The sequence below is a fragment of the Nicotiana sylvestris genome, chromosome 2 (genome assembly GCF_000393655.2).
Source record: "Nicotiana sylvestris chromosome 2, ASM39365v2, whole genome shotgun sequence".
NCBI lineage: Eukaryota > Viridiplantae > Streptophyta > Magnoliopsida > Solanales > Solanaceae > Nicotiana > Nicotiana sylvestris.
The window spans coordinates 23,992,360-24,064,448 of record NC_091058.1 but is presented as its reverse complement, the minus strand read 5'-3'; the positions used below and the strand labels follow the sequence as shown (position 1 = coordinate 24,064,448).

General features: G+C 39.5%; 3 protein-coding genes across 3 annotated transcripts; 2 read left to right on the top strand and 1 right to left on the bottom strand.

Moving 5' to 3' along the window:
- The first annotated feature begins 35,871 nt into the window (after positions 1-35,871).
- LOC104229064 ((-)-alpha-terpineol synthase-like) lies at positions 35,872-40,367 on the top strand. Its single transcript, XM_009781640.2, has 7 exons — positions 35,872-36,005; positions 36,300-36,576; positions 38,225-38,600; positions 38,863-39,081; positions 39,384-39,522; positions 39,630-39,878; positions 39,973-40,367. Exons 1-7 carry the CDS (start codon positions 35,925-35,927, stop codon positions 40,267-40,269), a joined length of 1,638 nt encoding a protein of 545 aa, XP_009779942.1. The 5' UTR covers positions 35,872-35,924; the 3' UTR covers positions 40,270-40,367.
- A 38-nt stretch (positions 40,368-40,405) lies between these two features.
- LOC104229065 (WEB family protein At5g16730, chloroplastic) lies at positions 40,406-47,488 on the bottom strand. The gene is made up of 3 exons (XM_009781641.2): positions 47,254-47,488; positions 43,859-44,027; positions 40,406-43,735 (listed from the first exon to the last, which is right to left on the bottom strand). The coding sequence occupies exons 1-3, from the start codon at positions 47,365-47,367 to the stop codon at positions 40,797-40,799; spliced, it is 3,222 nt and encodes a 1,073-aa protein (XP_009779943.1). The 5' UTR covers positions 47,368-47,488; the 3' UTR covers positions 40,406-40,796.
- A 3,077-nt stretch (positions 47,489-50,565) lies between these two features.
- Positions 50,566-51,069, top strand: LOC138883636 (uncharacterized). The gene has a single exon (XM_070164335.1). The coding sequence runs from the start codon at positions 50,566-50,568 to the stop codon at positions 51,067-51,069; it is 504 nt and encodes a 167-aa protein (XP_070020436.1).
- The last annotated feature ends 21,020 nt before the right edge of the window (positions 51,070-72,089 follow it).

Here is a 72,089-nt window from a genome sequence, read left to right as displayed (position 1 = left end):
TCGCAGATGGCGAGAACACGTTATCACACCTCCTTTTTACCTGCGCCCGTAGGGGCGTAGGGGGAGATTTTCCAATTAAAGGACAATCGAAACGGGATTTATTTATTTATTTCAGAGTCGCCACTTGGGAGATTTATGGTGTCCCAAGTAACCGGTTGAATCCCGAATCGAGGAAAGGATTGACTCTGTATTACAGTCCGCGAACCAGAAATCCGGGTAAGGAATTATGTTAACTCGGGAGAAGGTGTTAGACATTCCCAAGTTCCGTGGTTCTAGCACGGTCGCTCAACTGTCATATTCGGCTTATTTATCTGATTTTAATACATGTTGAACCTATGTGCAAATTTTAACTATTTACCGCTTTTATTATTATTATTTTTAACGAGAATGGCGACGTCGTGAAAATACATCTCGAACCACGTCACATCAATGCACCCGTGGTTATTGACACATTTCAACTCTGTCGAGATTTGGATTTGGGTCACATAAATGTGCACCCGAGTTTAAGAAAGTAAATTATTAAAGGCGCGCCTAAAGCGACTAGCGTATTGTTATTTTGGGTAAAGCCGTGAAATTTTGCTAAACGGCCCATCCCGAAATCTAAGTAATTTTACCAACACGTATAGAGGGCCCCGCATCTTGTGTACTTTTGCTTGTCGAGGCTCGTCTCATTCATTATTTTTAAAAGGAATTTGCAACGTCGTGAAAATGCATCTCGAACCACGTCACAATCAATGTACCCGTGATTAGCGACACATTTCGACTTTCGTTGAGATTTAGATTTGGGTCACATAAATGTGCACCCGGGTTTAAGAAGGTAATGTTATTTAAAGTACGCGCCTAAAGAGACTAACACAGGGTTATTTTGGGAAATGGCCGTGAAATTCGCTAAACGACCCGTCCCGAAATTTAAGTATTTTAATATATACAATTATCGAGGGCCCCACAATCTGTGCATTTTATTTGGCGAGGCTCATCTCGTTTATTTTAAAAGGACGATCCTAAAATGACTACATCTTTCCTATTAAGTTCGTCTCTAAACACAAAATGAAGGTCCCAACCAATTGTTACTTAATTCTATTGTATGATTTTCAAGGAGGGTCTTGTGATCGAGCCCGTTTCCTACGACCAGATTTCATGCGTTATTCGAGCCACGTTCAGCATTCTACTCACAGAAACGGATTCGAGTCTGATCTAACGTACAGGGGCTATTGCCAATCGCTTTACATGATGAAACCAAACCCAATATTTCAACTTTTGAGCAAGTGGACTGCCAACGATCATTATCCACCTACTGTTGACAATATTAAAACCTTCATAGCTAATGAACTAACCAGTTTAAACAGGCGGGTTCAATAGAACAAACTCATGCTATCTTCATCTTATTCCACTTATTTAACTAAACAGTTTTGACAATAACGGGCATGCTTAACTATTCGGGAAAAGCACAATTAACTTGGCAGTTTGATTTTTCAATTCTATGCTACTAAAGTTGGTATTAAAATACTAAATTTACAACTACGAAAGGCAAATTAATGGTCCAATACAGTCCTTATCAGATACAAACTCCACAGTCCACATTCTTCATTGAGTTATAAAGATAGACTATACAACTTATTATTTATCTACTAAATTATAGATGCACTAAGTACTCCACTACTCTAGCATTTTCTTTTCACTCTTACATCTCACAGCTACATCACAGTGTGATTCGAAAGTGTACCTGGTAATAGACAATAGAAGAAGAAGAGGAGGATCAGCAGAGCAGCAACAAACAGCAACACAGTGACAGAACAACCCAGTAATAGATTTAAAAAGGAACCAGCAGAATTCCAGCAACACCCAATGAAACAGTAGCAAATAACCAATAGCAAACTCAGGAAGAACCAATTGAAACCCCAGAACTACCAACCAGCAACACCAATGAAACAACAACAGTACTAGTTCTGATATTCAGTAGTAAAAGAAAAGACCTCACTTTCAGTTTCTTAGTTCTCAAACATTGAACCTTTTAGGATTAAAAACCAGCTTGTTTTTTTTACTCTCAAATTACTGAACTTTTTAAATGTTAAAAATCCAGCCTAGACTCTCTGAAAAAAACTGAAAGAGAACTGATTTTTCTCCTCAAAAAAACCAGCCCCTTAATCTGTCTTAAATGACTCTATTTATAACCCAAAAACATGCCAGTTATTTCTGCCTTGAAACTATCCGATTCTAACTGCCCATCCCTCTTTGAATCCCATTACTTAATGTCTTCTTGTTTGAAGTTATTTTGTTCCCCACACTTGCATGCCTTGTTCCCCACTATGTATTAAACAATGTCTTATTTTAATATTATTAGTGCTTAGTGGACAGAGCACTCAAATTAATCATTTTTTAAAACATTAAATCCCAAAATACCCCCTGAAACTACTGAAATTACCATTCTACCCCATCAGTTATATCCAATCTTAAGTGAGAAATCCTAACAATTGACTAATCAAATCATATGAGACTAACTCCCAATTGACAACACTTAGGAATCAGTTCATCATGGTCAGATTCATATCAACATTCAAGATCAGATTCATATCAGAACAACATTAAGATTCATCAAACTCAAATCACAATTTAAGCTTGAAACTCAATTCAAACCAAATATCATCAAAATAAATATTCAGTGATTAAACTAACACACTTCTAGATTAAACCTAAACAAGAACAAATGAACACTGTCAACATACTGAATGAAAACAAACAGACTTCATATGCAAGAAAGGATGAACAACGACAAGAAAAGAAACAACATAACATAACAAAGAAAAGATAGAAACTAGAACGAGGCAAGATAATTAAAACAAGAAAGAAGAACTACAGATTCATAAACTTGTACTGCTGCTCACTACGTTCGATCATGGTAATACGCAGCTCATTGATATCAGTTTAACCAAAGACAAGATGAAAATAAAAAGGAAATGGACCTTTATTGTTGCCAAAATGGATTTCCCAAGTGATTGAATACAGAAAACTCTTTGAGCAGAGCTGTACATCAAAGGCAAATACCGAACAAAAGCTTCAAGCTAATGTTCTAAGAAATTCGAGAAAATCTGGAACCAAGACCCCGTCGGAAACTCGAACTCGCAGACTGAAAATGAGTCATTTTTAATGGAGGGTTTTGAAGGTTTTGAGCTAGAGTTTCATGGTTGCTCGAGCATGATGACTGACGAAGTGTTTGGTCGTTTCTGTGAAGGCTGCTGGTCGACGACTGTGGAGCTGGAGTGGCGGACTGTTGGTGACTGGTTGACGAGTGATGACGTTGGGTCTATTGGTGGCGTTGGACGTCGATGGAGAAGGCTGGCCAGTGGTCAGCAGTGCAGCGACGGGCAGACTGGCTGGAGTTCGCTACTGGAGGGTCGTTGGGCTGTAGGTTGTCGACGGGTTGATGGAGTCGACGGTGGTCGTTGGTAGTAAGGCTGGCGTGAAGGGAGGTGGTTGTTTGGACGAAGCTGGTGGTGGCTGCTGGACGTGGTTCTGGTGGACGTGAGGCCGGCTGTCGACGAGTTGATGGAGTCGCCGATGGTCGTTGGTTCGAAGAAGAAAAAGGAGGGCAGCCTGGGTCGGGGATGTGGTATGGGCTGGGTATCTGGGCTGTCTTGGACGGGTTTCAATTTCAAGGGGAAGAAAATTGTTTGGGAGGATGGACTTTAAATTGATTTGGCCCAAATATGACTTAACACTCTTTTATTTTGCTTTTCTTTTTCTAAAACTAATAAAACTAAAAATTCCAAAAATCCTAAATTAACTTATAGGCCTAGATTAATTTATAAAAGTACTAATTAACTTTTAATAACAATTAACACACACAATTAAATAAAATCAACAACTTGTACATTAAATGCTAAAAATGAAAAATACATTATTTTTTGTGATGTTTTTCATTTTTGTAAAACAAACTTAGTTATTCCTAATTGTAGAATTAAATCCTAAATGCAAATGCGACATATTTTTTGTATTTTCTTCTTAATTAAAAAAAATAAACATGCACAGACAAATACAAATAACTATCCAAAAATGCCACGAAAATTCTCAAAATTGCACACAAAGGAAAATTATTTTATTTTGAATTTTTTGGGAGTAATTCTCATATAGGGCAAAAATCATGTGCTCACAGCTGCCCCTCTTTGTCCGAAAACATGAAGAGTTTTCGTGCAAAGATAAAGTGAGAGAATACGAGCGATTTTTGCCCGCTGGACTACTCCGTGTGAAGCATTTTTTGAAAGATTTAACCGAACCTTTGCTTAGAAGGTTTCCTACATATCCCTGGCTAAAAGGGAATCATGTTAATGTAGTTCGGGAAGTTTTGGTAGCTGGGACTACCATGGGACTGCAATTTTGCTGTTACTACTGCTGCATGCTGTTACTACTGCTTTCTGACCTCCTTATTACATTGTGCTAAAAGAAAACAAGAAGCTAGACTAAACTAGGGATTAAAACATCTTATCTATCTTCAAACTTGCTCTTGTAGTCTTCCTTCTGATTTCTGCAGCGGAATTTATGCTGAGGATATTTTGTTGCAACCCTCCGCTTTACTGACTTCTGACTTGAATTTGAGTGTAGTCCTCTGTTCTACAGGCGGGCTCCTGACTTTACCAACTTAAAAAGTAACAACCTCCGTTCTACAGGCGGGCTCCTGACTTCTTCAACTCAAAACATAACAACCTCTGTTCTACAGGCGGGCTCCTGACTCCTTTAACTTAAAATATAACACCTCCATTCTCCAGGCGGGCTCCTGACTCCAACTTGACTTTAAAAGATAATACGGTCTCCATTCTCCAGGCGGGCTCCTGACTCCTTCAACGACTTAAAAATATACCAACCTTCGTTCTACAGGCGGGCTCCTGACTTCAATAAACAATTTAAAGATAATACCTCCATTCTACAGGCGGGCTCCTGACTCCTTCAACGACTTAAAAATATAACAACCTCCGTTCTACAGGCAGGCTCCTCACTTCAACAAACAATTTAAAGATAATGCCTCCATTCTACAGGCGGGCTCCTGACTCCTTCAACGACTTAAAAATATAACACCTCCATTCTCCAGGCGGGCTCCTGACTTCTTCAACTCAAAACATAACAACCTTCGTTCTACAGGCGGGCTCCTGACTCCTTTACCTTAAAATATAACACCTTCATTCTCCAGGCGGGCTCCTGACTCCAACTTGACTTTAAAAGATAATGCGGCCTCCATTCTCCAGGCGGGCTCCTAACTCCTTCAACGACTTAAAAATATGCCAACCTCTGTTCTACAGGCGGGCTCCTGACTTCAATAAACAATTTAAAGATAATACCTCCATTCTACAGGCGAGCTCCTGACTCCTTCAACGACTTAAAAATATAACACCTCTATTCTCTAGGCGGGCTCCTGACTTCAACAACTTCTTAAAATGTAACACCTCTGTTCTCCAGCCGGGCTCCTGACTCCTTCAACGACTTAAAAATATGCCAACCTTCGTTCTACAAGCAGGCTCCTGACTTCAATAAACAATTTAAAGATAATACCTCCATTCTACAAGCGGGCTCCTGACTTCATCAACTTAAAATTTAACAACCTCCATTCTACAGGCGGGCTCCTGACTTCTTCGACTTAAAATTATAACAACCTCCGTTCTACAGGCGGGCTCCTGACTTCATCAACTTAAAATTTAACAACCTCCATTCTACAGGCGGGCTCCTGACTTCTTCGACTTACTCCTCTGTTCTACAGGCGGACTCCTGACTCCAACTTGACTTTAAAAGATAATACGGCCTCCATTCTCCAGGCGGGCTCCTGACTTCAACAACAACTTTTAAAATAAACACCTCCATTCTACAGGCGGGCTCTTGACTCCTTCAACTTAAAACATGACAACCTCTGTTCTATAGGCAGGCTCCTGACTTCATTAACTTAAAATATAACAACCTTCGTTCTACAGGCGGACTCCTGACTTCATCAACTTCAAATATAACAACCTCTGTTCTACAGGCGGGCTCCTGACTTCAAACACGACTTAAAAAATATAACACCTCCATTCTCCAGGCGGGCTCCTGACTTCAACAACTTCTTTAAAATATATAACACCTCCATTCTCCAGGCGGGCTCCTGACTTCAACAACTTCTTAAAAATATAACACCTCCATTTTTCAGGCGGGCTCCTGACTTCGACTACAACTCAAAAATATAACACCTCCATTCTCCAGGCGGGTTCCTGACTTCAACTTCAACTTGAAATGACAACAACCTCCATTCTCCAGGAGGGCTCCTGACTTCAACAACTTCTTAAAATATAACACCTCCGTTCTCCAGGCGGGCTCCTAACTACAACTACTTCTTAAAAATATAATACCTCCATTCTCTAGGCGGGCTCTTGACTTCAACAATTTCTTAAAAATGCGTTCTATCGTCGTGGTTCCTTCCTGTCTCTTGAACCATTTTCCTTCTAACTTGAATCATATTCTTTCAGAACTGCTTCCCTCAAAATTGGTGTTTCATTCCTCTGAAAACTACTGGGGATAACACCGATGTTTTATTCAAAAATATGTTATTTTCCTCCTTCAAAGACTACTTCCCTTAAGTTGGTGCTTTCCTTCCACTGGAACTACTTCCCTTAAGACTTGTGTCATCTTCCTTCTGAAATTTCTTCCATTAAAACTTGTTTGGCCTTCTTCCGAAAACTGCTGGGGATACCATTTTTCCCCAAACATGTGTTATCTTGCTTCTTCCCCAAGTGGGTACCGGACTTCCAGAAAATTTTTCAAAATGAAAGAAAATTTTCTGCCCTAGTTTGACAATCTTTCTTGTATCATGATGTCTCTTCATCATCTATAACATTTCCTGCCCCTGCTTTAAATCAAAGAAAATTTTGTTAGTTTAAAAACGTGGTGAATGGTCGTGCCACTCCTGCCGGGGATGGTTTTCTCTTCCTCCTTTTCCAGCTTTATGTTCCATTACATCACCAAAGCTTGCTGGGGATGAGTTATTTATTGGGGATGATATTCCTGCTGGCGATCATATTCCTGCTGAGGATGGTTTTCCCTCTCTTCTTTCCCTGCTCCGTATTGTCCGACCCTCTTGAAACTTGGTCGATAATCTACTAGGGATGCTCTTGTTTCTTTATTCACCAATTGTTGATTCCCACTTTTCTTCATACTCTCCCCGAAATCCTATACCAATCAATCATTTGGTCTTGCAACGAACGTCTTTCTCGTTCTATTGCATTATCTTTGACATGTCTGTCCACATTGTGTTTTTGCACCATCTTGGCAAGTGGTAATAAGCTTTGAAAATCCTTTTAAAAAACAAACTGCTGGGGAGATGAAGTCTTTAAAAATAAAAAAATGATGAATTCAAGAAAATAAGAGAAGAATAGTTTTCTGAAAAATGTTGGAGAGAAGAAAAAAGAAAAGAGCTTATCTGAATGATACAACCGATCCCAATGATCACGTCGTGCATTTTGGATTAACCAACCTAGTCTATTTATATCAATCAATCTTTCTGATGGCCTTACTTTGTTGGGGATATGTAAGCACCCAATTCTTTTGTCGACTCAACATCTCTGCACTGCTTGATGCCTCGACGGATCCTTTCCGTCAATCTTATCTTGTTTACCTCTTTTGACCCCTTGTCGCCTCATAGTGCCCTTCGAGGGGTTTTCACTAATAAGACTCTCTCATTTCCCTCAACGCACGTCGCCTTATGGTGCCTGTGAAGGTTTTCACTAATAAGACTCTCTCGTTTTATTTCTCTCAACTTCCGTCGCCTTATGGCGCCCGTGGAGGTTTTCACCGATAAGACTCTCTTATTTTATTTCTCTCAACTTTCGTCGCCTTATGGTGCCCATGTAGGTTTTTACCGATAAGACTCTCTCATTTTATTTTATTTTTTCAGCTAGGGGTTGGAGTGTTACCTATATGACTCTCTCTGCTGGGGATTCTTTCGGCTATCAATTCATTTCCTGCTTATGATCCTCTTCTCTACTGAGGATTAGAGTGTTATTCCCGACTTCCATTTGCATGACTTGACACTTCTCGGATACTGATCGGGATGTCTTTTTTGGACATCAATATGGGGTTTTGTGTATAGCTAAAAGAAAAGGGGTATCAAAAGGTTCAAAATAATTTGATGGGTAAAACATTACAACTCTTGGAATCAAACTTCCTTCCCAAAATTACAAACACAAACTTCTGCCCCAGTATTTCTTGCTTGGGGATTTTTGATTCTTATTACACTATGACCGAGCCGTGAGGCGCCTACGTATCCTTCTTTGAGGAATCAGGTCAAACATAGTTCCCAATTCCTTTGTTTTTCTTGTGACTTTTCTTTTGTCTTTATTATCATTATTTTTTCTCTTCTCTTTTTCTTTCATTTTCATTACTGATTCCAAATGAGGGGTATGAAAGAATAAATAAGGCTCAAAAGGGGAAGCAAAGGTTGAAGTGTTTTTATGGAAGAACAAATTGCCTCCATCATTTCATTCTCCGATACCATGCCAAATGCAAACAAACAATAATTACAATTAAAAGAAATCATACATAATATATCTTAACTGCATCAGAATTGATAGCCATGTCGACGCATTTCCCTTCAATATCTGTTAAACATAAAGCTCCATTGGACAACACTCTGGTTACAATGAATGGCCTTTGCCAATTCGGGGTGAACTTGCCCTTTGCCTCAGCCTGATATGGGAGGATGCGTTTCAGCACTTGCTGGCCCACTTCAAACTTCCGGAGATGCACCACTTTGTTGTATGCTCTTGCCATTCTCCTTTGATATAACTGGTCATGACACACAGCTGCCAATCATTTTTCATCAATCAAGTTCAACTGCTCCAAACGGGTTTTTGACCCACTCGTCATCATCAATCTCAGCCTCAGCGATAATCCGAAGGGATGGAATTTTAACTTCTACCGATATCACTACTTCGGTTCCGTATACCAACGAATAAGGAGTTGCACCTACTGAAGTACGAACAGTAGTGTGATATCCCAACAATGCAAATGGTAGCTTTTCATGCCATTGTCTGGACCCTTCAACCATTTTCCTCAATATCTTCTTTATGTTCTTGTTGGCTGCCTCAACCACTCCATTCGCCTTGGGCCGATACGGGGTGGAATTATGGTGTATAATCTTGAACTGTTCACATACTTCTTTCATCAAACTACTGTTAAGATTAGCACCATTATCCGTGATGATCACTTTTGGGATCCCAAATCTACAGATTATATGGGAATGAACAAAATCCACAACTGCCTTCTTGGTTACCGACTTGAAAGTTTTAGCTTCAACCCATTTAGTGAAATAGTCGATGGTTACCAGAACGAACCTATGACCGTTGGAAGCTGCTGGCTCAATAGGTCCAATGACATCCATGCCCCATGCAACAAATGGCCATGGTGCTGACATTGTATGCAATTCTATCAGCGGAGAATGAATCAGATCTCCGTGTATCTGACACTGATGGCATTTTTGCACGAATCTGATACAATCACGCTCCATAGTGAGCCAATAATACCCTGCTCGAAGAATCTTCTTCGCCAATACATATCCGTTCATATGTGGCCCACAAACTCCAGCATGTACCTCTGTTATCACTGTCGTGGCCTGACCGGCATCTATATATCTCAGTAAACCCAAATCTGGTGTTCTTTTGTACAACACTCCTCCACTGAGGAAAAATCCATTTGCCAATCGCCGAATGACTCTCTTTTGATCTTCGATGGCCTACTCCGGGTATATCCCCATCCTGAGGTATTCCTAGACATCATAACACCATGGCTCGCCATCCATTTCTTCCTCTATTATGTTGCAATAAGCATGCTGATCACGAACCTCGATATGCAATGGATCAACATGGATTTGGTCTGGGTGGTGCAACATCGATTCTAAAGTGGCCAAAGCATCGACAACCTCTTTATGAACACTTGGGATGTGTCTGAACTCCACTGATCGAAATCGTTTACTCAGATCAAGCAAGCATTGTCGATATGGTATGAGCTTCAAATCCCTTGTTTCCCATTAACCCTGAATCTGATGCACCAGGAGGTCCGAGTCTCCCAAGACCAAGACGTCCTGGACATCCATGTCTGCAGCTAGTCGTAGACCCAAAATGCATGCCTCATACTCAGCCATGTTGTTGGTACAATAGAAACGCAATTGAGCTGTAATAGGATAATAATGTCCTGTTTCAGAAATAAGTATCGCTCCTATCCCAACTCCCTTCGCATTTGCGGCTCCATCGAAAAAAAGCTTCCATCCTGGTTCCTTGGTCATTTCCAACTCATCTATATGCATCACTTCTTCATCAGGAAAATACGTCCTCAAGGGCTCGTATTCTTCATCAACAGGATTCTCAGCCAAGTGATCAGCCAATGCTTGGGCCTTCATGGTCGTCCTCGTCACATAGACGATGTCGAATTCTGTGAGTAATATCTTCCATTTCGCCAATCTCCCTGTGGGAATAGGCTTCTGGAAAATATACTTCAGTGGATCCAAGCGTGAAATGAGATAAGTAGTATATGACAACAGATAATGCTTCAACTTCTGTGCCACCCAAGTTAGGGCGCAACATGTCTTCTGAAGTTGAGTGTACTTAACCTCATAGCCTATAAACTTCTTGCTGAGATAATAAATGGATTACTCCTTTCTTCCTGTAATGTCGTTTTGCCCCAGTACGCAGCCAAACGAATTCTCCAGGACCGTTAGATAAAGAATTAACGGTCTTCCCGGCTCAAGTGGAACCAACACAGGTGGATTTGATAAATATTATTTGATTTGGTCAAATGCTTCCTGACATTCTGCCGTCCATTCTAGCGCAACATCTTTCTTCAGTAGCCGAAAAATGGGTTCAAAAGTTGCTGTGAGTTGCGCAATAAACCTGCTGATATAATTCAACCTTCCCAACAGACTCATTACTTCTGTCTTGTTCTTCGGCGGTGGAAAATCTTGGATGGATTTGATCTTTGATGGGTCCAACTCAATGCCTTGCTGACTGACGATGAATCCCAACAACTTTCCAGATGGAACACCAAATGCACATTTGGCCGGGTTGAGCTTAATATCGTACCTTCGAAGTCTTTGGAAAAACTTCCTTAGGTCTGCTACGTGGTCTTCCTGATGCTTGGATTTTATGATCACATCGTCCACGTATACCTCAATCTCTTTATGTATCATGTCATGAAACACAATAGTCATTTCTCTCATGTACGTTACCCCAACATTCTTCAAACCAAATGGCATTACCCGGTAGCAATAAGTCCCCCAAGGCGTAATGAAAGTCGTTTTTTCCTCATCTTCTTCATCCATCAGAATCTGATGATACCCAGTATAGCAATCCACAAAAGACCCGATCTCACGTCCGGCACAATTATTGATCAAGATATAAATGTTGGGTAATGGAAAGTTATCCTTCGGCACTGGCACCACATTAGCCAATCAATCAGGATATCGAGTGACCCGAATAACCTTTGCTTGCAGCTGCTTGGTTACTTCCTCTTTAATCTTCACACTCACGTCTGTTTTGAACTTCCTCAATTTTTGCTTGACGGGAGGGCATACCGGGTTAATAGGCAATTTGTGAACCACTAAATCTGTTCTTAACCCCGACATGTCATCATACGACCATGCAAAAACGTCTTTGAACTCAATAAGTGCTTTAATTAGTTCTTCCCTGATATTCGGTGCAATGTGGATGCTTATTGTAGTTTCCCTGACATCATCTGCATCCCCTAAATTGATGTCTTCTGTGTCATTTAAATTGGGCTTGGATTTCTCTTCAAACTGGCTTAACTCTCTGTTTATCTCTTCGAAGGCTTCATCCTCATCGTATTCCGATTCATCATCATAATCGACCTCTTGTACAATTAGTTCGGAATTAGATTGATTTTTTAGACTGGGTTGAAGATCCGTTGTGCATGCCATGTCATTAGAACCAATATAAAGAGAAATGTTCAGAAAGAGAAAAGAAAAAAAGAAGAAGAGAAAAGCTTTCGCTTTATTAAAATACGGGATAACAGAGTTTCACACTTTGCCGAATACAAAACAAAACTGGATTACAACCCTGGAATAATCCAAAAACAAGAAAGAAAAATCAGAGCCCACTACCAAGACTCCCTCCAGGTAGGAAGGGGAGTAGCCATCCAATTGTTGATATTTGCCCTAGGCCCCACAAACTGTACATCTAACCTACTGGACCCTTCTCCAGCTTTTATCATGTTGACATCGGTGAACAGCCTTTCAAAGGCCTAATTCAAATCTCCATCTGGCCCAATCAGTGGTTCGAGAACTTTCGGGACCGACAACTTTCTGATACCTGCTCTGACAAATGATCTGGATAGGCGCGGGATTGGCTTGGGAAGGACCCAGACTCTTTTCTTCAACTTGTGGGCCCGTCCCATATCCGCCACTGTTGGCTTGAACCCCAACCCAAAGGTATCCAGATTTTTGGGCAAAGAAACCGGCTGAACAATACCCTGAAGATCAGCCCCTAAACATTTGCCTGGCACAAACCCGTTTTTCAACATCTCCGAGGCTACCATGACAGTTGCAGCTGCTATTTTGGGAAGTGGGATGTTTTCACCTTCGGGAACTTTTTCCACTGAAACCGTATTGAAAACCTGGTAAACCCACGGCCCTTTGTCATCGTCAGTCTCTATGAAGGGTACGATGGCATCACTTATGACGCTTGTATTGTCTTCCCCATATACTACAATCTCTTGCCTATCCCATTCGAATTTGACCATCTGATGTAGTGTAGAAGGCACTGCTTTGGCGGCGTGGATCCAGGGTCGCCACAACAGAAGATTATATGACACTGCCACGTCTAACACTTGAAACTCCATGGTGAACTCGACCGGACCAATTGTTAATTCAAGTATGATATCACCCACTGTGTCTGTACCACCACCATCAAACCCTTGAACATAGATGTTGTTCTTGTGAATTCTGTCACCATTGACCTTCAGTTTGTTCAAGGTGGTCAAAGGACAGATATTGGCACTGGACCCATTATCAATCAGTACTCGAGTGACTACCGAGTCTTCACACTTCACAGTCAAATAGAGGGCTCTATTATGTTCTGTACCCTCCACGGGCAACTCTTCGTCTGAAAAAGTGACCCTGTTGACCTCGAACATCTTGTTTGCTATTTGTCCCAGATGGTTCACAGAGATCTTAGAACATGGGCTTCGTTCAGATTTTTCATTAATACCAGGCGGTGCTCATCTGAATGGATCAACAAGGAAAAATAATGAGATTTGTGTCGGGGTCTTCCTCAACTGCTCGACAATGGAGTAATCTTGCACCTTCATTTTCTTTAAAAATTCTTCCGCCTCTTCCTCGGTAACTGGATTCTTTGTCGCTACTGGATTGACCCTTCTTAACTCTGCGGGAGCAAAACACCTTCCCGAACGAGTTAACCGCGGTGCCTAACATGTTTCCTCCACAACTTCCTTCCCCTTATGCATTACCATTACTTGACTGTAGCTCCATGACACAGCTTTCTCGCTGATTATCGGCAACTGCATTACTGGCCTGATAACAACTGGTCCTATGCATGCCCCCTTCACGGCTACTAGCTTGCTTGATATCCCTTGCACCGTTACTTTGAGTGGCTCCGGATTCTTGGCAACATTAGACGAACTCTTCCCCATCACCACCATTGGCTTGCCTTCTACCCTTTTTGACTGTACTACCGTTTTTCCACTGATCGACTTTTCTTTCGGACTGGCACGGATCATCATTACCATTTGTGAGGTCTTCTTGAGCTTCCCTCCTTCGTGCACTAGTTCGATCATGTTGGCTTCATAGTGTGCCGGCAACGGGTTTTGATTGAGGTTATGTTCCTCTGTCTCCTGGACCTCGATCCTATTTGTGTCAATAAGATCTTGTACGACAGTCTTCAACTTCCAAAACTTCTCAGTATCATGCCCGGGAGCCCCTAAAAAATATTCACAACTTACCGAGTGGTCCAGATTTTTAGGAAGGGGTTTGGCAATTTGGGCTCCACAGGACTCAACAGGCCTAACTGCCTCAATTTGTGGAACAGAGTAGTATAGGTTTCTCCAAGTGGAGTGAATGTTCTCTGCCTCTGCACCCTTTCATTCCTGTAAGTTTGATTCCCACGGAAACCTGATCCCGAAAGGATTCCTGTAGGCCCTTGGTGGTGGATATGTGTTTTGTGGAGGTGGATATGTGTTTTGTGGAGGTGGATATGTATTTTGTGGAGGTGGATATGTATTTTGGGGAGCCAGTGCACGCCATTGCGGGCGATCCGGAGGCTGGGTGTAAGTTTGGGCGTGATGGACAGAGAAATGTGGCTCTTATGGTGGGATTTAGGGATGTGGAGGGCCGTATGGAATTTGTGGGTAATTTGAGTGATGGGGTCTAGGTTGGTAGTGAGGGGGGATCACTGAATCTGGACCAAGTACCTGCCTCGACTGTTGCGACATCTTCCCTTTTCTTCTTTCCGAGCGCACCTCCCGTGCCACTCTGGATGGCCTGAGTGGTTGCTTTAATCGCCGAATAGCTCAGGATTTTGTTGGACTTATGTCCCTCTTCAATCATACCGCCCATTTTTACTACTTCGTTGAAAGATTTGCCAACTGACGTCACCAGGTGACCGAAGTAAGTTGGCTCCAGAGTCTGCAGAAAGTAGTCCACCATTTCCCCTTCTCTCATCGGAGGATCAACTCTTGCCGCCTGCTTTATCCAGCGGAACCCAAATTCTCGGAAACTTTCCCCGGGCTTCTTCTCAAGTTTCAGCAATGTGAGACGGTCAGGGACGATCTCAAGGTTGTACTGGAGGTGGCCTACAAAGGCTTGTGCCAGATCATCCCAGGTGTACCATCTGCTAGGATCCTGTCATGTGTACCATTCCAGTGCAGACCCGCTTAGACTTTGACCAAAATGAGCTATCAACAGCTCGTTTTTTCCCCCGGCCCCTCTCATCTTACTCCAAAAACCCCGCAGATGTGCCATTGGATCACCGTGCCCCTCGTATAGATCAAACTTTGGCATCTTGAACCCTACCGGCAATTGAATATCTAGGAATGGGCACAGATCTTTGTAGGCCACAGTGACTTGGTTGCCTAACCTATGGACATTCCTGAAGTATTGCTCTAGGCTTTAAACTTTCGAAGCACTTCGTCTTGCTCTGGGCTCTTAGCCGGCTTTTCAGTCTCTACCGGGATCTCAAAGTGAGTATTATCAGTATGAGGCTCGGGTGCTTTGAAGGTTGGCTCAGGGGAGTAATATTGGTTGTTGTGAGCCTGAAACAACGGCTCGCTGGATGATCTTTGCAGCGTGGCTGGTGGGGGTGCCACGAAAAAAGGAACATTTTATGGAGGAGGGTTCTGATTGGGTTGTGAAGCTTGGGGATCATAGGCATTTCTTCCCGGATAGTATTGGTGATTGGGGAAGCTTGTCGAAGGGCCGGGGGGAGGGTATTCCTGTGTGTGTCCTGGTGGGAGAGTGGGAGTAACGGGAGGGCCAGGCACCTTTTGTACCCTAGCTAAGGCCAACTGCATTTCTTTCATCTCTTGTCTCATCTTATCCATTTCCTCCTTTAGCATTTGATTCTCCGTCCTTTCATCCTCGACACTTTGGTCTGAACTAGTCGTGCTTTTTAGTACGGGCCCTTTGGATCTTGTTTGGTAATGGTAATCTGCCAGCACGTTCTAACAAACTAACTGGTTCGAAATCTCTAGAAAAACAACAAACCTGTTAGCATTAGTGTTTAACACATATTGCAATTTCACGTTGGGGGATGCAATGTTCCTAGGCAGTTTAACCATTTCTAACATGTCTTTGCTTCGACCGCATGCGTCATTCCAGCTTACTTTGTTTGTGCCTCGTTTAAGTGTTTCTGAAACTTTCTTTATCTCTCTTTTTTATTTCTTTCTTTTATTCACTTTTCCTTTTCTCTTTTCTTTTTTAATGGTGGTCGAATCTTATGTGGATTGCCTACGTATCATGTCCCCGCATGAATCAGACCGTGCGTAGTTCTGCCACAAGTGCAGAAAATAAAGACATCATTTTTGGATTTTCATCCTTTACTAGCAAAACGTTTTATTACAAGGCAAAACATTTTTTGAAAGGAAATTGACAAACTTGATACAGACTACAGACTTTGTGCCAGAAAAAAGGGGAATACAAACTCCGACGGACAACAGACTCTGAAGACAAGGAAAATACAGACTCAAACTCTAAATGTTTCAGAGTTTTGAATTTTGGCGCTCGCAGGGCATCGTTCGGCCTCGCCGCAGGCTTTGGTGCAAGGCCCCTTTGCAGATCTTTCAAATCTTCTATGATCTGGTGGACATAAATAATTATTGAAGCAAAGAAGGTGGTACGGGACATATCCTCACAAGCTAGGCACTTTATGGTGATGTAGTGCCCGATATTGTCGATTCTTCTCTTGATTCTGTCCCTTTCCACAAGCAATCGCTCTATTTGTTGATTCCGCGTCCCCAGCATTTGAGCATTGTAAAGGAGTTGATCCTGAAACTCATTCATCTGTTTCTCCATTCGGGCCATTAGATCATAGTAGCACTTCCTATCTGCTCTGGCATCTCGGGCTTGTCTGAATATCCGCTCTTTGAGAGTGGATATTGTCTCTCTCAATATAGCGATGTTCCTTTCGTGGTCCATATTCATTTGTTGCATAGACCGTGCCTGCTCTTCTGCCTTCTTTATCCGTTTCACCTGGATTCTCACTAGACTAGCTTTAGATTTTTCGAGGTCTCCTTGATACTCGAGGACTTTCTTCTTTAGCCCGTTTATGAGCCTTTAATCAGCTCGGCTTCTCTTTGGGTTTCTGGCAGCTATTTTCATTTCCTGGATTTGAACTTTGAGGACCTCGTTTTCCTGAGCTAGTTTTCTCTTTTCTCCCTCATCTGCGGCGATATGAAAATCTTTCTCAAATTTCAAATCTATAACTTGCTTCTCCAACTTGCCTATTATAACCTTGTACTCGTGCTCTTTAGCCAACCAATCTCACTGTTCTTGCGACGCCTTGACGAATTCCTGGAGATGGGGTCTTTTAGCCGGCCTTTCGTGCTCAAGTTCTCTCATGTACCAAGCAAGGTATCCTGGCGCCACTTCGCCTTTGGCCTGATACTGCACGCAAGTATCTGCTTTTAAATATTGGCATTCACTCCATATCTGACAGACTCTTGCTTTAGGGAACTGTCCGTCAGGGCTAATCTCAATTACTTGAGCACTAAGATCTTCCTCCTGTGGCACTATTTGGAATCTCCCGAGTTGTCTCAAAACCCGATATGGTGCGTAAGGCTGAATGCTCTTGAGCCCCATCAATAGAAAGTGGGTCCTAGATGCCGGTATATGGATGACCTCGTCAACGGGCAACCATCCTAGTGCCCACTGTATTTGGCTGGCGGTGAGGGTCCGAAAGAATGATGTCCACGCCGTAACTCCCTGGGGTAGACTGACCCCCTTGATTCTTGTGTAGAACTCTTCTATGCAAGTTTTCTTCGAGGAACCATAACTAAAGAGATGGGAACGGTGGCAGAGATGCTCAGTCATCCATATTTGTAGCAACAAGTTACACCCCTCGAAAAAGTTCCCTCTAGCTTTGCAGGCTGTGAGAGCTCGGAAGATATCAGATACTATCATAGGCGCAAGAGTGCTTTCATCTTGAGTGAGCAAGGTACTGACGACCCCGACTATTTTCAGATCAATGTTTCTGTCTTTCCTTGGAAATACCAAAAGTCCCAAAAAGGTTATCATAAAACACACTCGTCTATGCTTGTCCCATTTCTGACGGTTACTTTTGCTGCATAACTTGTTACCCGGGTTGTTGAATCCTCCGACATGACCGTATCTGTCGTATATGAAGCACGAATTACAAAACTCTGCTACCAAATCTGGGTTATGGACCGTCCTGGGTATCTTTAACGAATCTAAAAACCGATGCACAGTGACAGCTCTTGGAGCAACCAGATATTTTTTCCTCAATGGAACTTCAGCATTTCCGATGTACCCGACTATTTCCTCCAAAGTCGGAGTGAGTTCAAAATCGGAGAAGTGGAAGACATTGTGTGTCGGGTCCCAACAGGTGACCAAAGCTCTTATGATATCCCCCCGAGGTTGGATTTCCAATAAACCCGTAAGACCTTTTAGATATTTCTTGACCTCATCTTGCCCTTCACTACCTAAATCATCCCACCATAGCCGCAACTTGAAAGGGATTTTAGTCATTATTGAAAAAGGTTCATTTTGCATCGTGCTCATCCTGCACATTTATTAAGGTGATTAAGCAAAAAATAAAATTTATTTGACTCAACCAATTGGCTATTTTTAATTTTTCACTGATTAAAAGAAAGATCCGGTTCCGAACACGGCCTTTCAGCACTTCGGGAATGAAGATTTGAGGCTGGCTAAGTTAACCGGTCAAAATCGAAAAAAATGACTACAAGTGGCCGTTTATGGAAAGTCAGCCTTCCGGCGTCCCTTTTGGGAACATTCGGCTATTTTGACAAAAATGGCGTCACCCGACTTATTTATGACAAAAATTAAAATTTTGACATTTTTGTAAAGGGGAGGTTGGACTCGATGAGGGTTGCCTACGTATCCCGCACCATGTGAGAATCAAACCGGCGTAGTTTAGGTAGATAAAACAAACTTCTTTTGAAAACAAGACTCTTTTCAATGGCAAATAAAACCATTTTTCATAAACAAAAACCCCCTTTTTTTTCTTTTCCTCAAAAATTCGACAGAGTTTCGACGCTATTTGGACATTGATTTTTTTCAAAATATGTGATTAACTACCTCTATCTCTCTTTCCTCAAAGTATTCAAAAGCTGGTCAACATGCAAGTCTGAAGCAAACAAATGCACAAGTAGCAAGTTGAATGCATCAAGATGGTCTTTTGTCGTTTTGGTACACCTGTCCTAGACAGACCCAACCCCTGTGTTGAGCCTCCAAAGTCAGATGCACTTGATGCAAACAAACGTTCCTACTAGGGATCCGGCATGAAGCTGAGTTATTCTAGGTTCGTAACCTGGGCATTTGTTCTAGAGTGTGTACCCGAGCGGATAACTCGAGTCGAGGAGGGGGCTACGTACCGGGGACCCGCGAGATCGTCCGGCTTTGTAACTTGTCCGGCCTCTTTCTTATTCCAAGGTATGACACTAACAAAATAGGGAGTCTTAACCAGCAAGAACATCCCCTGAGGTAAGAAGAGAAGGGTTTCGGCATAGTTTATATACAGTTCAAATAATATCAAAGCGATAAAAGCAACATTTTGCACATTTAGGCCAAAACATGTTATAAGATCAAATAACAAATGAATCCAAATAATAACAATTATTCCAGGCTCGAATTCTTGAACCCTAAACCAGAGATTCTGGGTTCGGTCTCCCCAGCAAAGTCGCCAGAGCTGTCACACCTCCTTTTTACCTGCGCCAACATGGGCGTAGGGGGAGTTTTTCCAATTAAAGGACAATCGAAACGGGATTTATTTATTTATTTATTTCAGAGTCGCCAATTGGGAGATTTATTATGTCCCAAGTCACCGGTTGAATCCCGAATCGAGGAAAGGATTGACTATGTATTACAGTCCGCGAACCAGAAATCTGGGTAAGGAATTCTGTTAACCCGGGAGAAGGTGTTAGGCATTCCCGAGTTCCATGGTTCTAGCACGGTAGCTCAACTGTCATATTCGGCTTATTTATCTGATTTTAATACATGTTGAACCTAGGTGCAAATTTTAACTGTTTACCGCTTTTATTATTATTATTTTTAACGAAAATAGCGACGTCGTGAAAATACATCTCGAACCACGTCACATCAATGCACCCGTGGTTATTGACACATTTCAACTCTGTCGAGATTTGGATTTAGGTCACATAAATGTGCACCCGAGTTTAAGAAAGTAAATTATTAAAGGCGCGCCTAAAGCGACTAGCATATTGTTATTTTGGGTAAAGTTGTGAAATTTTGCTAAACGGCTCATCCCGAAATCTAAGTAATTTTACCAACACGTATAGAGGGCCCCGCATCTTGTGTACTTTTGCTTGTCGATGCTCGTCTCATTCATTATTTTTAAAAGGAATTTGCAATGTCGTGGAAATGCATCTCGAACCACGTCACAATCAATGTACCCGTGATTAGCGACACATTTCGACTTTCGTTGAGATTTGGATTTGGGTCACATAAATGTGCACCCGGGTTTAAGAAGGTAATGTTATTTAAAGTACGCACCTAAAGAGACTAACGCGAGGTTATTTTGGGAAATGGCCGTGAAATTCGCTAACGACCCGTCCCGAAATCTAAGTATTTTAATATATACAATTATCGAGGGCCCCACAATCTGTGCATTTTATTTGGCGAGGCTCATCTTGTTTATTTTAAAAGGACGATCCTAAAGTGACTACATCTTTTCTATTAAGTTCATCTCTAATCACAAAATGAAGGTCCCAACCAATTGTTACTTAACTCTATTGTATGATTTTCATAGAGGGTCTTGTGATCGAGCCCGTTTCCTACAACCAGATTTCATGCGTTATTCGATCCACGTTCAGCATTCTACTCACAGAAATGGATTCGAGTCTGATCTAACGTACATGGGCTATTGCCAATCGCTTTACATGATGAAACCAAACCCAATATTTCAACTTTTGAGCAAATGGACTGCCAACGATCATTATCCACCTACTGTTGACAATATTTAAACCTTCATAGCTAATGAACTAACCAGTTTAAATAGGCGGGTTCAATAGAACAAACTCATGCTATCTTCATCTTATTCCACTTATTTAACTAAATAGTTTTGACAATAACGGGTATGCTTAACTATTCAGGAAAAGCACAATTAACTTGGCAGTTTGATTTTTCAATTCTATGCTACTAAAGTTGGTATTAAACTACTAAATTTACAACTACGAAAGGCAAATTAATGGTCCAATACAGTCCTTATCAGATACAAACTCTACAATCCACATTCTTCATTGAGTTATAAAGATAGACTATACAACTTATTATTTATCTACTAAATTATAGATGCACTAAGTACTCCACCACTCGAGCATTTTCTTTTCACTCTCACATCTCACATCTACATCACAGTGTGATTCGAAAGTGTACCTGGTAATAGACAATAGAAGAAGAAGAGGAGGATCAGCAGAGCAGCAACAAACAGCAACACAGTGACAGAACAACCCAGTAACAGATTTAAAAAGGAACCAGCAGAATTCCAGCAACACCCAATGAAACAGTAGCAAACTCAGGAAGAACCAATTGAAACCCCAGAAATACCAACCAGCAACACCAATGAAACAACAACAGTACTAGTTCTGATATTCAGCAGTAAAAGAAAAGACCTAACTTTCAGTTTCTTAGTTCTCAAACACTGAACCTTTTAGGATTAAAAACCAGCCTGTTTTTTTTTACTCTCAAATTACTGAACTTTTTAAATGTTAAAAATCCAGCCTAGCCTCTCTGGAAAAAAACTGAGAGAGAACTGATTTTTCTCCTCCAAAAAACCAGCCCCTTAATCTGTCTTAAATGACTTTATTTATAACCCAAAAACAGGCTTGCTATTTCTGCCTTGAAATTATCAGATTCTAACTGCCCATCCCCCTTTGAATCCCATTACTTAATGTCTTCTTGTTTGAAGTTATTTTGTTCCCCACACTTGCATGCCTTGTTCCCCACTATGTATTAAACAATGTCTTATTTTAATATTATTAGTGTTTAGTGGACAGCGCACTCAAATTAATCATTTTTTAAAACTTTAAATCCCAAAATACCCCTGAAACTACTGAAATTACCATTCTGCCCCATCAGCTATATCCAATCTTAAGTGAGAAATCCTAACAATTGACTAATCAAATCATATGAGACTAACTCCCAATTGACAAAACTTAGGAGTCAGTTCATCATGGTCAGATTCATATCAACATTCAAGATCAGATTCATATCAGAACAACATTAAGATTCATCAAACTCAAATCACAATTTAAGCTTGAAACTCAATTCAGACCAAATATCATCAAAATAAAGATTCAGTGATTAAACTAACACACTTCTAGATTAAACTTAAACAAGAACAAATGAACATTGTCAACATACTGAATGAAAACAAACAGACTTCATATGCAAGAAAGGATGAACAACGACAAGAAAAGAAACAACATAACATAACTAAGAAAAGATAGAAACTAGAACGAGGCAAGATAATTAAAACAAGCAAGAAGAACTACAGATTCATGAACTTGTACTGCTGCTTACTACGTTCGATCATGGAAATACGCAGCTAATTGATATCAGTTTAACCAAAAGACAAGATGAAAATAAAAAGGAAATGGACCTTCATTGTTTCCAAAATGGATTTCCCAAGTGATTGAATACAGAAAACTCTTTGAGTAGAGCTGTACAACAAAGGCAAATACCGAACAAAAGCTTCAAGCTAATGTTCCAAGAAATTCAAGCAAATCTGGGACCAAGACCCCGTCGGAAACTCGAACTCGCAGACTGAAAATGAGTCATTTTTTAATGGAGGGTTTTGAAGGTTTTGAGCCATAGTTTCATGGGTGCACGAGCATGATGACTGACGGAGTGTTTGGTCGTTTTTGTGAAAGCTGCTGGTCGATGACTGTGGAGCTAGAGTGGCGGACTGTTGGTGACTGGTTGACGAGTGATGACATTGGGTCTGTTGGTGTCGTTGGACATCGATGGAGAAGGCTGGCCAGTGGTCAGCAGTGCAGCGATGGGCAGACTGGCTGGAGCTCGCGACTGGAGGGTCGTTGGGCTGTAGGTTGTCGACGGGTTGATGGAGTCGACGGTGGTCGTTGGTAGTAGGGCTGGCGTGAAGGGAGGTGGTCGTTTGGACGAAGCTGGTGGTGGCTGCTGGACGTGGTCGTGGTGGACGTGAATCGGGCTGTCGACGAGTTGATGGAGTCGCCGGTGGTCGTTGGTTTGAAGAAGAAAAAGGAGGGCAGCCCGAGTTGGGGATGGGGTATGGGCTGGGTATCTGGGCTGTCTTGGACGGGTTTTAATTTAAAGGGGAAGAAAATTCTTTGGGATGATGGACTTTAAATTGATTTGGCCCAAATATGACTTAACACTCTTTTATTTTGCTTTTCTTTTTCTAAAACTAATAAAACTAAAAATTCCAAAAATCCTAAATTAACTTATAGAACTAGATTAATTTATAAAAGTATTAATTAACTTTTAATAACAATTAACACACACAATTAAATAAAATCAACAACTTGGACATTAAATGCAAAAAATGCAAAATACACTATTTTTTGTGATTTTTTTCATTTTTGTAAAACAAACTTAGTTACTCATAATTGTAGAATTAAATCCTAAATGGAAATGTGACATATTTTTTGTATTTTCTTCTTAATTAAAAAAAATAAACATGCACAAACAAATACAAATAATTATCCAAAAATGCCACGAAAATTCTCAAAATTGCACACAAAGGAAAATTGTTTTATTTTGAATTTTTTGGGAGTAATTATCATATAGGGCAAAAATCATGTGCTCACACACATGCTTTCTCATCTACCGCATAGCCCAAGCCCCCAACAGTAGCTCCCACAAGAGGCAGAGGGTGAGGCCGAGGTAGGGGTAGAGCCCAGCCCCGAGCAGCAGCCCTAGTAGTGGAGCCTCAGATTGAATTTGATAATGAGGTTCCGGCCCCAGCAACTTCGATGGGCCCAGCTCAGGTCCCAGAGGGGTTTATTGCTATTCCAGTCCTTCAAGATGCTCTTGTCTGATTAGTGGGTCTCATGGAGAGTGTCACCCGGGCGGGCTTGCTTCCTATAGCACCAACCATCTCTCAGGCTGGAGGAGGATCCCAGACTCCTGCAACTCACACTCTAGAGTAGGTAGCTCCTCAGATTCAGACTCTAGCGGTTCAGTCAGTTGGAGCTATTCAGCTGGGTGTGGTAGCTCAGACCGGTGATGGAGCGGCTATGTTTGCCGATGTTTTGTGGATGTTGGATAGGTTCACCAAGCTCTTCACTTCCACTTTCAGCAGTGCATCTACCGAGGATCCCCAGGATTATCTCGACACCTACCACGAGGTTCTCAGGAACATGGGTATTGTTGAGACCAATGAGGTTGATTTTGCTATATTTTGCTTGTCTGGATCCGCCAAGACTTGGTAGAGGGATTATTCCTTAGCTAGACCAGCCGGATCGCTAGCCTTGACTTGGGAGCAGTTCACACAGCTATTTATTGAGAAGTTTATCCCCATTACTCAGTGAGAGGCTTATCGGAGGCAGTTCAAGCGCCTCCAATAGGGTTCCATGATGGTTACCCAGTATAAGACCAGGTTCATCGGCTTAGCTCGCCATGGTCTTGTCATACTTCCTACCGAGAGAGAGAGGGTGAGGAGTTTTATTGATGGTCTTATTCAGCCGATTCGCCTTCAGATGGCTAGGGAGGATGGGAGTGAGATCACTTTTTAGGAGGTGGCCAATGTGGCTCGTAGAGCGGAGATGGTCATGTCGTAGGGAGGTGGTCATGGGTCGGATAAGAGGCCTCGTCATTCAGGTAGATTCAGTGGTGCCTCGTCATTCAGGTAGATTCAGTGGTGCCTCGTCTAGAGGCAGAGATTCATATGGTAGAGGCCATCCTTCTAAGCCCTTTCAGTCAGCTCTTCAGGTCTCTCACGGCGCTTCAGGTAGTCGTGGTTCGCAGATGCAGTATTCCTATCAACAGTCCTACAATGCACCACCAGCTCCTATCAGTGTATCGCCGCTCCAGAGTTTTTGGGGTGGTCATTCGGGTCGCTAGAGTCAGTCTCAGTTTCCTCAGCCACAGTACTTAGGTGGATGTTTTAAGTGTGGTGAGTATGGTCACATCAGGAGGACTTGTCCGAGGTTTGTGGGTACTCAGTCGTAGTAGGAGGGTCCCCGTGCTATGATCCAGGCACCAAGTGTTCCACAGACTGCACCGCCAACTAGAAGTGGGGGTAGAGGTGTTAGAAGTCGAGGTAGAGGATTTAGAGGTGGAGCTCAGGCCGCTAGAGGTAGAGGCCAGCCAGCTGTAGGCCTTCCCAAAGATGAAGCCCAGGGTGGTGGGGCCCAGCCCCGATGTTATGCTCTTCCATCCAGGCTCGAGGTTAAGGCTTTAGATGCGGTTATCACAAGTACTATTCTGGTTTGTGATAGAGATGCTTTAGTGTTATTTGATCCAGGGTCCACCTACTCGTATGTGTCATCTTATTTTGCACCGTATCTGGTTATGCCTAGTGATTCATTGATTGTTCCCATTTATGTGTCTACACCGGTGGGTGACTCTATTGTAGTTGATCGAGTCCATCGTTCTTGTATTGTGGTGATTGGGGGTCTTGAGACTCGTGTAGATTTGTTACTTTTAGACATGGTCGATTTTGATGTTATATTAGAGATGGACTGGTTATCACCTTACCATACTATCTTGGACTGTCACGCCAAGACTGTGACCTTAGCTTTACCGGGTATGCCTCATTTAGAGTGTAGAGGGACTCCTAGTCATTCTACTCGTAGTATTATCTTATATGTGAAGGCTCGACGCATGGTCAAGAAGGGGTGTTTGGCCTATTTGGCATATGTTCGTGATTCTAGTGCGAAGGTTCCCTCTATTGATTCTGTGCCCATTGTTCGTGAGTTTCTTGAGGTATTCCCTTCAGACTTGTCGGGTATGCCACCAGACAGAGATATTGATTTTTGATTTGATTTGGCTTCGGGAACTTAGCCCATTTCTATCCTGCTGTATCGTATGGCCCCGCTTGAGTTGAAAGAGTTGAAGGAACATTTGCATGACTTGCTTGAGAAGGGTTTCATTAGACCCAGCATTTTACTGTAGGGTACGCCGGTGTTGTCAAGAAAAAGGACGGATCAATGAGGATGTGTATTGATTACCGGCAGTTGAACAAGGTTACGATCAAGAATAAGTATCCATTGCCGAGGATTGATGATTTGTGTGATCAGCTTCAGGGTGCCAAGGTATTTTCAAAGATTGACGTGAGATCTGGCTACCATCAGTTGAGGATTAGGGCATCCGATGTCCCTAAGACAGCTTTCCGCACTCGGTACAGGCATTATGAGTTCTTGGTTATGTCGTTCGGGTTAAAAAATGCCCCAGCAAATTTTATGGAATTGATGAACCGGGTGTTTAGACCTTATTTGGATTCGTTCGTGATAGTCTTTATTGATGATATTTTGATATATTCCCGCAGCTGGGAGGAGCACAAGCAGCATCTCAGAGTGGTTCTTCAGACTCTGAGGGATAGTCAGCTATATGCTAAGTTCTCGAAGTGTGAGTTCTGGCTGAGTTCAGTTACATTCCTGGGTCATGTTGTATCAGCAGAGGGTATTCAGGTGGATCCGAAGAAGATTAAGGCAGTCAAGAACTGGCCTACACCAGCATCAGCTATAGAGATTCGAAGTTTCTTAGGATTGGTAGGTTACGATCGTCGGTTCGTGAAGGGGTTTTCATCTATCGCAACCTCGATAACCAGGTTGACCCAGAAGGGTACCCAGTTTAAATGGTCAGACGAGTGTGAGGCAAGCTTTCAGAAGCTCAAGATAGCTCTGACTATGGCACCGGTGTTAGTTTTGCCCACAGGTTCAGGGCCTTATACAATTTATTGTGATGCTTCTTATATTGGGCTTGGTGTAACATTGATGCAGGATGGCAAGGTTATTGCCTATGCTTCGCGGCAGTTGAAGATTCATGAGAAGAACTATCCAGTTCATGATTTAGAGTTGGCGGCCATAGTTCACGCATTGAAAATTTGGAGGCATTATCTGTATGGCGTGGCATGTGAGGTGTTCACGGATCACAAGAGTCTTCAGTATTTGTTCAAGCAAAAGGAACTGAATTTGAGGCAGAGGAGGTGGTTGGAGTTGTTGAAGGATTATGATATCACTATCTTGTATCATCCGGGAAAGGCCAATGTGGTGGCCGATGCGTTGAGTAGGAAGTCAACCAGTATGGGCAGTCTTGCTTATATTTCAGTCGGTGAGAGACCGCTTGCTTTGGTCGTGTATTGGTTTGCACGGTCGATCGTTCTTCTTTATTGGAGCGCATCCGTGATCAACAGTATGATAATCCCCATTTGTGCGTCCTTAAAGACACAGTGTAGCGCGGATGTGCCAAGCAGGTTACCTTAGATGATGATGGAGTTTTGATATTACAAGGTCGAGTTTGTGTACCTAATGGGGATGGGCTCAGAGAGTTAATTCTAGAGGAGGCCCATAGCTCCCGGCAATCTATTCATCCGGGCACCGCGAAGATGTATCAGGATTTGCGGCAGCATTATTGGTGGCGGAGAATGAAGAAGGATATCGTTGCATATATAGCTCGGTGTTTGAATTGTCAGCAGGTTAAGTACGAGCATCAGAGGCCTGGTGGTTTATTTCAGAGGATTGAGCTTCCTGAGTGGAAGTGGGAGCGGATCACTATGGATTTCGTTCTTGGACTCCCGCAGACTCAAAGGAAGTTCGACGCAGTATGGGTCATTGTTGATAGGCTGACCAAGTTAGCGCATTTCATTCCTGTGGCAGTCTCTTATTCATCCGAGAGGTTAGCTGAGATCTATATCTGGGAGATTGTCTGTCTTCATGGTGTGCCTTTATCTATCATTTTAGATCTAGCTATGCAGTTTACCTCGCGTTTCTAGAGAGTAGTTCAGCGAGAGTTGGGCACCTAGGTTGAGTTGAGTACAGCATTTCATCATCAGATGGACAGGCAGTCCGAGCGGACTATTCAGATTTTGGAGGATATGCTCCAAGCTTGTGTCATCGATTTTGGAGGTTCGTGGGATCAGTTCTTGTCTTTAGCAGAGTTTGCCTACAACAACAGCTACCAGTTGAGTATCCAGATGGCTCCTTATAAGGCTTTATATGGAAGGCGGTGTCGATCTCCGGTTGGATGGTTTGAGCTTGGGGAGGCTCGGTTGTTGGGTACGGATCTGGTTCAGGAGGCCTTGGATAAGGTTAGGATTATTCAGGATAGGCTTCGTACAGCTCAGTCCAGGCAAAAGAGTTATGCAGACCGCAGGGTTCGAGATGTGTCTTTTATGGTCAGTGAGCAGGTATTGCTTCGAGTGTCGCCTATGAAGGGCGTGATGAGATTTGGAAAGAAGGGCAAGCTTAACCCTAGGTTCATTGGTCCATTTGAGATTCTTGATCGAGTGGGAGAGATGGCTTATAGACTTGCATTGCCGCCGAGCTTATCAGCCGTATATCAAGTGTTTCATGTGTCCATGCTCTGGAAATATCACGGCGATCCATCCCACGTGTTAGATTTCAGAACTGTCCAGTTGTACAAGGACTTGTCTTATGAGGAAGAGTCGGTGGTCATTCTAGACCGGCAGGTTCATCAATTGAGGTCGAAGAAATTTCCTTCTGTTCGTGTTCAGTGGAGAGGTCAGCCTCCTGAGGCATCAACCTGGGAGTCCAAATCCAATATGCAGAGCCGTTATCACCATCTTTTCCCCAACTCAGGTACTTCCTTCTTCTGTCCATTCGAGGACGAACAATTGCTTTAGAAGTGGAGAATGTGATGACCCAAAAGGTCATCACTTGCTTTAAATTAAATTCCGTGTTCTGAGGCCGTGAAAACCTCATTTAGAGCCACCTTGATTTGTGTGCACAGTCCGAGCGCATAGCCGGAAAGCTTAAATATGAAATTCTGTGAAAAATGATAAAAAAAAAATTTGGTTATAAAATGAGCTAATTTGACTTCGGCCAACGTTTGGGTAAACGGACCCAGACCCGTGATTTGACGGTCCCGTAGGGTCCGTAGGAAAATATGATACTTGGGCGTATGCCCAAAATCGAACTTCGAGGTCCCAAGCCCGAGAAATGAATTTTAAAGGAAATTGTTTTCTGGAATTTGTTTAAAGAAATTTGAAATGAAATTTGATTAGAACATGATGGTATTAGGCCCGCATTTTGGTTCCGGCACCTGGTATAGGTCTTATATATGATTTAAGACATTTCTGTGGAATTTGGTGAAAAAAGGATGTCATGTGACATGATTCAGACTTAAATTGAAAAATTTATGTTTAAAGAAGTTTTGAGAAAATTTCATTGATCTCAAGATTTAATTTGATGTTCATGAGGTTATTTTGATGATTTGATTACACGAGGAAGTCCATATGATGTTTTTGAGTTAGTATGACATTTGGTTTGGAGCCCCGAGGGCTCGAGTGAGTTTCGGGATGTTTTTACACTTAGGAAAAAGTGGCAGATTCATAGAAGTTGCAGGTCTCTGAAGCCAGGTCTCGCGGTCCGCGGTGGAAGCTTCGCAGCCGCGGTGGGATTTGTACGGTCCGCGGTGAGCAAGGCCAAGTCTTCGCGGCCGCGCTCTATTTCTTGCGGTCTGTGGTGGAGACCTATGCGGCCGCGGTCCATTTCGTGTGGTCCGCACAGGGCACTGGACCGCAGTACCTCAGGAAGGCCTGTGCGGCCGTAGTCCATTTTGTGCAGTCCGCACAGGGGGGTCTGAGAGGGGTATAAATAGACGGGATTTCCAGTTATTTTCATTTTTCAGAACCCCAAAAACATAAGAGGCGATTTTTCAAACAATATTTCTTCTCCAAATCAATTGTAAGTCATTTTTAACAAGTTTTCTTCAATCATTAACATCTTTTAACATGATTTCAACTTAAAATCAAAGATTTTCATGGGAGAAATTGGGTGTTTTGGGTAGAACCTAGGTTTTTAAAAATTGGGGATTTAGACCTCGATTTGAGGTCCGATTTCAAAATAAATCATAAATTTTGTGTTCGTGGGGGAATGGGTAATCGGGTTTTGGTTCGAACCTCTGGTTTTGACCATGTGGGCCCAGGGGCGATTTTTGACTTTTTGGGTAAAACTTTGGAAAACTCATTTTCATGCATTGGGGTTGATTCATTTAGCGTTTATAGATGTAATTAAGTAATTTATGACTAGATACGAGCGAATTGGCGGTGGAATCAAGGGGTAAAGATATAATTAAACCATGAGTTGTGTTCGTGGCATCGAGTTAAGTGTTTGGTCTAACCTTAGCTTGAGGGATTAGGAGTTGTGTCCTATTTGCTATTTGTTTCTTGTCGAGTATGACGTATAGGCATGGTGACGAGTATCTATGCGTTGGTGTCAAGCATGACCGTAAGTCTTATCTTGTGATTTTCATGATCTCGTTGTATTACTAATGCCTTGGTGAAGATTTCTATGTGTTGCGTAAAGTTGTGGAAAGAATTGTGACATATGAACATTGAGAAGCGTTGGCTCCAGTTGTATAACGAATTGTGAAAGTATAAGTGATAATCGAAACTCTAAAGCATTGGCTCGATTTGTGAAGTGAATTGTGAAGTAAAAGTGAGAAAGAGAAGAGATCATTATGTTGCCCCATTGTCGGGCTATTGTTGAGTTGAGGTTCCTTTGCATTGTGTTCTTAATTGATATTACGGACGCTTAGGTTGATGATTCTTCGTGTTAGGTATGGTAACAAGTTTAGTTATAGCTGAGGTAGTTAGATGTTGAAACTAGTTGAGTTATAGTTGAGATAGTTAGATGTTGGAACAAGTTTGGTTATGGTTGTTTCTCCCTTGCCGAGACGTATTGAGTTCCCATGCCGGGATAGTGTAGTCTATTGTTGATCCCTTGCCGGAACGGTTAATTATGATTATTGTTGACTATATATTTGGATCGGGTTGCACGCCTCAATAGATATTATACTGGATCGGGTTGCACGCCACAACAGTTATATATGTGGATCGGGTTGCACGCCGCAACAGATATTATACTGGATCGGGTTGCACGTCGCAACAGTTATATATGTGGATCGGGTTGCACGCCGCAATAGATATTATACTGGATCGGGTTGCACGCCGTAACAGATATATATGTGGATCAGGTTGCACGCCGCAACAGATATTATATTGGATTAGGTTGCACGCCGCAACAGTTATATATGTGGATCGGGTTGCACGCCACAACAATGTTAAATGGTAAGGGATAGGGTTGTGCGCCGCAACAGTATTGTTATCGTATTGATTGTAGACATCGAGTGTTATTTCATACTTTATTAAGTTTCTGATAGAATTGGTATGTTTCCCCCTCCCTTTTAAACTGTTATTACTTGTTTATATTTTCATTATATATTATATAACTGCACAGATTTATCTGGAGTCTGGTCCTAGCCTCGTCACTACCTCGTCGGGGTTAGGCCAGACACTTACTAGCACTTGGGGTCGGTTGTGCTGATGCTACACTCTACACTATATGCAGATACAGGAGCAGCGCTTGATCAGTAGCTTGGGAGCCAACCTTCAGTCCACAGAGATTCCGAGGTAGTCCTGCAGGCGTCCGTAGGCCCGACGTCTCCTCTATCATTTATTATATTCTGTTATCTCATGTATCCGAGACAAACAGTGTTATTTTTTTTCCTTCAAACCGTTGTATGTTATAGTACTCTTAGTAGTCCGGGGATAATGTGACACCAGTTTCTCGGTAGAGGCATGTATTGACTTTCGAAACATTTTTGGTTTTATATTTATTTAAGACTTCTACTTAAATCTCATGTTCCGCTGTCATTTAGATATTTATAACTTGTTAATATAAGTTGTAAAAAGGATTAAAACAGAAGAGTTAAAGATTTCTAAGTCTGTGGCCTGCCTAGCTTCTACGAGTAGGTTCCATCACGACTCCCGAGGGTGGGAATTCTGGGTCGTGACAGGATTTTCTGTTATCAATGTCACCTGCTATATCAACATTTGTATAGACCTTCAAGATTGGATCTGATACTCCAAAGCACAAACAATCTCCTGTGGTACCTCTTAGGTACCTGGGTATCCACTTGACTGCTTCCCAAAGTTCCTTTTCAGAATTTTCTAGAAACCTGCTGACAACACCAACTGCGTGAGCAATATCAGGTCTAGTACATACCATTGCATACATCAAGCTTCCGACTGCTGAAGAATAAGGAACTCTAGCCATGTTCCCTTTCTCCTCCTCTGTTGTAGGACACATCTTTTTGCTCAACTTTAGATGACTAGCAAGAGGTGTGCTGACTGGCTTAACATTCTTCATGTTGAAGCGTTCTAGTACACGTTCAATGTACTTCTCCTGAGATAACTACAACTTTCTACTTGTTCTCTCTCGAACTATCTTCATCCCTAAAATTTGTTGTGCTGGGCCCAAGTCCTTCATATCAAATGAATTGGACAAATCTCTCTTCAACTTTGCGATCAACCCCTTGTCTTTTCCTATAATTAACATGCCATCCACATACAACAACAATATAATAAACTTATTCTCAAAAAATCTTTTGAAGTATACACATGGATCAGAATAGGTCTTTAGGTATGTTTGACTTTTCATGAATGAGTCAAACTTCATATACCACTGCCTTGGTGCCTGCTTCAATCCATAAAGACTCTTATTCAATTTGCACACCATGTGTTTCTTTCCAGCTACTTCAAATCCTTCTGGTTGCTCCATATAAATCTCATCTTCTAAATATCCATGAAGAAACGCAGTTTTCACATCCAACTGCTCCACTTCAAGATCTAGGCTAGTTGTTAAGCTTAAAATTGTTCGAATAGAATTCATTATGACAACAAGTGAGAAAATTTTGCCAAAATCAATACCTTTATTCTGTTCGAAGCCTTTAACCACCAATCGAGCTTTGTATCTGACCAGCTTGCCATTTTCATCTTTCTTAAGTTTAAAGACTCATTTGCATTTGAGTGGTGTTTTACCCTTTGGAAGTTCAACCAGCTTGTACGTGCCATTTTTCTGTAGAGATTTCATCTCTTCTTGCATGGCTTTCATCCGCTGGTTCTTTTCTGGATGGAACAACACCTCCTTAAGACTTTCTGGCTCCCCATCATCACTGATGAGGACATACTTCGTGGAAGGGTACCTACATGACTCTACCCTTGGCCTCTCTAATCTTCTCAGAGGTTGAGGTTGTTCTTCTTCATAAGTGGGGTGCTCCACTTCCTCGATACCTTCATCAAGTTGCTCCCCCTGCTCGGCAACCTTATCGGTCGTACTTTCTGCACTTGTAGGATTGTTAGAAGTAGAAGGAATAGTGACAGGGTTAGGAATTATATCACTCTTCGCCTTTTCTGACATATCAGCAGTAGTTCCAACTTCACTTTCTCGGAAGACTACATCTCTGCTTCTGATGACCTTCTTCTTTACAGGATCCCACAATCTGTACCCGAACTCTTCATCTCCATATCCAATAAATATGCAGGGAACAGATTTATTATCCAACTTTGTTCTCTGCTCTTTTGGTACATGTGCAAAAGCTCTGCAACCGAACACCTTCAGATGCGAGTTGGACACCTCCTTGTTGGTCCAAACTCTCTCTGGGATGTCAAACGCCAACGGAACTGATGGACTCCTATTGATCAGGTAACAGGCTGTCTGAGCATGCTTCTCACCTTCTCCACAATGGTGCGATTCATCCTCTCGGCTACGCCATTGTGCTGTGGGGTTCTAGGAAATGTCTGATCCCATGACTTGAACAATACTCTTCAAATTCCCTTGAAGTATACTCACCTCCATTGTCACTTCGGAGACGCTTTAGCTTTCGACCCGTCTCCCTTTCTACTAGAGCATGAAACTTCTGGAAAACTTGAAATACATGATCTTTGGTTTTCAAAATATAAACCCATAATTTTCATGAAGTATCATCAATAAAAGTAACAAAATATTTGTTACCGCCCATTGATTCAATTTCCATTGGGCCACAAATATCAGAATATACTAAATCAAGCATATTCAATTTTTTTCCAGACGATGTTTAAAATGAGACTCTATGCTACTTACCAAATAAGCAGTAATCACAAGGTTTTACCATTGTACCTTTGGCATAAGAAATGAGTGATTTCTTGGCAAGAATCTGCAATCCCTTCTCGCTCATATGACCCATTCTTTTGTGCCACAAATCTGCAGAAATCTCATCTTGTGTCGCATTCAATTCACCTTGGCATATACGACATGCCACGAGCAACTTCCTTTGCAATCACCAATGATCCCTTAGTGAGTCTCCACTTTTGATTTGCAAAATAGTTCTCGTATCCATCTCGGTCTAAAGCAATTTCCGAGATCAAGTTCATCTGCAAATCAGGTACATGCCGCACATCCTTTGGAACCAATGTGCATCTAACATTTGTCTTGATACAAATGTCACCAATCCCCGCAATCTTTGAGTAACTTGTGTTACCCATTCTCACTGTGCCGAAATCACCTGCTACATATCTGCAAAAAAGATCTCTTACCGGTGTAGTATGGTAAGATGTCGTTGTGTCAACCACCCATTCCGACTCTGGACCTGACAGGTGCATGCATTCCTCTTCCTCATTTATAAAGAGGACAACATTATCATTGTTTTGCACCATGGCGGCTGTGTTGTCGTTATTCTTCTGGCCACTAGTTTCACCTTTGCCCTTCCTTGGATTTGGGCAATCTCTTTTGAAGTGACTTGGTTGATCACAGTTGTAGCAATTTCTGGCTCTTGATTTGGATCGGTTCTTTGACTTCCCACGAGCTCCGGATCTACCATAGTTGCTCGAACTCCTTTGATAACTCCTGCCTCTACCTTTGTGATGAGAGCATGTCCTTGATTTTCAGGCTTCTTTCTCATCTTCTCCTTGAGTAGAAGAGCCAATGTGATATCTTTCAACTCAATAGTAGTCTTACCGTGCAGGATGATTGTTGCCAAATTATCGTACGAAGATGGCAACGAGTTCAATAGCAAGATGGTTTTATCTTCTCCCTCGATTTTCACTCCGAGGTTGGCAAGCTGTGTGATTAGTCCGTTAAACACATTTAAATGTGACAAAAAATTCGTACTTTCACCCATGTGTAGGGCGTATAACTGCTTCTTCAGGTAATATTTATTTGTCAGCATTTTGGACATGTATAGGCTTTCCAACCTTGTCCAAATTTCACGTGCAGTGTCATCATCAATGATGTTATTTGCCACATCATCTAATAAGTGCATCCTGATTGCACTAGCAGCACTTTCATCCAAGTCAGCCCAATCCTCAACTTTCATGGTATCAGGCTTTATGGCATCAGCATCTAGTACCTTGTGTAATCCTTGTTGGATGAGCAGATCCCTCATCCTTCTTTGCCATGTTGAGAAACCGTTATCTCCATTGAATTTTGCTACCTCGTATTTTACTCCGAGCATTTTTATTTTTCACCGAGTATAGTACTACCGACAGGGAATAGTATTTCAGTGAACGAGCAGAACCTGCGCTCTAATATCAGTTGTTGGGAATAAACCCCCTACAAAAATAATATTCACGGTAATAAAAGCAGAATAATAACATAGCACCGAGATACGGTAATTAACAAAAATAAAAGAGTAACAACGACACCAAGATTTTTACGTGGAAAACTCTTTTGAATAAGGGAAAAAACCACGGCTTTGAGAAGAGCAACTGATATCACTATAGCAAGGAATTTTATACTTTGTAGGTCTGAGTAAAATACTCAAAAAACCATTACAACACTCAAAAAAAAATAACCCTCTTTTAATATTCCCACCTCACTACAATATCACTCACACTATTTTTCTCACAGAATATTTTCTAATATCTTATCTGTGAAACCTCACTCTTTCTTTCTAACTCTCAGATATATTTTTCCTCTGAGATTGGTGTGTCAAAAATGAGAGCCGAAACTCTCCTTTTATAGTAGAACCTCACCTATTACGCTTGATATTTTTCTCCATATTTGACAGATGCATTAGGGAAACATGGGCTGCTAGGGTTGGACCCCACACTTACATTATTTTATGCTCTTGAGCCGATGTAATCACGTTTTATTGCAAACAATAAGGTTTGATATTCTAATGTTGACAAGTGTAATATCTGGTCATTTGCTATAAAAGCTGAATATGTGGCTCACTTTTCTTGAAGCATTCGTCAACAATGGATCTTAGGAGGTCAGGAAACTACAAACCTAGCATTTGGGAAGATGGATATGTCCAATCACGAGCTACATTTTACGCTGTAAGTCCGAATTAAGAAAAAAAATATAGTTTGCTGCTCATCTTCTGTCTTTATATATTTTCTAACCAATTTAACATATATACACAAATAGTATTTCCTTAACATGCTATTTATTGTTCTTCTCTTGTGTTACTAAATAAGATAATATATATACTGACACTGACCTGTTGTTATGAATCGTCAAACCTGAATGTATAAAAAATTGTACACTGTCAATCAATCGAAGCTAAACCCTTATGAGAAAAATAAGTTTATATTATCAACTGACGTGACAATTACTTCTTTATCATGCAGGAAGAGAAACATTTTGAACGAGCTGCCGGACTAAAAGAAGAGGTGAGGAGAATGCTAGGGAAAACGATCGACCCATTTGAACAACTTGAGCTTGTTGACATTTTGCAAAGACTTGGTTTGTCCTATCACTTTGAGGAAGAAATTGATAGAGTTTTGAAGCAAATGTACGTTAATATTTATACTACTAATAGAAATGATGGGCAGAAGAGTGAAGATTTGTATGCTACAGCTTTAGAATTTCGACTCCTCAGACGAGAGGGCTATCATGTCCCTCAAGGTACTTCAAAATTTCTTTTACGTTTTCTTTTACAGATTTCATCTCTTAATTTATAATGCTGCTAAATTAATCCCCTGAATCAATCTCCGAGAACTTAACCAAATAAGATAAATTAATCAAAAAAAGAGAGAGGTAAAGTTACAAAATAATTGTGGAAAACATAAAGTTTTTGCACATGTCTTCTTGCATCCACTACCAGAAAAATAAGGTTGTCTTACGTGTCAGACAATAGCTAAAGGTGTATTATCACTTTTAGCCCGTGTCAGAAACTATTTATATTTGGTAACCCAAAAAGTGTATAAAATTTGTATAATTTTTGTATAGAACATATAGAATGCATATATATTTGGTTATTATTTTAAGAGCGGTTATACAATGTCATTTTCCCATAGCTAAAGAGTCTTTTGAGAGTCGTCACTACAAGTCCATTTCCGGTAGTTAATCGACACCTTATCACTTAAAAATTACACTAAGTATATAAGAAAAAAAATATTATGCATAAATTATGTTGAATCTTCTTAACTTCTTTGTATATTTACTTCTGTTGGTTTTTTAAAAGACGGGGCAGCAAAAAAATTAAAAGTATTGATTGAAAAAGTCTCTCAATAATTTTATTAAGCATACCTAGGCTTTAAATAGCCAATTAGGAACATAATCTGCATAGGAGGAATTTAAAAATTCCAAAATATCTCAACAAACCTAAAAAATCCAAACGAAATTTAATTCAAAAAAGTAGATTTATCATAAACCTAAGTAACTTATTATGCTAAAAAAGTTAATGAAAAGGAACAAAATTTCAACACTTCTCCTTTACTTCAGTTGCTGCAATTAAAAAAGTTGCTCCTCCTCAATTCTTGCTTCATTGTTTGTCCTTGAGGATTGTTTTGAGCATCGCTAAAATTGCACGCTTTTGTAGTGCAATTCTTTTTCTTTTTTTTCTTCTTTCTTTTTCGCCTTATGGTTTTGTGCATGAACAACACCCTTAGTGACCTTGTCCTATCTAAAATCTCTTTTGAAAGTATTTGATTCTGGATAATGATAGGATTTTCAAGGATTGCTGGTAAGGATTATTCTTCCTTTACAACATTCAACAAATCATAAGTTTTAAGATATGATTTATTTTCACTGAGCAAATTCGATAGTAATCGTCAGTGAAAGTTTGTGGGGCATTCAAAGAGGGATTGTTGCTTGCCATGTTTGAAAATGAGTTTAAAAATTGATATTGGTTAAAAATGATTTGGAAATAGTTTTTTTGGAAGAACTCACAGATCCCGTAAGATCAATGAAGCTTTGATACCATTGTTGGTTTTTTAAAAGATGGGGCAGCAAAAAGATTAAAAATATTAATTAAAAAAGTCTCTCAATAATTTTATTAAGCATACCAAGGCTTTAAATAGCCAACTAGGAACATAATCTGCAGAAAAATCTGCATAGGCAGAATTTAAAAATCCCAAAATATCTCAACAAACCTAAAAAATTTAAAACTAAGTAACTTATTATGCTAAAAAAGTTACTGCATTAACGGAAAGCAACAAAATTTCAACAACCTCTTTATGGTACCCGTTAGTGAAAATCTCGACTCTGGCAAGTAGTTTAAGATAGCATGATTTTATGTTTGTTCTTATATAGATTCGTTTCTTCTTTCCAGAGATGTTTTGCACTTTCATGAATAAGGAAGGGAAGTTCAAAACAAGCCTTGTTGTGGATACTAAAGGACTGTTGAGTTTGTATGAAGCTTGCTATCTTTCTATGGAAGGTGAAAGCATTTTGGAAATAGCTCGAGATTTCGCCACTAATTATCTCACGGAAAGCCTTAAGAAGAAGATAGATGAGAATCTTACTGAGCAAGTAAGCCATGCTTTAGAAATGCCTCTGCATTGGAGGATGCAGAGGCTAGAAGCAAGATGGTTTATAGAAGTTTATCACAAAAGAGAGAACATGAATCCTCTTCTACTTGAACTTGCAAAGTTGGACTACAACATGGTACAAGCTACATACTTAGAGGAACTAAAAGAAATGTCAAGGTGAGATATGGCGCTTCGTACGTTAGAGGCATATTTAGACATTGTAGGTTATAAGTTGAGGGAGTGAGTATTGAATTAGATATCCAACTATATATGCTTCTCTATCGAACCTGCAAACTCATGGCTAGATCCACCAGTGTATATGAGTTTGGAAGTGGCACAGTGTTGAATACACACAAAAAAACGATTTAATTTTGGTACTAAATACTTTCAATCCTGAAAACTTTACTCGACGATATGTTTTAATCTGATTATAATGCAGGTGGGATAAGAACATTAAACTTGTCAAAAAGATGAGCTTTGTTAGGGACAGATTGGTGGAGGGCTTTTTATGGGCTGTTGGTTTCACTCCTAATCCTCAGTTCGGATACTGCCGAAAGTTTTCAACAAAGATGTCTGTACTCCTCACAGCAATTGATGACATCTATGATGTTTATGGCACCATGGATGAACTTGAGCTTTTCACTGATATTGTTGACAGGTTTGTCCACATACTTTAGACCTTTTTCCTCTATCCCGACTGTTATAATGTCATGTCATCTAAAAAATAATTATAGGTAACCGTCCAAAAAAAGTAGGGTAAATAGCCTGGAAAATAAAATAAGTTACCTGCTATGAATATATTGATAGTGTAAAAATTCTTGACGCTATCAGTGTATATAAGTTAAATCCTTTTTTTTTTCACTTCATTTGGATGGTCAAGGGGGTGGGTTGGACTGGAATGGAATATCGAATTTATTTTTGATGAGGGGCATAAACTTATTGTGGTTACATGTTCTGAAGATGGGACATCAATGCAATAGAGCGACTACCTGACTACATGAAAATCTGCTTCCTAGCTCTCTTCAACTCCATGAATGAACTGGCTTATGATATTCTCAAAGAACAAGGCTTCAGCATAATTTCACATATAAGGAAGCAGGTTAGCAAATTTTTCTTCCCTGTAATTTATCTTGAATTTCTGATCTCCTCTTCTCTTCATTCTTACTGACTTATACATTTGACATTTTTTGGTACCAAATATTTCAGTGGGCTAACCTATGTAAAGCCTACTTACTGGAAGTGAAGTGGTACCAGAGTAGATACACACCAAGCTTGAATGAGTTCCTGAGAAATGCATGGATAACAAACACTGGTCCTGTACTAATAATGCATGCTTATTTTTGCATCACAAACCCCATAAAGGAGGAGGAACTGGAATGCTTAAAGAATTATCCTGCTATTATTCAATCGCCTTCACTAATTCTTCGTCTTGCAAATGACTTGGCAACTTCACCTGTAAGCTATGTTTATATACGATTTTCTGTGCAAGGTCAGTAAGTTATAGTATGATCTGTTACACAAGTTATTTCGTTTTTTTACCTTTGTTCAGGATGAAATCAAGAAAGGGGATTATCTGAAATCAATACACTGCTACATGCATGAGTCAGGGAGGTCTGAAGAAAATGCTCGAAACTATATAAAGAAATTAATTGATCAGACCTGGAAGAAGATGAACAAAGATATACTAAGGGGCAGCTCTTTCTCAAAGGATTTTAGAACTGCTGCAATGAATCTTGCTAGGATTGCTCAATGCATGTACCAGCATGGAGATGGATTTGGAATTCCAGATCGTGAGACAAAGGATCGGATCTGCTCCTTGTTCTTTGAGCCCATTCCTCTGTCATGAAATGACATACTTCAATTTGCCTGTTTACACATGAAGCTCAATGTAAAAGAACTAAATATATAAGAATATCTGTTTTCTATATCCAGATAACTTGTATATAGTCCCCTCCATTAAATAAGGCCTTGGAAGAGCATGGTACCGCAACAAATAGTTACATGCATTATCACGAATCTCCAACGTTACATTACAATGAAAGATGAAAAAACCCTAAAAGAACAATCAAGTAGAATACAAGCATCCCCAGCCAATTCTAAATTAGGGGATGAAGTACTATAATCTCATTCTCAAAAAAAATAGTTAAGAAAGAATAATTATACATGTCACCATACAAAGCACATCATTAGGGCATTCAAATGGTTTATAATGTTTCGGTTCTTCCAACACTCACTGAGCTCATCTATTGGAATGACTTAACCAGCGTACATGAGAGAAGTACCTGATCCATCATTCCAACTCTTGTCATGCTTATCGTTGGTTTATACAGTGTAAAAACCTGTCCAAACACAAACACTATACCAGCTTCACAGTTATGAAGCTAAAGCGCTCAACTTCTTTTCAAACATCTTAGCCCGTCGAAGGGCGTCCAAGGCCTCTGCCTGCTTTCCGGAACGTTTCAAGTTTAACGCCTTTAATTTCTCTGCCTTTATCCGCTCTTCCAAATACTTCCTCTCATTGGAAGATTCATCAGATACACCTGCTTCAGATAGTTTTGGCTCTGGTCTTTCAAGGATTTGAGAGGCAATAGTGCCAGTCCTATCAGTATTCACAGTTAAAGGTTTTTTCATTTCCTGTCTTTCAGGGCCTCGGGATACAATAGCGGTATCTGCAATTCCAATTGCTTTTAAAGCAGAGAAAAGCTGAGGATCAAGAAAATCCTCAACACTGACATCCTCTGCTGATTCAGCTGTGGGGTCAGAAGACCTCATTGTATCTTGAGGAGACACTTCTTCCAACTGGCTCTCAATAGCTTTTGCCAATTCAAATTCAGCATCGGCTTCTTCAGTCCTACCTTCCCTTCGTAACTTAAGTGCTTTTCGTTTGTGGCTGAGAGACTCCTGCTGCAATTTAAACCGATCACGTCCAGACAATGGCTTTAGACCTGAGCCTGGACTTACTTCTTTCTGTCCAACTTGAGATATATTAGGAACTTTGTTTGGACTAACTTCCTTTTGTCCAACATGCGAGGTATTAGGACCAGCCGAGACTGTCGAACTAGTAGTACCCAGATTCTTTTCCTCCTCAAGGCGCTTCTCTAAAAGTTTTGCCTGCCGAAGTTCCTCCTTGGCTTCTGCCACTTTCCCTTCTCGCTTGAAGGCAACTGCTTTCTTCTTGCGAGCCAGTATATCTTGAGGAAGGGAATTTCGATCAAGCTGAGAATTAGCTTCCTGTGCAGTTTTTGACTCAGAGGTGCATGGTTTCTCATCTAATTGAGCGACCTCCTCTGGCTTCTCAGGAGTACGAGTAACTTTGCTTGCCATGTCCTCAATTGGGCTCTTTTGTGAACCAGATGGAGGAAACTGTGAGTTCTCAAGGGATGAACCGATAGCTTTATGTTCTTTCTGCTCATTTGACTCGGTTGGAACTCCGTTAGACATAGATTCTTCAATTTCAGCCAATCGCTCTTCTAACATTTTAGCCGCTTTCAGCACTTCCTCTGCCTCCTCTGCCTCTCCTTGGCGTCTCAATGTGAGTGCCTTTCGTTTCAAGCCCAGAAGTTCCCTCTGGATTTCACCTTTACTTTTGTTAGACACTCGAGCTTGGATGTTACTCGTAGCTTCCTTAGTTAGGGACAAGCTAAGATGAGAAACATTATTTTTCCCTTGAAATGACGCAGATGGAACATTAGCTTTTTCATCATCCTGCCAGCCCAAATTATTAAGCAGTGAAAGATAAGTTGGGTCATGCAGGTCTTGATCTGTAACCTCTGCCTCGTCATCTCCAGCATCAATATCTGCAACACTTTCATCCAGCTTATTCCCAGCAATGGGCTGCACGAATTTTGGTGGATTATCAATATCTTCAAGTTGCTTCTCAAGAATCTTGCCTTTATTCAATTCTTCTTCAGCCTCATCTAGCCTTCCTTCCCTTCTTAAAGCAAGAGCCTTCTTTTTAATACTAAGAAGTTCTCTCTGGATCACTGATCTACTCTTTGGTGCCACTTTGTGCTCCTTGTCTTTCCTTTCGATGTACTTTCTGACATCCTCTTCACCATTATTTAGTTGTTCTTCAGCTGAAGGAAAATGTTCCTTCTGGATTGCCACAGGATGCTGTACCTTCATGTTAGTCTCCCGAGAATCAGAACTGTCAAGCTCGCTCTCCAGTGTTTTTGCCCTCTTTAGAAATTCCATTGCCTCCTTAGTATTACCAGCCCTTTTCTGGCTAAGGGCTTCTCTTTTAAGTGACTGAATTTCACTTAGTAACACTTCCCTATCAACAGGCTGGAATTGCTTTTCTGAAACCTCAGATTCAGCGGCATCTTCAGTCCAGCCCATTGATTTCAAGGCAGCTGCTATTTCTGGGTCATACATGTCATCATCAGTTACTTCAAAACTACCATGTGTACCAAGATCATCAGCAATTCCCAGAAGGTTGTCAAAATCATAACTAGAATCTGGTTTATATCCAGTAGATAAATCATCAAATTTATCAGCATCCAGACCATGTAGTAAAGAAGAAAGCTCATCATCAGACTCTTCATCACCACCCAACAGTTCCTGCTCTTCTATTTGCTTTTCAAGAATTTTAGCCTTCTTCAATTCTTCTTTGGCTTCAGCAAGTTTCCCTTCCCGCTTCAACTCCAGAGCTTTTTTCTTATGAGCAATGACCTGTGACTTTTCAGTTCCATGAATTTTCTTTTCAGGATTGGCCTTTCCGGAAACTTCTCCAAGAAGCGCAGAAAGTTCACCCTCAAGGCTCATGGTTGCTGGCCTTTTGTCAGCAGTACGAAGATCCATATCTGACCATCCCAGTTCTCTGAGTTCAGAAGCAAGATCATCCTTCTCTTTGGTAATTTGAGGAGAGAGCTTATTTTTCCTACCAGACGCTTCGCGGTCATCAGCATCTTGCTGGGTCTCAGTGACATTACTGGAAGATAATGCCCTTTTACGATTTTTCCTTAGAGAAATCTCCAAAGCAGCAGCCTGCCTTTCAAGTTCTTTACCCCTCTTAAAAGCCCTTAGCGCTTCTTCAGGCTTACCTGAAGCCTTTAGGGTTCGGTAATTCTTTTTTTCTTCCATCGCATGCTGACGTAATTCTTCAGGAGTAGTGGATTCCATTTCAGACTGCTGCTCAGTTTGATTCACGCTTCTGTTTCCAACCTCATCTTTACTAGAATAATCTAGAACATTTGAACCAGACGCAGTGCTTGCTGACTGTTGATCAAGGGGAAAAACATCAGAGGCCGTTTCTTTTCCCAGAAGCTGATTTAAAGCTTCATCCTCACTCTTTGATGCAAGTCTTGAGCTCCCTGTGAGAGAAAACAGTTGCATTTTAAAACGAGAAGTACTCATTTGTTTCTATTTGTACTGTGCAATTAAGGTTCCAGCACAGTAACTATGACTGTGAGTATAACCAGTTATTTATACGGTACCTCCTTTCGCTCTACTTTTGTGCCCATATCGCATTTCAAAACGTGCAGCCTCTTCTAATCTTTTGCAGGGTTCACATATACGCACCGGTGAGTCACCTTGTCCGCGTAACACCATTCTCTGCTGGGTACAGCTATTGCAGAAAATGCCCCCACACCTCCGGCAATGATGCTGAAATTTCATAGGTGAGAATCACAACATAAGTGAAAGAAAACTGGACACCTACGGTATTCATATTTCCATTCAACAAAAGAGCAAGGAGACAGGAGAGTTGAGATAAAATCATCTCTATAGCCTTAGTAAGAAGGAGACAAAAGATGATACTGATAGATCAACGATACTAATGCATAAAACACCCTTATAAAAGAAAAGAACACTAAGGCAGAAAGAGAAGTTACAGCAGCAACTAAATTGTCATATGTAGAAACTTCAACATGTCACGTCTTAGAGAAATGGAATCATTTTAGGCAACCCAAAAAGCATGTCCTAAACTACTTCCTTCAGCTTCTACCTTATGCATTGCAACCTATTTTCACAGCCCAAAGAATGCCTAAAGCCCGCTAAGTTTTAGGCAGCAATATCCAAAAAGTTCAGATACTTCACAACAAAAAGCTAGATTACTAGACAAGCAATCCGCAACCACTAGTTTGGAAGCGGCAAGACAATTTCCAAGTCATAAAAAGTTCCAGGCCACAAGTGTGAACTTTGTTTGGAGAGTGAGATTAACCCTTGAGCTGAACCACTACTGAATAGTTTGAGAAGATAATCATAATTCAGATATCAGCGAGGAGGAAACTGGGGAAAAGTTATTCAATATCTGGGCTATAATTGCCATAATTTGCTCTCAAATTACATCACAAAGGAGAAGGTTCATTGTTTTTACAAGAAACAGCACCTGCTAACGTCGAATAAAGCGAAACCAAAAAGAAACAATTCAGCAATGGAATTTTAATTCTAGCTTTTCAAACAGAATTGACACATGCCTCAATTCAACTGTAGCTTGACAAATGGTTTATGAGTACGAATAGCACACAAAACAATGTCTATATTTTTGGATTACTAGCTATGAGAAAGTTATAGATAGGGATGGCAAACGGGGTGGTGCGGGTTTAAAGCTATGCGGGGCGGGGCGGGTTGCGGGTCTATGCGGGTTTATGCGGGTGAAGAATTTATGGGGTCATTTTGCCTTTTAAGTCTTCATCTCCAATAGGTAATGCCGATCAGACCCTGTATCCTTATTTAGTAACAACAAGCTATTTGATTCTGTTGGTGCGTGGTGTGGACAAGATGAATCAGGAACATTCGTGACTCGTTTTGTCCGCTAGGAATAGTGGTAATAATTTTAAACTACTTTATAATTCAATTTGTAGATTATCGTTTCAGTTTTAAAAACTAAAACTGGATGTACTATGTTGACATTTTCCAGTGTCACTTTCAAGAGAAACTAAGAAGCTAAACATAAAAAAAAAATTGTTTTAAGATACGGTTGTGTCATACTTCTTGTTGTTGTGTTAATTAGAGGCCTTCGGTTAAGTAGAAGTGCATTGTATCCTTTAGAGGGCAAAAACAACGGCAGAAACAAAGAAGGCAAGAGAAACACATAATGTTACAGCCAATTTTGCTTTTGAAAGTTTGATCATATTAGTTTGCCATTTAATCTAATCTTCTTTGCTGAGGAAACAGACTGATTGATTGACAAGAAAGTAAAATAAGCAAACAAAATGAAAAAAAAAAAAAAACTTATGCGGTGCGGGGCGGGTGGACACGGGTCTGTGTGGGGGTGGGTAGACGCGGGTGAAAATGCTATGCGGGGCGGGTTGAGATCTTCGCGGGTTTATGCGGGTTTGCCCCGCAACCGCACCGCACTACTTGCCATCCCTAGTTATAGACACTTTAAAACCAATTACTACTGTGGAGATAACCAAATGTATAGTAGCATATTTGTGGTCAAGAAATTCATTAGAGAAGCAAAATGAAGAACCTCTTGTTCTCCAATAAGGATAACTGCGCACAAGACCACAATGAAAATTATATATGCAGATAATGAGGTAAGACTTTCAGATACAAAATGAATACACTCTGAGCAGATCCATGATATAATCAGTATCATAAAGCTAGCAAAAGGATGATATTTTTCTAGTTAATTCAGAATCATGATTGGGAAGAATCATATTAGAGAGCTACCGCTTTTTAACTAATTAAAGTTCAAGTAGACTTTCAGATGCACTGAGTCATTAGTGTTTATACTATTACTTTTAAGTTTCATTTTCCTAAGTGCTTTCTTAGTGAATTCAACCTTATAGTATCGTATTTTACTCACGATTGCATTTCCATTTAGGATTGTTCGATAATAACCAGAATTATCTGTAAGATTTTCACGCTAAAGGCAGCTGAAACCTCCAGTATGCCTCCATTTTCATAGCAGTGAAGCTTCATAAGATTAAGTTAGATGCTCGAATTGGAACATAATAGCCTTAATAGAGCAAGGAAGGAAGGACAAATCTAATTCTCGCTCCGTTACCAAACTACCCAAATCATAGACTTATAATTAGAACCCAAATCTATAACTCTTTTTTTAAAAGAGGAAAGTTAATAAGACAGAGAGAGATGCTTCAACATAGAGCTGAGATTTTTGCTATCACTCCCCAATATATTATCAATTTAAACCTTACTCCAATTGTGGAGATCGAGCATTAAGGTTGTAGGTTAGGGGAAATTGTGATGTCTTTTTTACAGCGCACTAGAGTGAGACTAGCCAGTTAGGAATTAGTCTTAGGATGCTATTGATCAACTACTGATGATGGGCTTTATCTGCTGTGTATTAATACCTTACATCTTTCTCGTATTTCCTATATCTCTTATATTGTTGTTACTTTGTTATTTTATGGTATTTATGTTATGTTATGGATTTTATGGTATTTTATGTTGTTTTATTATGAGTCTATTGATAGTACTAATATAGTGTCTCTTGTTGCCTCTTTGAGCCGAGGGTCTCCTGGAAACAGTCTCTCTGCCCCTCGGGGTAGAGGTAAGGTCTGCGTACATATTACCCTCCCCAGACCCCACTTGTGGGATTACACTGGGTTGTTGTTGTTGTTGTTGTTAAACCTTACTCCAATTCCTAAATAAAGTAAAGTACAAAAAAGAAAAAACCTCGTGCCTAAACATTGAAAGGGGAAAGATAAAAAAGAGATGCAATATGAATTCAATCAAAAACTTAAATTGATTGACTAAATATTTTAGGATCTAACATGTGATTATTCGACAATCAAACCGCATAATGATCAAAACTGTGAACCTTGGGATTTTGCGTAAAGTATATCAAGAAAAATAATATTCTGTATAAAGGGTGACAAGGAAAAGTAACGAAAGTTGAAGAAATATTGGGAAATCAAACCTTGCGATTGAGGAAAGTGAACTGAGAAGAACATCCTTGACAATGAGAAGCATCAACCACCCAATTACTCCCTCTCAGTGATGGCTTTGACGGCAATCCGATCTTCTCCAACATTTTTTAAGAAAAAGAAAACATAAGAAGAAAAACCCCGAATAAGAAGAAGAAGAATCGCTGATTCCCTTTTTCCTCTGGAGTTTCGTCTTAGTTAAAAGCGAAGGAGAGCGAGTGCAGCTGACCGAGACGACGACGTTCAAGAAATGACATAGGAAAAGTAGGAATTAGAAGAAAAATCAAATCAAATACTATACTAGTAATAATACATGTAAAAGCAAGTTCAAATCACTAGTAATAATACATGTAAAGCAAAAGGTGGATCTTATTTTTAAATTATTTTAATACCTAAATACACTCCTAAGTTAAAAAAATTGTGATTGTGTGATTAAGTTGGAAATGTGGCATAAGTTTATATGTTCAGATTTAATATGTGTGCACGTCACGAGAATACTTTACTCGCTTCGATTTTAAAATATTAGATCTTTTGATTTAGTGAGTACTCATTAAAAATTTTAAGAAAAGATAAAGATTAATTTAGACAAATTTTTATAATTAAAGCTATTAAATCAAATTGCATATGTGTACATATATGTTGGACATGTGGCATCAAATAAGGCCATATATATACATTTTTTATTATTCATCTTCTAGTATTTTTCTAGTCGCGATAGTTTCACTTTATATTATCAAAAAAAAAAAGATAGTTTCATTTTTACAAATTTGGATAGATTACGGTAGATAATTCCCCAAACAAAAAAAAAATAGTATAAATACCTCCCAAACTTAGTTCGAAATACCAGCTACACACGTCAATCAGCGTGTATATTTATTCACCGTGTAATACAAATCCAGTTGCAACACTTTAAGGGTGTTACTCCACTTCAAAAAAGTTAAACCCCTACAAAGTACATGCATGTAACAAGGGAGTGGTAAACGAACAAATCGGGTCCGATATAGGCGGCTCGAAAACATGTAATGTAAAATAGATAAAATACTTGACACGGTCATATTTAATACAGATAGAAAATGAGTTAATCGGTGGATAATATGGATACCTATATTATCCATTGCTTCTATGTGGTTACTTTTGGGAGAACTTATAGTCTTCCAAATTTGAGGAACCCCCAATAATCAATTGATTTATTGAGTAACTCTTGGATAAACTATTAAACTAATAAGAGTTGTAGTTCTAACTTCATTCAAAAATGAAACTTGAATTTTAGTTTTTGTAAATGTAAAAATTAAACTCATTGGTTATGCATTAATTATCTATTTTTTACTTAAATCTTATCTATAGTTGACCCATATTTAAAAAGTTCATTATCTAACCCATTTTTTAGATAATATGGATGGACAATTAATTTTTTTTAATTCATTTTGCCACCACTACATGTAACTATCATTTCAACACAAGTTTAGGGGTGCTTATGCTTTTTTCAAAAATAAAAATAAGAAAAGGTTTCAAAGAATTTTCATGCAATTTAGGGGGTAAAGTATGTACTAAACTTTTCTTATGAAATAATTTTATGCAAGTTGGGAAATCTTAATAATCTCTTATATGGTCGGATAGTGGAAAAAAATTGTTTGTGTCAGAGTTTAAAACATAAACTCATATCTTATAGTAGTATCTTGAGAGAAACTGGCATATAAAAGGGTGATTGACGGGAATTGTTCTATAAGGGTTGATCTTTAAATATTATTTCGTTTTAAAAGTACTTAAAAAATGGCTTCGGCCACGTACATTTATTGCTTGTGAGGGATTTCTCTACTATATCAAGAGATTTTATGCTAAATTTATTCTATTTATATTGTTAATCATTCACAAATTCTATCGGGTTGGCATGACTTTGTGATTGTTCAATTGTTCACCAAATTCTATCATATTGGGATGATTTCGTGTTAACTGTATTCGATCTATCTGTTATATTGTTCACAAACTCTACCCAATTCAATTGACATAATTTTGTGTATGTTCAATTATTCACCAAACTCTACCACATTGGCATGACTTTGTGTCATCTGCAATTTACCTATCTGTTAAATTGTTTTTCAAAGTCAACTCGATCGGCATAATTTTTCTGTGTTATTCAATAAAGTATTCAAAATAGATCCAACCACCTCAAATCTGCTCCAAATAAACTTAAATTTGAAATACTCTCTCCAAATACCAGCACAAACAATCTTCATCACCAATTTAGTCAGATAATACCACATTAATAAGATCCAATTTGCCTTCTCCGATACTTTCTAAGAAACAACAATGAAATTTTGAGATGCTTAAAGCAAATCACTAAATCAGTTTTTTCTTTTAAAATTTTAAGAGCAAATTATCAACATTCAAATAATTTTAAAAATAATTGATTATTAACTTTTTGTTTCTACCATTAAATAAAAATTTAAAGCTTCCAAATATTGAAGAACTATGGTGTTCTCAGCCAAGAGAAAGACTATTTTTGTAACAAAGTTAAAAATTGAAGAATTTATCCAAATAAATGTCACCTAATCTCTTAAACTAGAATTAGGCGGCAAATGTATAATATATGTATAACTATATATAATTAATTTATAATCTATGTATACCGACTAAAAAGAGTAAACTGTAAATTTGGAAGCTATGCAATTTTGTGGACACAAAACGTGAACCAAACTTCCTTCTCCTGAGTCCTCATCGCTGGGTACTGTTTCATCTAACCCAATTTCATTGTAAGGGCCTTGGCTCAGTAATTCACAAAACCAAATTCTTTTTCTTCTTATTCCTTTTTGGTTTTTTTTCAGTTTCCATTATCTCATTATACAGGTTCGAGACATGAGGTTGTTGTTGGATAATAGAGTTCTTTTATTTTGTACATAATCAAATTTATTTTATTATTGGGTTGTATATTTTATGTAGTCCGGTCTTTATATTAATAGGTAGCTCAATAATTCATTTTTAGTTTTGGCCCAAGGCCCAATTGTAAAGATCCGGTCCAAGTATAAATAGAAGAGCTCTAAGTCTAGAAGCTTCAGATGCTCATTTTACAATTGCACGAGATATTTTCCTTTCCTCTTTCTCTCAAATTCTCCCTCCTCTCACTAGCAACTAAATCGATCACAATGATTCTAACATGGTATCAGAGTAGTCTATTTATTCGACAAGTTTCTTTCAATTTCTTCTAATTCTAGCAAATACTCTGATTTGCTTCAGTTTTTTCGTTGAAAATTGCTTCACTTCTGCTGTATTGTTGGTGAATTACAAAAACCCTAAATTTACTCTTAGTCATGGGTTCATTGATTTCTGACAAGTTGGTTCCGAATTCTTCTGGTCAATCTGGTTCTGATAACTCATCGGATGATACAATTGATCATAATCATCCTCTTTACATTCATCCATCGGATAATTTGGGAATTTCATTAGTAGGTACCATTTTTTATGGGACTGGGTATAGCGATTGGCGCAAGAGCATGCTTATTGCTCTCTCTATGAAGAACAAACTATACTTCATTCAACCTGATTGTGTGAGACCTCCTCCAAATTCCCCTATTTTTTGTCAATGGGATAGGTGTAATAACATCGTGATTTCATGGATTCACAATCTTCTTGCTCCAGTCATTCGTAAGAGTGTTCTGTATTGTCAACTTGCCAAGGATGTATGGATGGAATTGGAAGATAGATATGGACAACTGAGTGGAATTAGGGTTTATCAAGTCAAAAAGGAGCTTGCTTCTATTTCTCAGGATTCTATGAACATTCCTGAATATTATGCAAGGATGAAGAGTGTTTAGGATGAGCTCAGTACTTTGAATGTTTACTTTGATTCTCATTGCACTTGTGGGGGTGGCAAACTAGACATTCAAAAATGTGAAGAGGACCAGAAATTGTACCAATTTTTAATGGGCTTGAATGAAGGTTATGCTAATGCCAGAAGCAATTTACTTATGATGAGTCATTTCCCTACAATCAACAAAGCTTATTCTCTTCTGGTCACTGATGAAAGACAAAGAGAAATTCAGCCCTCTTCTTCACAATTTAGCTCAGAGTCTGCTTCCTTCTCAGCGGGGACTCAAAGATCTTTTCGAAAGCCCTGTCAGAAAAGTTTTCAGCCTAAAACCAGTTTTGATCCGATGAGGCCTAAGGTTGTCTGTAGCTATTGCAATAAGCCTGGTCATACAGTGGAGAGATGTTATAAAAAGCATGATTTTCCCCCGAATTTTCAGTTCACTAGGAATAATCGAAGGACTACTGCAAATGTTCAAACTGAATTGGAACCTCCTAAACAATTTGCTCATCCTGAACCTAAGTCATTCAATAAGACATCACCTATCAATGCTGGAGATAATTCGACTATTCTAGGGTTGACAAACGAGCAATGTAGCCAGCTTCTCACACTACTTCAACAACATCATGTGTCTGATCCTAACTCTACTTCTCACTTTACTGCTTCTGCCAATTTTGCAGGTATCCTCAATTTTTTTTCTAGTAATAAACCTAAATGTTCAGTCAGTGCTTGTTTGTTGTGTAAGGTTGATAAGAACTCTTGGATATTGGACTCTGGGGCCACTAACCACATGACATCTCACAGTAGTTTACTTCACAACATTAAGTCTTTGCCTATTCCTTATTTAGTAACCTTGCCTAATGGATACAAAGTCAAAGTAACTTGTGTGGGAGAGTTAACCTTGTCAAATAATACTACTCTGTCTCATGTTCTTTTAGTCCCTAGTTTTCAATATAACTTGATATTTGTGCACAAGTTGGTATCACAATTAAAGTGCCCGCTCATTTTTAGCTCTTTTGTCTGTTTCATACAGGGCCTTTCCATGAAGAGGTCTCTGGAGTTTGGTAAATCACATCATGGACTTTACATCTTGCAATTACCACCTACCAATTCATCATGTTCAACTTCTGTTGTTAGCAATCCTTCTGCTTTTACTTGCTTTCATAGTTCAACTTTACCTGATCTTGGTAAGAACAATGTTGAGTGTTTTGTCACCTCTGTTCCATTTGTAAATATTTCTCCAATGAATAAAGTGAACACTCTTTGGCATAGTAGATTGGGACATATACCTTTTGTTCATTTAAAGTCTATTCCTTCTATTTCTTCTATACTTTCTGGTAAACAAGACTTTGTTTGTAATATTTGTCCAATGGCAAGGCAAACCAGACTTCCTTTTCCAGATAATACAATTCACACAACCACTCCTTTCCAATTGATACATGTTGACACTTGGGGTCCCTATCATATCCCCACACATGATGGGTGCAAGTACTTCCTAACAATTGTGGATGATTTTACTAGGACAACTTGGACTCATTTGTTAAAAACTAAGTCAAATTTTTTTCTTATTCTAAAAGCTTTCACTGCCATGGTACATACACAGTTTAATTCTAAAGTCTTGACTGTTAGGTCTGATAATGCTTTGGAGTTAGGCTCCAGTCCTTCCACATCTTCTTTCTTTACTGAACAAGGGATTATTCATCACACTTTTTGTCCATATACTCCCTAACAAAATGGGGTAGTAGAGAGGAAACATAGGCATTTACTTGAAACTTCAAGGGCACTTCTCTTTCATTCTAAAGTGCCTACAAAATATTGGGGGGATTGTGTGCTAACTGCTACCTACTTGATTAATAGGTTCCCTTCTAAACTGCTTCACAATAAATCCTCATTTGAGTTGTTTTTTGGTAAAACCCCAACTTATTCTCATTTAAGGGTATTTGGTTGCCTTTACTATGCCTCTAAACCTCCTGTACACAAGGATAAATTCAGCAGCAGGTGCATCCCTGCAGTCTTCATGGGGTACCCTTTTGGAAAGAAAGGCTACAAACTCCTTAACCTTGAAACTGGAACATTTTTCATTTCTAGAGATGTATATTTCATGAATCAGTGTTTCCTTTTGTTGTAAATTTTTCTATTGGTTCTTCTTCCACTTCTTCTCCTACAAAATTTGTCTATGACTTTACTGTTCCTTCTTCTCCTTCTTCTTCTACTTCACCATTGCCTTCTCCCATTCATATTCCTCCTGAACCTTCTTCTCCAGTATTTGCATCTCCTTCTAATGAACCTACCAATGTCTCTTGCTCATCTTCCCCTTCTGCCATGACTTCTAGTCCCCCTTCTTCTGTCAATTCACATCCTGTTAGTTCACATTATATTATTCCTGCTTCAACTTTTGAGGGTTTGAGAAAATCCACCAGGACCCATGTTGCTCCTTCCTACCTCAATGACTATATTTGTTCTTCTGTCTCTGCATCTTTTCCACAAGGCCCTGGGTCCAGTTCTACCTCTAATAAGCCTAAGACACAAACAGTACTTTCTGAGCCTTACACCTATTCTCAGGTTGCTTTGGTGCCTGAGTGGCAAGAGGCAATGAAGAAAGAATTTCAGGCTCTTGATGGCAATCAGACATGGTCTGTAGTTCCTCTCTCTGTTGGCAAGAAGGCCATTGGGAGTAAGTGGGTATATAAGATTAAGTTTAGAGCTGATGGTTCCATAGAAAGATATAAGGCTAGACTAGTAGTCAGAGGTGATACTCAGACTGCCGGGGTTGATTACAATGAAACTTTCTCCCATGTGGTCAAAATGACCACTGTTAAATGTCTCATTGCCTTGGCTGTTAAGAAACATTGGCCACTTTTTTAGCTAGACGTAAACAATGGCTTCCTTCATGGGGATTTGGACGAGGAAGTCTATATGAAGTTGCCTCAAGGTTTCACTGTGGAATCCTATTCTAGTTTTGGGCAACCTTTTGTTTGCAAACTTCAAAATCCCTCTATGGGCTCAAACAAGCCTCAAGACAATGGTATGCTAAGCTTTCAAGTGCGCTATGTGCAAAGGGGTTTACACATTGTCTTAATGACTATAGTCTATTCACAAAGAGGTTAGGGGAGTCTATGGTTGTTTTGGCAATACATGTAGATGACATAATTCTAACAGGTAATGATGTGTCAGCAATTTCTGATTTAAAGTCCTATCTCGATGAACAATTTAAGATAAAGGATTTGGGTACCTTACACTATTTTTTGGGCATAGAGGTATCTTCTACTCCTGATGGATTGTTATTAAATCAAAGAAAATTTATTTTAGATCTCTTGGCTGAATATAAATGTTCTGAGGTATCTCCAGTGGTCTCTCCTCTTGACCTTACTTTGAAATTACAAGCTGCTGATGGTGAGTTGCTTCCCAATCCAGAGCTGTACCGGAGCCTTGTTGGCAAATTCAATTTCTTAACTCATACCAGGACTGATTTGAGTTTTGTTGTCCAGCATCTCAGTCAGTTTCTTCAATCTCCCCGAGTTCCTCACTATTCTGTTGCTTTACATGTGTTGCGTTATCTCAAAGGAATATCTGATTATGGTATTTTTTTTAATAATTCTTCAGACTTTGCTTTACATGGGTATTGTGACAGTGATTGGGCTGCTTGCCCCGATTCTCGCAAGTCGGTGACTGGTTTCTTTGTGTTATTTGGTGGGAGTCCTGTTTCATAGAAGTCTAAGAAACAACCTGTTGTTTCTCTTAGTAGTGCTGAAGCTGAATACCGTGCGTTGAGTAAGCTAGTTGCAGAATTAACATTGATGACTCGCCTGTTGGCAGACTTGAGTGTTGCTGGTATGACTCATGTTTCTGTATCTGCGACAACCAATCAGCACTTCATGTCGCTCGTAATCCTATCTTTCACAAGCGTACAAAGCACATCGAGATTGATTGTCATTTCGTCAGGGGCAAATTATCAGAAGGTCTCATTGCCTTGTTCCCAGTTAGCAACACCAGTCAGTTGGCTGATATCTTGACCAAGTCCCTTACTAGGTTGGCGCATCATGGATTTCTCCCCAAGTTGAAGCTGCTTCCCCCTTCAACTTGCGGGGGGGGGGGGGGGTTGGATAATAGAGTTTTTTTATTTTATACATAATCAGATTTATTTTATTATTGGGTTGTATATTTTGTGTAGTCCAGTCTTTGTATTAATAGGTAGCTCAATAATTCATTTTTAGTTTTGGCCCAAGGCCCAATTATAAAGATTCGGTCCAAATATAAATAGAAGAGCTCTAAGTCTAGAAGCTTCAGATGCTCATTTTACAATTGCACGAGATATTTTCTTTTCCTCTTTTTCTCAGATTCTCCCTCCTCTCACTACCAACTAAATCGATCACAATGATTCTAACAGATGTAAGGTTCTTTTTTATTTCAGAACGAGCAGATTTTCTTTTTCCGGTTCATTAAAATTACGTTAATTTAACCACCAAAGTTTCAACACAACGAAGTAATAAGATGGTAAAAGAGTAGTGAGCACCATTGAATTAAGCTAAACAAGAATATCATTAAACCCTGCGATTAGCAGGTGATTCAAGCAAAATGCGACAAAATTGAGTATGGAAATATCATAATTCTTTTGGTTATCAATTTTAATAATCTTCAACAAATAATTTATTCATTACTGTAGTATATTCTTTTTTTGTTGCCTCTCGTATATGTATGGATTATAATATAGAATTGTTATGTACTCCTTATTAATAGTGGTGCATGAATTCGATTAATGGACAAGTTTTACAAGGATTATATATGATGCAAAGATTATAATATGGTCTCTAATAATGAAAGAATTATTATAATTATTATAAGATGTTTGGTTAATTGCATTAATATATAATATGTTGTTTATCGTTTAAAAGTAGTCTGGCTTTAATTGGATAAAGATTGTTCCAATATTAGTGTCCTTCCGCTATAGTTAATCACTTTAGTCAATTTGTTTTACTTTTTATTATCATATCTAGAGCCCGTTTGGATTGGCTTAAAAAAAGTAGTTTTTAAGTACGAGTGCTTCAAAGCACTTTTTAAGTGATGGAGCTGGTTTTATAAATAAGCAGTTATGCGTTTGGATAAAAATGCTGGAGCTGAAAAAAAGCCGTTGAAATGTTTGGTAAACAAGTGCTGGTAAGCACTTTTTCTATTAAAATGACTGAAATATCTTTAAAGCTGTTAACACTATAAAGAAGCTTATTACTATAATATTTTATTTCAAACTTATTAATATAAATACGAAATAATTAATATTTGAACTTATCACCTAAGATAATATTTATAAATATAATTGTTGAACTCTGATTTTTCACTTCTTTCAACCATGTAAATTTTTTATTTATTTCTTGAAATTCCAAGCTTACTGGGCAAACATATGAAATGAGTATCACATTTTATTATTCTATTCCTTATTTGAACTAGGGTGGCCATCGGTTGGTTCAGTTATGAATATTATCGGTTTTGCCTATCGGTTATCGGTTTACAAATATCATAACCCGATAACCAAACCGATAAGATATTGGTTATCGGTTATCGGTTAATCGGTTATCGATTGTTATCAGTACGGTTGTCGGTTTACTCGATAAGATAAAACAACTAAAACAGTTTCACAATGTATAAAACTGTTTCGCAATGTATAAAACAGTTTCGGTATAAAACTATTTTGCTAAAATAGTTTTAAAAGATTTGCAATGTATAAAACAGTTTCGGTAAAATCAGTGTTCTTAAGATCTTGTTTGTTCAAACGACTAGCAGTAACTCTTTGTACATTGATATCTACTTTTTTACTCTAGTACAAAAGTATGTATATAGATTAAAAATTTATTAGTTATGAAATAAAAAATTTATAACAACTGACACAAGATAATTTTGTAACAGCTCAACAATTAAAGCACACGACAAATCTCACTTTAGCTTTCAAACAAACTAAGAAAAATCCAGAGCCAGAATGCTTTCAAACAAACTAAGAAAAAAATAAAGATGAAGCAACTAAAAACTTACACGAAGAATCAAGATGAAGCTGAAGAATGCGACTGAGAAATGTGGCTAAAGAGTGAAGTGAAGATGCGACTGAAGAATCTGATGGATCTGAGAAATGAAGTGAAGATGCGACTAAGGAGTGAGAGAAAGAAGCTGAGAAATGCGACTGACGCCGGCCTGAGTCTTGACGGGCTGACTGGTGAGGGCGTGATACGACTTACGCCGGCCTGAGTCTTGACGGGCTAACTGGTGAGAGTGTGAGGCGGAGAAACTAAGAAAGAATAGGGAAATCAAAGAGTGAACTATGAATTATGAAACCCTAGTATGTATATACTTAAGGGTAAACTAGTAAATTAGTTAATCCTTATTGGGTTATCGGTTTTACCCAATAACAGAATTGCCAAACCGAGCCCGAACCGATAACCCAATAAAAAAAAATTTAACCCGTTACCGAACCGTTACCCAATAACCCAATACCGATAACCCAATAAATAATTAACGATTTGGGTTATCGGTTTATCCAATATATGCCCACCCCTAATTTGAACTATGTAAAAATTCCTAATATTTAGAAAATCAAAATAAAATAAACTTGTACTTTTTAAAATTATTTGAAAATTGTATGTATAGTTAATTAGAAATTATAATGCAACTAGAATTGTTGGTCGCACACGAGTTTAAATTCTTAGGGAAAAAAAATCAAACACAAGTACAATACTACAATCTATGATAAAAGATATTACAGTTAAGTATGTTTAGCAAGCTTCGTCCGTTATGACTTCGCATGTATATCAGTTTTATTAATTTATAATTTTTTTATAAAGATTTACAGATGATTATTATATAAATAAATGTTTAATCATTTTTATACTAATATTTAGGACTATTTTTCCTTCCTTTTAGGTTTAGGAGCCCTATTTCCTATCTCATGTTTTAATTATTTAGTAAGAAAACTTCATTAGGTAAATGTCGTATTCACCTTTTAAAGCAAAGCTAAACTTCAAAGTAAGTTCACGTTCTGACAAATTTTAAAAAAGTTTGAGTTGGATATTATAATTATTTCAAAAGTTTGTGAAGGATATTTTTGGAATAATAAATATTATTAGGGACAAGAGGGTAAAATACTTGGTCAAAGATAGTTGATTTTTAAGCTGGAAAAAAAAAAAGTTGGGATCAGCCAATTTGTGACTTTTGGCTTTTTTTTAAGCCAATTTTAACTTTTTTAAGCTGTTTTCTTGTTTGCCAAACACTCCCAACATCTAAACATGACTTAATAACATTTAGAGAAAAAAGAAAGTAAGTTATCTTAATATCTATGGATAAATAATAAATAATAAATCGTGCTGTCCTATTTCCATTTTGCTCGGTACTTCCACTTGATACCAAAAGGCTTTTCACTTTGTTGACTCATAAATGCACACTGAGTTCAACATATCGGAAGCCTAAAAAGGTAATCACAATATTCAAAGATGTTTGTCATTCGAAACTCCCAAAGCCAAACCAAGATGCATTCTTTGCTTGATTTCAAGAATGTTTGCTTCACTTAGAGTTAGATTTTTGAAGTTCCACTTTTTTTTAATAGCCTCCCTTCTTCAACAAGACATGTCCTATATTGATAAAGTAACCACTTCCTTTTCTTTTTGTTGATAAAAGCAAAATTTCCTTCTCAAACATTGAAACCCTTTTGGTTACTGATCATTATTGAAACCCTTCTGTGCTCCCTCCGTCTCATAAAATGTGTCAGTGGTTACTAAAAATAATTGTCTCAAATTATTTGTCATTTTAGAAGTTCAAGACAAAATTAATTATATTTTTCCTTTTTTACCCTTAATAATCAATTGCATTCACATTTTGTAAAAATATGAATAATGTTATTGATAGAGATGACACACATAAATTGAGAAAATGTTTAATAAGGGTAAAGTAGTCAAAAATTATTCTTTCTTAAGAGCCGTGCACAAGAGAATCACAACACATATTATGAGACGGAGGGAGTAGCTTCTTGACTCAAAACCTCTTAGTTCCAACTATACACGTAACACTTCTAAGTTTTATATTTTTTACTTAGATTTTTCTTACAATAAAAAAATTCCAACTGTTTTGTATTTCAAAGACAGAAATTATTAAACAAGCAAGACTATTTCAAATTTTCAATGTATTTTAGTATTATTGGTTAAATTTATTATGCTCCAGAACCAGCTTAGCAAGACCATTTGTTAATGAGTTTTCTTTCTCACATTCCTGAAAAGAAAAATGGATGGAGTAAAGAGCCAAAGAGGTATATATGGAGTTGTATACAAGTACAATGGAACTTTCCATACACCTAGGAACTGGAACACATGTATACAGATAACAATGAAGGCATTAATTGTGTTAGCGAGCCCCACAAATGTGCTTGTAACAAGCCGCATTAGTCGCTGGGAGATTCTGTATTAGAAAAAGTCTTGACTCGATACTCTCTGTAAATATTCTTCAGAAACATCCATTTAATAAATTAATGAACTTCTCTGGCTCCAATATTAGACAAAGACAAGGACAAAAAGACAAAAATCCTATAAGTCGATAACTGTTATAAATATATTATGTTATGATTGTTCATTTAGCAGTCCGTTGTAAATAAACTTTCTAAAAAAGCTTATTCATAAGGAACTCCGCCGTAAATATGTTTATCTATTTAGTACTCTATTGGAAATAAGCTTTCTGAAGAAGCTTATCACTTCGTACTCGGTTATGGATAAATATTACTCCGGTAGAAGATTATCCATATCGGGTATAATAAGCTTATCCATTCAGTACTCCGTTATGGATAAACATTGCTCTCAATAGAAGATTATCTATATCTGGTATAATAGCAGCTTACACAGCAGCTTGCAGTAGCACCTTACACAGCAGCTTGCGTATCAGCTTACACATCAGCTTCCTTTCTTCTATAAATAGAAGAGATTTCAGTTCATTATGTACATCAGTTTGAATTCGAATAATATATCAGTTTCTCTCTATACTAGTCTTTACTTTACAGTCTTTATTTTATAACACGTTATCAGCACGAGAATCTACCATCTCGAGTAAATACTTTGAAAGTATTAGAGAATATGGATAATCCTCAAATTATGTTTGGATCAAAGAAAAATCACGAAGATATTTGTGTTATTGATAGTGGAACAACTCATGCCATATTCAAGGATCAGAAATACTTTTCTTATTTGCATAAGGAAAAAGCAAATGTTTCAACAATTTCTGGTAATATAAGTTTGATTGAAGTCTCTGGAAGAGCCATTGTATTTCTGTCTAAGGGAACAAAACTTATTATAGACAATGCATTGTTCTCCTCCAAGTCCCGAAGAAACTTGTTGAGTTTTATAGATATCCGCCGAAATGGGTATCATGTTGAGACAATAGATGAAATGAACAGGGAATATCTTTGTATTACAAAGAATATTTCTGGCCAGAAATGCATTGTAGAAAAGTTACCAACTTTATCTTCTGGCTTATACTATTCAAAAATTAGTACAGTTGAAGCACACTCTATCGTAAACCAGAAGTTTACGGATTCAAATACTTTTGTGCTTTGGCATGGCCGTTTGGGCCATCCTGGATCAATAATGATGAGACGAATTACTGAAAATTCGAGTGGGCATCCATTAAAGAACCTGAAGATTCTTGTAAATGACGAATTTTCTTGTGATGCTTGTTATCAAGGCAAAATGATCACTAGACCATCACCAATGAAGGTTGACAATGAATCCCCTGTCTTTTTAGAGCGTATACATGGGGATATATGTGGACCTATTCACCTACCAAGTGGGTTGTTTAGATATTTTATGGTCCTAATAGATGCATCTTCAAGATGGTCTCATGTGTGCCTATTATCATCTCGCAACCTGGTGTTTGCAAAGCTATTAGCCCAAATAATTCAATTAAGGGCACAATTCCCAGATTATCCTATAAAGGCTATTCGCCTTGATAATGCTGGAGAATTCTCATCTCAAGCTTTTGATGATTATTGTCTATCAGTTGGGATAAAAGTTGAACATCCTGTAGCCTATGTTCATACTCAAAATGGCCTTGCAGAGTCATTTATTAAACGCTTGCAATTGATAGCAAGACCACTACTTATGAAAACAACATTGCCCACTACTGTTTGGGGCCTTGCTATCTTGCATGCAACATCACTTATCCGTCTCAGACCGACACATTATAATAAATATTCTCCGTCACAATTAGTTTTTGGTCATGAACCAAATATTGCTCATCTACGAATTTTCGGATGTGCTGTATATGTGCCAGTAGCACCACCACAACACAGTAAGATGGGACCACAAAGAAGGATAGGAATATATATTGGGTTTGAATCACCTTCTATTATTCGATATCTTGAACCATTGACAGGAGATTTATTTATTTCTCGATTTGCAGATTGTCGGTTTGATGAAACAAATTTCCCACAATTAGGGGGAGAGAAAAAGGAAATCAAAAGAGAAATTGTATGGAAAATTTCATCATTATCTCACTTTGATCTCCGTACCCTTATATGTAATCAGGAGGTCCAAAAGATTATCCATTTATAGAATATAGCAAATCAAATGTCAGACGCATTTACTGAGTTGAAAAGGATAATTAAGTCACATATCCCAGCAGAGAATGTGCCTATCCGAATTGATGTCCCAGTAGGACCATCTACTAGCATGAGAGCTAGTGAACCTAAAGCACGCCTGGAGCATGGCCTTTGGGCTCTAAGGATCGAAATTCTCGAAAAAGAAAATCGACAAATGATCAAAACGATACTATGAAGGGATCCCCTGAAGAGACCCAAGATCTGATTAGTTCTGAGATTCCTGAAGAAATCAATGAACCCGAAGCTCATGTGAGTAAAGAACTTTTAATAAGTTCGACCGATGATAGAATTAATTCAAATCGATCTGAAATAGTAGTGGATAATATTTTTGCATATAATATTGCACTTAATATTATGCAAGATAGTGAGGATCTTGAACCTCGATCTGTCGAAGAATGTCGACAAAGATCTGATTGGTCAAAATGGCAAGAGGCAATTCAATCGGAATTAAAGTCACTTGCTAAAAGAGAGGTCTTTAGACCAGTAGTCCAAACATCTGCTTGTATAAAATCAGTTGGTCATAAATGGGTTTTTGTGCGAAAAAGGAATGATAAAAATAAAGTTGAAAGATACAAAGCTCGCCTTGTTGCACAAGGATTCTCACAACGACCCGGAGTCGATTTTGATGAAACATATTCACCTGTTATGGACGCCATAACATTTCGATATCTCATCAGTTTAGCACTGCATGAAAAGCTTGAAATACATCTAATGGATGTAGTTACAGCTTATCTGTACGGTTCACTTGATAATGAAATTTATATGAAAATCCCTGAAGGATTTAAAATGCCTGAAGCGAATTCAAAATCTCAGGAAATTTATTCAATTAGATTACAAAGATATTTGTACGGTTTAAAGCAATCTGGGCGCATGTGGTATAATCGCCTTAGTAAATATTTGCTGAAAGAAGGTTACATAAATGATGTTATTTGTCCATGTATTATTATAAAAAAAATGGCATCAGAATTTGTTATACTTTCTGTTTATGTTGATGACATAAATCTTGTTGGAACTCCAGAAGAGCTCCAAAAGGCAATTGAAGATCTTAAGAAAGAATTTGAGATGAAAAATCTTGTAAAGACAAAACTTTGTCTTGGTCTGCAAATTGAACATTTAGCAGACGGGATTTTTATCCAGCAATCTGGCTATACAGATAGGGTCTTAAAACGCTTTTACATGTACAAAGCGCACCCATTGAGTACACCAGTGGTAGTTCGATCACTTGAAGTGAATAAGGATTTGTTCCGACCTCCAAAAGAGGACGAGGAACTCCTTGGTCCCGAAGTACCCTATCTCAGTGCAATTGGTGCACTAATGTATCTTGCTAATGCTACAAGGCCTGACATAGCATTTTCTATTAATTTACTAGCAAGATATAGTTCTTCTCCTACACGGAGACATTGGAATGAGATTAAGCATATATTGCGATATTTAAAGGGAACTCTTGATATGGGTTTGTTTTATGCTAACAAAGATAGTGCAGATCTTGTTGGTTATGCAGATGCGGGTTATTTATCTGATCCCCATAAATCTAGATCTCAAACCGGGTACGTATTTACATATGGAGGTACTGTAATATCGTGGCGCTCCACAAAGCAATCTATTGTTGCTGCTTCTTCAAATTACGTTGAGATAATAGCTGTTCATGAAGCAAATAGGGAATGCGTATGGTTGAGATCAATAATTTATTTTATTCGAGAAAAATGTGGTTTGGAATGTGAGAAAAGACCCACAATTTTATACGAAGACAATGCTACATGCATAGCCCAATTGAAGGGAGGATTTATAAAAGGAGATAGAACGAAGCACATTTCACCAAAATTATTCTACACACATTTATTTTATTCGAGAAAAATGTGGTTTGGAATGTGAGAAAAGACCCACAATTTTATACGAAGACAATGCTACATGCATAGCCCAATTGAAGGGAGGATTTATAAAAGGAGATAGAACGAAGCACATTTCACCAAAATTATTCTACACACACGATTGTAAGCACGTGATTTTTTGCTTTACGAGCAATCGCTCCAAAAGAAAATAAAAATAGTGACAAATGATTTCGCTGTACAATTTTTCGATCTTTCCGTGACATGTGTTGTTAGTCGTTTGTGAGTCTGTCCATTTTGCATCTAGTCCTTATCAAACAAAAATACAAAAAATATATGTGGCGTTAAGAGAAAATTCAAAAAAAAAATATATAAATATACGTGCATCGTCCGTTTTAGGTTGTGATTTAACTTACTTGGTATGATAATTATGTTGAAATGCCATATTGTTATTTGTTTTAATTTCATTTGTTTTATTAATTATTTTTATTTTTATTTTAAATTGGAAAACAAAAGAAGTTGAAATCAATTTGGGCCCAAAAAATAAGACAAAAACAGGCCCAAACCAACGATCTGACCCGGTCCAAACCCAGCCTGCCCAGGCACGGACTCAAACGACGTCGTATCGGCGTCCCCATTTGAAGCCGTTGATCTGATTCAAAGGAACGGTCCAGATCAGGTTGTCCAACTCACCTCAACGACGCCGTTTCAGGCAAGTTGAATCTGAGCCGTCCAACCTCATTGATCCAACGGTCCCTGGTTCCCTCATGACCCGACCTATTTAGCCGGTTTAACCCAACCCCTCACCTAAACCAAAACGACCCCGTTCCCATACCAAACGACCCCGTCCTGTTACCCACCAATAGATCTAAGCCGTTCAGATCACTTGATCTAACGGCTCCAATCTCTCTTCCCCTTCCATATATAAACTTGACCCTTTACCCCGCACCCCCTATCCGAACCCCCCCTTCCTTCAGTCATCTCCTTCCCCGAACCCTGAAACCCCCAAACCCTAACGCCGCCCTGGTTTCCTTTCCACCAAAACCCGGCGGCACGAACGCCGGTGACCACCCCCTTCACACCCCTAAAGCATCCAACCACCCTGAACACGAATCCACTAACCACGAACCTCGAATCACTTTCGTTCGTCTCGAATCTTCATTTGAAGATTTGAGTCGAACCCGGATCTATGCCAAATCATCCCATCTTCATACCAGACACTCCCCTGACCTTCCTCGTGACCAAACCAAACTTGGTTTGGTCCGAATCTACCCACAACTCCCAAAAATCCAGATCTGGAAATCCAGACTTTAGAACACATGCACTTGGGGAATCCGGCCGGTTTGGACATAGGTTTGAGGTCTAATAGACCTTAATCAAGGTGTTCTCATGTGAGAACACCCTGATTAAAGTTTGTTCGGCCTCAAAAGTTCGAAGTCGAGTTTGATTTGAGTCCGTTTGATTTCAAACTTTTTCAGTAAGTTTCCTTTTCTCTTTGTTTGGTTCTAATTAAGTTGTCAGCATATTTCTTTGTGTTTGTTTGTTATTTTGTTATTTTTCATTCGGATTTCTTCCATCTCTGTTAAAGGCCTTTTATTTGGCCAATTGTCTTCTGTTTGTGTTCTGAATATACCCTGTGATATACGTGTTCATCAATTAGATTAATCGTCAAGCGAGTTTAATTCATATAAGTTCCCAGTGTTTGAACAAATTTATCTGAGGTCATTCGGGACTCTATACGTGTTGTTTATATGAACGATTGATTGTTATGTGTTACGATTAATATAGTCGAGTCGATATATGTCGTCAATTAGTTTCAATCGTTAATGGTAACAACTTGATTCGTATTGCTTATTTCTGTTGTGATCGTATTTGAGTCTCATTAGGAACTGAATTGTATTGCCTGTTGATTTTGTTCAAATTAAATTAAAAGAACATCTAGGGGAAAGGTTATAATGGCAGATTCAGATTTTGGTTTTTAAACACAATGCCATTTGGTTTGGACTGTGGGCAGCATGTGTATGGTTTGCTTTAAGGAATTAAAATAATCGGACAACATGTGCTGTCAGATTATATTCCTACTGCCCATACTTTGTTTAAACAAACAAGTGATCAGTACACTTTAACAACCAAAAAGAGAGAGGGGCTGTCAGGGATTTCATGGGGGCTTGGTTATTTAAAACAAGTGAGTGGAAAAGCAACATGGGGGGGGGGCAATTTTGAGTTGTAAAACAGACTGTAAAGTGTTAAGGTTAGGCTATAAAAGAGGAGACCATCCGTTAGAAAAGGAGGTTGATTTTCGAGTCTTGAGAGAGTCTATGAGTAAGAAAACTGGAAAAGGAAAAAACAGGAATAAATTTCAGAACATTGTGAAGGAGTATTGCCTAGAAGAAACTGTGTAAGAATCCAGTTTGATTAAGTTGTCTTCGTGGCTTTGCTTTTTCTGTCGTTTGCCAAGTTTTCTTGTGGTCTTTGGATTTCTGTTGCTGTTACATTCAACATTCTGGGCTGTTATTTCCTACTCTGTTTTACTGGGATTGTCCATTTGTTGTTCGACTCTTTGCTGAGCTTCATCATTATTGGCTGGTTGTTTGTTGCTGTGTTGTTGCTGTGAATCTGCTGATTGCTGTTGTTTGCTGTGTGCTACTCAGCTGACCCTTTTCCTTCTTCTTCTGTTCCTCTACATCAGGTACACAACCAAGGCACTATCAAATGTAATTAGAACATTGAGCATGAATGCAAAAGAAAGGAAAAAGACTTGAAGTTGATTTTCATATATATACTGTTATATTAGATATCATGTATTGTATGATAATTTTCATTCTTGTATTGACAATCGAAGCAGCCTATATGCCTAATGTATATTAATATAAGTTAGCTAAATGGTAGCTTACATATGTATGCTGATAGGTGATAATATGTTCAATGAGATATGTTGCATTTCAGATTCTAGTTTACTTTGCAGTATATGTTGATATGTATACCAAGTATGAACACTGTACATCCTGGATTAAGTTCTTCCTTTTTCGGATTGATGGTCTCATATAACTAGTAAACCACCTGTTAAGACAAAGAATACCAAACTTGCAATATCAACCCCGTAAAGGTCGAGTTCAGACCAAAACAGGCCTAGCCGGCCTGCTTCGAGCAAGCAGTGGCCCAGGTTTGGCCCATCACGCATGGGTCGAATTTGGGCCCATGACTACTTATTCGACTGACTGTGCGCGCAGCCTTGTTCCTGATTTTAGCATTTCCGAATTCTGTCATAAAATAACTTGCAAGCATTAATTAATTAGGATTATCTACTGCTTTCGATTGATAGAGACAAACACGACAAGAAACGTAGTTGCTATAGGATATCCTTTAAAAATAAGAATGAGATGAGCCTCGCCGAATAAAAACACAGATTGCGGGGCCCTCAGTAAATACTTGTTTTAAATTACTTAGAATTCAGGAGGGCCGCTTAGTGAATTCCGTGGCCTTTCCAAAAATAATAACGCGATAGTCTTTTTAGGCGCGTGTTTAATAATTTACTTTCTTAAGACTTAGGGTGTGCATTTCATGCGACCCAAATCCAAATCCCAAAACGTCAAGTAAGATATGTTCCGGATTGTGGGTGCATTTCATGTGACGCAATCCAAAGACATGTTTTAAGCGACGTTCACATTCCTAATAATGATAATTAATAAAGTGGTTAAAAGATAAAATTTGCACATGGTTCATAATTGTATTTAAAAATCAGAAAAATAAGCCGAATATAACAGCTGAGCGACCGTGCTAGAACCACGGAATTCGGGAATGCCTAACACCTTCTCCCGGGTTAACAGAATTCCTTATCCGGATTTCTGGTACGCAGACTGTAATATAGAGTCATTATTTTTTCCTCGATTCGGGATTAAAATTGGTGACTTGGGACACCCTAAATCTCCCAAGTGGCGACTCTGAAATAATTAAACCAATCCCGTTTCGATTGTCCTTTAATTGGAAAAACTCCCCTGCGCCCTCCCGGGCGCGGAAAAAGGAGGTGTGACAGCTCTGGCGACTCTGCTGGGGACCAGGACCCAGAACCACTGGTTCAGGGTTAAGAATTCGAGCTTAAAATAATTGTTATTATTTGGCTTTATCTATTATCTGATTTTTACATGTTTGAGCCTAATGTGTTAAATGCTGCTTTTACCGCTTTGATATTATTTGAACTGTATATAAACTGTGCCGAAACCCCTATACTTTCTGAGTCTTCTAAATCATGAAGAAGGGCATACTTCGTATGACTTCTTTTCTGTATAGTGTCAAATCCCAATTTAGAACGAGGTTCGGATAAGTTGCTAAGCCGGTGAAGCTTCTGTATTCCCGGTACGCTGCCCCCCTCGGCTCGAGCTGTCCGCTCGGGTAAGCCAGGTCTAGAACAAACACCCAGGTTCTGAACCTAGTATAACAAAGCCACATGCCGGATCCCTAGTAGGAGCGTTTATTTGCATCACGTGCATTTGACTTAGGGGACTCAACACAGGGGTTGGGTCCGTCTAGGAATAGCAACCTGAAATAGAAAAGGGCCATCCTGATGCATCCTACTCACTGCTTGTGCATTTATTTGCTTCAAACATGCATGATGACCGGTTTTGAATGTTGGGAAAATTTTACAAAATTTTTTTATATATATATAAAAAAAAAAAAAAAAAAGGTCACCCTAATAAATGTCGGGTCCAACTCTTTTTCCATTTTTACCAAAAATGATATACCATAAAGCATATATGTATATATGTATACACATGTATATAAATAATTTTTTTATTTTTTTTTTGTTTTTGTCCAAAGATTTTGGTTAGAGGCAAAATAAAGGTTTTTGTTTTCACCTAAAAGGTCACCCTAATAAGTGTGCAGGATGAACACAGAGCAAAATGAACCATTCTCAGCCCTCAGCGAGGTCCCTCTACAACTCCACATGTGGTGGAATGACTTGGAAGCCGATAGCAAAGGGGTAATAGGAAGAATATTGGGAGGTTTTGTAAATTTGTTGGGTGTTGAGCCGAGGACAGATATTCTTGAAGCTCTAATACCATTTTGGGACCCCACCTGCAATGTATTCCGTTTTGCTGATTTCGAACTTTCACCGACACTTGAGGAAGTTGCCGGGTATGCGGGACTGAATGAGAAGTTAAGAGGGCAATATTTGCTTTCGCCAAGGCCAGTGTCCCCGCATGCGTTTCTGGATCTACTAAGCATCAGTCGGAAGGTACAACATGACGATTTGTCGAGAGGGTGTTGTGATCTCCATTTCTTGTATCAGCGGTACGGGACCCCGCAGGGTTTCGAGGAACCGAACCTTGGGCTAACTCACGGCGGGAACAGAAACAAATGGGAAGCAAGACGTACTTTGGCTTTTATCACAGCATTCTTGGGAGTCATGGTCTGCCCAAGGAAGGACAAAAAGATAGAGATAGGTCTGGTAGGGATGGCCGACGTGGCAATCAAAAGAACCAATAGTACTGTGGTTCCTTTAATTTTGTCCGAAATCTACCGGGCTCTGACTATATGCCGAGAAGGAGGCAAGTTCTTCCAAGGTTGCAACCTGTTACTTCAGCTATGGATGCAGGAACACCTCCATCACCGAGTAGGATACATGAACCACGGGTTGACCGAGAGGAACTGTATCAGCGGATTCAAGGAGCGCATGACAGGCGCCAGATTTCCTGAAGGTGTCGAAGAATGGTTTACACGGTTAAGGTCAACAACATCTGACCAAATTGAATGGGCATTTGGTTGGTTGACTGATACTGAGGTTATCTACATGTCGGCTGAAGAATGTCATGTTCTCTTAATGGGGCTTCGCAGCATCCAGCCATATGCCCCTCATCGGGTATTACGACAACTGGGCAGGTTTCAAGTAGTCCCTAATGATGAAAATCTGAGCAAGCATGCCTTGGAATTAAGCCCGGGAGTCATATTCCCCGAGGGGAAGATTAGAAAACTGTGGCATGAATGTAGATTCTTGGAGCCCAAAACCATGGTACGAGAGCTAGCTAAAGGTGAGGTAGACCCAAAGTACGATGCTTGGTTCGAAAGAAGGTTTCAGACTCGGCAAAGACCTGCTAAAAGGGCCCACGTCCAACACTTCACCAATGATTCACAAGAGCAATGGGGATGGTTAAAAAGGGAGAAAGGTTACCGGGTCGAAATCGGGAAGCTAAAGCAACAAGTTGAAAGGCTTGTATTTGAGAACAATGTGCAAGTCGCCTCGGAGCAGGCTGAAAGAAACAAGTTAGCCCAAGAAAACCAAACCTTGAAGGCCCGCCTTCGCCAAGCCAGTAAGAGTAACGTTGACCGACAGAAGCGTCGCTCTGATGAAAGATTGATAGCAAGTTTGAGAAATCAGGTCATCCAAGGCCAAGAAGAATTAGAACAATCAAGAGCTTGCATAACAAGGATGAAGGTCAGAGGGGCAAAGTACGCAATGGCCCGGAAGCAGCATTTGCAACAGGTCATAAGGGATTATGAAATGAGCGTCAGAATATTAAGGGAAACGAGCTCCACTCTACATGATCGGATCGTCAAACAAGCACGAGATGCCCAGGCCGACAGAAGACAGTGCTATGATGCAATGGCCTGCATGGAAAGACAAATGGGGTTGTTTCAGGATCGAATTGCTGACGATGCTCAGGCACTGGGGTTAAAAAACCAACAAATCAGGCAGTTGCTCAGTGAAAGAGATGACATCCGAGCAAGGATTGATGAAATAGGGCATTACATCTACATGAAATGCTTGGCATGTGAGCAAACACCTCGGAAGACCCTCCTTGTTTCCATCATGGGCTGCGTCCGCCGGATTATGAGCGAGTTGAAGAACCTGCAAAGAGACCTTACACCTAGAGCCGCGGAAAGGCCGAATGATGCCTCGCGGGCCCTTAAATTGGAGAATTAGTTTTGGTCGAGTCCTGTTTATTTGGCTTTGGTTGTTTTTCCATATGTTGTTTTCCATCAAACCAAGTTTAAAACCGTGGAGTCTGTACTTCTGCTATTTTTATTTTAAGTACTGTGTAATAGCAAATTTTGATAATGAAATTAAGTGACTCCAGAAGAATTACTGTGTGTCTTTGCTTTGAGGCAGAACTACGCCTGGTCTGATTCACGCGGGGACGTGATACGTAGGCAATCCCCATAAGATTCGACCGCTTTTAATAAATAATAAAAAAAAAGGAAATGTAAATAGAATAAAACGCAGGGTTTCGCAAAATACTTTAAAGAGACGAATGAACAAACCGGGATGACGCATGTGGATTGAAGCAAAGCATGTAGAAACGGTTAACTGCTTAGGTGCATTGCATCCTCTATGTGTTATGATCAAATCTGTTAAGCTCTAACACTAACAAAGTTTGTTGTTGTCTGACATCAGACAGTTAGTTGTTAAAGAATTCTGGCAACACATTCATACCAAACCAGATCCAAAGGACCGGTAGCAACAAGCATGACTACTTCAGAGAATAGTAATGAGGAAGAAAGGCCGATGAGCCAGTTGCTAAAAGAGGCAATGGAAAAGATTGAAAGGATGGGACTAGAGATGCATGCAATGCAGCTAGCCCTGGCCAAAACGCAAAAGAGCCCTGAGACAGTGGGACACGTGCCGGAGTACCCTCACTCTGGCCCTTCCACAAGCCGCCCAAATCCCCTCTATCATCAAGAAAGAAGCCCTCATGATTCCCAAGCTCCACCACCCCATCAACCTCTCCCAACACCCAATATTCCCATTTTTGTGGGACCTGCATCAGCCCCTTTGCAGCGAACGACCAGTGAGCCATTGTTTCAGGCTCACGATACACAATACTATCCCCCTGAGCCTACATTCCACGCACCGGAACCACAGGCTTACAATCCCCATTTGGAAATACCGGCAGAGGTTGAGAAGCCGGTTAAGGCCCCTGAACAGGATGAAGTGTTAAGAAAGTTCAAAAGCCTGGAGCAGTCCTTCAGGAACTTGCACGGGTTGGGCAATCAAGTCAGCGTGGCATACAAAGATCTGTGCCCTTTCCCAGATGTCCAACTCCCGGCTGGGTTCAAGATGCCCAAGTTTGATTTATATGAAGGGCACGGTGATCCCATGGCACATTTGCGGGGATTCTGTAGCAAAATGAGAGGGGCAGGAGGCAAGGATGAGCTTTTGATAGCTTATTTCGGCCAAAGTCTGAGCGGATCTGCACTGGAATGGTATACCAGGCAGGATTTCAGCAGGTGGTACACGTGGGATGACCTGGCGCAGGCTTTTGCAGGTCATTTCCAGTACAATCTGGAGATAGTTCCTGACCGTCTCACGTTACTGAGAACTGGGAAGAAACCCGGGGAAAGTTTTCGCGAGTTCGGGTTCCGCTGGAGAGAACAAGCAGCTAGGGTCGATCCTCCCATGAGAGAGGGAGAGATGGTAGACTACTTTTTGCAGACATTGGATCCAACCTACTTTGGTCACTTGGTGACAACGGTTGGAAAATCTTTCAACGAGGTGGTCAAAATAGGGGTCATGATAGAAGAAGGTTTGAGGTCGGACAAGATCTTAAACTATTCGGCACTTAAGGCCACAACCCAGGCTATTCAAAGCGG

Coding starts and splice junctions, on each gene's coding strand:
- LOC104229064 (XM_009781640.2), top strand. CDS start 35,925: ATGGATCTTAGGAGGTCAGGAAACTACAAACCTAGCATTTGGGAAGAT. Junction 36,006..36,299: donor CACGAGCTACATTTTACGCT/GTAAGTCCGAAT, acceptor TTTATCATGCAG/GAAGAGAAACATTTTGAACG. Junction 36,577..38,224: donor GGGCTATCATGTCCCTCAAG/GTACTTCAAAAT, acceptor TCTTCTTTCCAG/AGATGTTTTGCACTTTCATG.
- LOC104229065 (XM_009781641.2), bottom strand. CDS start 47,367: ATGTTGGAGAAGATCGGATTGCCGTCAAAGCCATCACTGAGAGGGAGT. Junction 44,028..47,253: donor TCACTTTCCTCAATCGCAAG/GTTTGATTTCCC, acceptor ATGAAATTTCAG/CATCATTGCCGGAGGTGTGG. Junction 43,736..43,858: donor CAAAAGTAGAGCGAAAGGAG/GTACCGTATAAA, acceptor TTTCTCTCACAG/GGAGCTCAAGACTTGCATCA.
- LOC138883636 (XM_070164335.1), top strand. CDS start 50,566: ATGGGTTCATTGATTTCTGACAAGTTGGTTCCGAATTCTTCTGGTCAA.